We start from the raw sequence: 67,164 nt of genomic DNA, 5'->3' as shown, positions 1-67,164 counted from the left end.
TAACCAAATTATTATTTGTTTTTAATAGCAAATTTCCCAATTAAATTAAAGTCATTTTAAGTATTGATTGTTTTATGAGAATCGAGTTCACCATAAAGCGAGCATAGATGTATAGAATGGAGGGTGAGGGTGGAAAATTAGCAATTTTAATCTACCACCCAGGGCGTTATGCCCAAAAGAATATATTCAAACCTCGAGATAACGACCCAAAGAATAAATAAATAATATAAGCAATAACCCAAGTAATATAATGGACTAGGAATGATATTGTAGCTATTAGGAATCAAACCCTAGAATTCTTGTAAGAAGTTAGGAGCATGCACCACTAGACCAGAAGTGTTGTAATAATTAGATAAGTGAGGACCAAGAAGGAAGACAAGCTGCCTATTTATAGTGTCCAAGGCCCTTACATTACTTGCCAAGCATGGAACCTGGTTTGCTCTCCATATTCGCCATCCACGTGTCCATACCTTGCCCCATGTCTTCACCCATGTTGCAAGCACACGCCCCATCCCCTTCTATCTCCCTCGCTTCCAACGTATGTATGCCTGCGCGCCCTTGTACACCCTAACATCTTCACCTTCTCACCCCTACCCCCCCCCCCCCCCCATTATCTACCTCCTTAGCTCCTACACCTTCCACCACACTTTCGTAACCATTGTCTCGTTGGCAGGGGCGCTGTGGCTGCAAGTACCCCTTTTGGCCATGGCACAGTCAGAGGAGCCATGCAATGGTCGGCCAGGGGCGGTTCTGCCCACCATGGCGGTGGCCCATGCTCTCTTCTCTCACTTGGGCCGACAGTTCTTTCCTGCCCACACATTTTGGCTGCCATGCCTCCTTCACCGCCAATTGCCTTGCGTCGCTATGTCTCTTTTAACCCCATCACCTTGGCCTGCCATACCTCTTTCGCTCCCCATTTCCATGGGATGCCATGCTTCTTTCACCCCTCATTGCATTGGGCAATCATGCCGCCTTTACTCCCGATTAACCTGGGCCAACATTCCTTCTTTACCCCCTTGAGCCCATCAAGATCTCCCTTATTTTTGTTAGGCCAAGACTCTACCAATAAATATGGGCATTGGGGCCCATGGCCCAACAACGAGTCCCTCACTTTCTTTGATTGTCTTTGAGATGCAAAGCAAGTATAAATACTTCTGAACTTCTGCACACCTTGATCCCCTAGATTCCTAGGTTTATTGGGCGTCGACCGGGTTGGCCAAGTCCAGCCCATGCTCTATTCGAGACGTGGCGATGTGGCTTACCATGAAAGGATGTGGTTAAATGGTTAATGTCCACCTACTTATCACCAATTGGTTTTAAATAGGATATGATAACGACCAAATAGCAAAAGAACTTTGTGGTTAAGCGTGCTCTACTTACAGTAGTTACATGATGGGTTACCCCCTGGGAAGCAAGCATAGTGCAACGCTGAGATCGAACAAAGGTGTCCCCAACCTAACTGCTTTCCTTACTTGCAAGTTCCTTAGGCCGCCTTCCCTACACGAGGGCCCGTATGACTTTGTTGGTTTTTTCTCTGCTTTCTCCTCTCATTTTTTTTCTTGATATAAGTGTGATGCCTCCCTGGGTTGCCTTCCATACTTACGGTCCCAGAAATGATGATTCTCAGTCACCTTCCTTATATGCGGGCTGATGAGCTTCCTTTCTTACTTGCAGGCTCATTGGGCTGCCTTCCTTACATGCAGGCCCTTATGCCTATTGTTTTTCCTCTATGTTTTTGTTGGTCTGGGTAGGAGGGATTACAAGTCTAGAAGGGGGAGGGGGGGGGGGGGGGGGTGAATAGACTTGTATGCGTTTTGAAAATTTTAACTATTCAGTTAATATGATCCGAAGGGTTACTTCTTCACAATTAACCTTTCGTTGTGTATGCACACCGGAAAATCGTTTTTACCCCTTAGATTGTTTTGGGACGTAAGTTTGAACTTTGGAAATGTTGGTAAGCTTGAGTGTGGTTATGAATGCAGGAAAATAAAAAGATAGATAGATAGAGTTTTTATAGTGGTTCGACCAACTCAGCCTACTCCACCCGATCTTCTCCTTCAAACTCCAAAGGAGGTTTGCACTAATCCCCTTAGTACAAAGGAGAACACTCAAGCCTTGAACACTATGTCGGCCATGAGTTTCTTAGGTTTTTCAACTCCACATGAGTTTACTTCGCCTCTTTTTTGCTTATACCAAGTAGAGATACAATTTTTCAAAGAAAAATTCTTTGATTCTCCAACTAGTAAGCTTGGGTCTTGATGATGAAACTTGATCTTCACTTGAACATCACAAGCCTCTATTCTAGATTTGGCGTAATAGCTCTAACTCTCTCACACTGGTCACGTGAATGAAACATGAAAGCTCTTTGAACACTTGAATATTTTATCATAATCGACCAACACCTTCTCCAGTCTTGAATGAAGGTATTTATAGGCATTTTGAAATGAAATCGTTGAAGGGAAATCCATTAGAAACGTCCTTTAACCATCGGGTAATGACTAGCGGATAATTCGAAAGGTTACTTTATGTGTCAAATTTTCCAACTGTTAGATTACCTTTTTAGTTGAACTTTACTTTTTGTTCTACTCCTTTTGTCTATGCTTTTTAAGAAAAGTCACTCTTGGGATGTGTACCTAGGACTCATTTTTCCTTGGTCACATTTTCTCATAAAGCTCATATGTTTAAGGTTTCGAACTGTTTGTTCAGAGAATGTCTCGAGCAGTTATTTCGAACAGTTAACTCTTACCATTCGAGTTAATGCTTTGAACCTTAAAGCTAATAATCTTTCAGTTTCGAATAGTTGTTCTTACTATTCGAACTCCTTCTTATAAACCCTTTCTATTCAATAGGTAGGCTCTTCCACTATTCAGCCTTTGCAACCTTCTGGTCTTAAACTCTTCTGATCTTCAACTCTTCGAAGCTTGCCATTTGACTATCCGAGATGTAACTTTTCGAGTTACTATTCAGACTATTCAATATGAACAATAGAGTTCCTATGTCTAAGAAATAAAAAGAAATTGGGGACTAAAATTTTCTAACTTTTGGTATCATCAAAATCTAAATTACACTTGTTGCTAAAAGTTTTTCCTCTCATTTTTTTGAGGTGCGTTGCCTCCTCTAATTTTTTTTTCTTGAAGTGTGATGCCTCCCTAGGCCACCTTCCTTGCTTTTGAGCCTAAAAAAATATAACTCTCGGCCACCTTCCTTTCATGGGTGCCGATGAGCCACCTTCCTTACATACGAGCTGATGGCAACTTTCCTCACTTGCAGACACTTTGGCTTACTTTCCCTACATTAGAACCATCAAAATGGGCTAGCATGTCTCTCCTTAGTAAGCCACAGTGCCACGTCTCGAATTGAGCAGGAGCTGAACTCGGCAAACCCGGCCGACGCCCAACACACGCTACATTGAAGATTGCTCGTGAATTCTTGAAGCTGTCATGGATCGCAACAGAAACCCGATTGGATTCGGAACTAAAGGGAGATTCGCACAACTACAGGTAATTTACTCTGTACCATTGAGTTGAGAACGTTCCTGGTTAATCTTATTTTTTCATGATCTACTTGGGTTATATCACTTCATGATCGACCTCACGCTCATGAGGTTAACCGTGGCCTCCAAGGACAGCTTACAAATGCTTGAAGTCATGTTGATGGTCACGCCCATGAGCATCAGTGTGGACACATGTTTTCGCAAAATGGTTTAGTATCTCACCGTGGACCTCATTACAGCCGTGAGGTTGATTATGAGGGTTAAACCCAACTTTTTTATTCTTGGCATCACGTTGATGCTCACGGTCGTGAGTGTCATCGTGAGCTCGAGGTTTATAAAGCCTCTTAAGCTGGTCACGATGGCACTCACAGCCGTGACTACGACCATTAGCACCCACAACCTTCTCCTAAGCTCCGATCCCACCCCTTAACTTGCTCTGGTGCCCTTATGCCTTCATTTAGTGCTTGCTTTGCTCTTTTTCACATGCAAAATGCATTGTTCCTTGCTATTCTCATATTTGCCCAATCTTCCTTACCAATAACAAAAAACAATTCAATTAGAAAATATTTTCATCCCAAACACATTAAGATACACGCAAAATGAGTTTAAATAAAGTGCACCACTAAGCCAAATTATTGCTTATCACAGGTCATTGGCCTTGGGGCCTTGCCCTTGGTGGCACTGTCCTCCTAACTCCCAGAGTGCTGAGTGAGAGGAGGATTTGCTTGCGCGTTTGGGTCAATAGCCTACTGTTGGATCAAGTAGGGCTATACCTCCCCCCCCACCCACTACTGCTGGGCAACCCATTTGCCATTAAGGTTAGCTATGTCCAAATGCTGAACACTTAGTCTGACCCCTAGCGGACCCTAATTGGTCCCCGCCGATGGTAGCTTCTCCTTTGAGTACTATAGTTCCAGTCATACATCTCGTGTTCTCGAGGTGGGGAATTGACCTTAGTGAACTGGATCGATGTTTCCTTATTAGTTGAGGCGTTCTTGCGGGTTCGAAGAACTTTCACTTTGTGACTTGGCCATTTTTGTGGATCTCGGGTTTGACTTGGCCACATACGACATTAATGATGGGTTTACGAGAACCGGTTCCACCATCAATTTGGCATGGAAGTGTAGAATGGTGGGAGTGGGGGGGGGGGGGGGGGGGGGGTAGGAAAGTAGCAATTTTATCTCCCGGGCGTTATGACGAAAATAATATATACAAAGCCCGAGAAACCTTCCACTCTTTCTCCATCACAATGGCCGCATTAGGGAGTGCTTGGTTATCGCTGGTCACACCACGACCGAGTGAGGAAAACGGGCTCTCTTAAAGCAACTTTGTTAACATATAACTAAGTGATGTGATTATTATTTCATTAGTATGAAGGCAAGGTGACCGTATGCCTATTTACTAATAGCAAACATCATCGACATAAACGTTGTAAAGTTGATTGTAAGTATATTTGGAAGGTCAGATTGTCATTCTCATGAGGATTGGCAATAGATGTAGAACTTGTGTTTCTCAAGCACAAGGTACGTGATCTTCTTATGGAAATCTAGCCCTAATAAAGATTGGTTGATGCAAATGATAAAACAAACACAATTGGAATTAATAACACATAATAAGAAAGGAGTTGAAGAATATTAACTCGGATTAGGTCTAGGTAATGTGACAAATTAATCGGGAATAAGAGAAAGAGTCAATTGGCTTGATAATGGATGCCTTTTGATCGGGAGGAAGTCTTTCTCAAGTTCATTCCATACTCTTAGAACACTTAAAGAACATTCTCATGACTAATAAGTGGCTGAGAGACATTTCATCAAACAGTTTGGTCTTGACATCGTCCCATACTTCCATTTTCTCAAAGGTGAAGAAGGTCAATTAACCCCTTAAGTCTAGATTAGGTAATCACTTCCTAATCGGAACTCAATCATGTTAATTAACATCATCAAAAGCCAAGTCTCAACTCTCTTACTCATATCAACCAATCAAGGTCACATATCCATGAATTTAATCTATATCTCTATCTCCCTCCAAAGAGAATTACTCACACATGATCATATATAATGAAAATAGCAATGGATTCAAGATCAAAGAGAAAATCCATAACAAACACAAAGTATAAGATCAAAGTACTAAAAGCAAATAAGAAAATTGCAATGAAATAAAATTGGAATTCATTTATCTATTTGAACTTGAAAATGCAAATCCAAGTCTTCAATCCTTGCTTCCAACAATGTAAAGGAATTTGAATCTAACTAGAACTTGAATTGAAATTGTAATTGGAAAGTAAATTCTAGGGTTCTAAGGAATGGAAAGTATACTAGGAAATTGGTAGTTGAATTCTCCAAGAAAAGGTAACTAACTAAAAATTGTAAAAAAAAAAAAAAGAAAAAAAAGAATCAAAAGTCCTTCATTAGAGTTCAATTTCACTTATTTATATTTTGCAGAACATGTTGTGTCACGAGGAACGTCATGCGGTAATGAAGCCTTGCGACGGCCTTGATCACCTCGCAGTAACATGTGCGTCACAAGCCCTCTCACGTCGTGATGGCCAATCATGATAGCAAAACACCTCTGTCGGGCCGGGGTGTGGGGGGCCCTTAGGGTTGGGGTTCAGCCTTTTGGAAGAATGATAGCAAAACACTCCTTGCAGAAGATTCCTTCATGCATCCTTATCACGCCATGATGAAGCCTCATGGTAGTAGAAGATACCTCACGGATGTTTTCCTCACGAGCTACGCTACGCGCGTGAAACCCTTGCATAACGGCGTTGATTTAGTTATAATTAATAGAATAATAGTAAAAAAATTAAGCACCTATCAAAAGTCAATCCATCATATGAAAAATATAGAATCTTTAAATTAAAAGATTACAATATACTATACCACTTTATTTTTAACCTCTAATAAAGACTGGAGATTTAGTTATGTTAGTATAAACACAAAGTTTACCATGTTCATACATATATATTTTACCGTTCAAGTTAATTAATTATATTATTTTTATATCTTTTATATAGACTTATAATTAACATGACTTATTATTAGCATGCATGATCCAGAAGTTGACAAAAAAAAAAAAAAATCAATTAGTGTTTAGTTTTAACGTGTCACATGTCATTAACTACTCGTTAAGAACCTTTCAAATTTCATGTCTTAGTGGATTAATTCACTTAATTAACTCATTAAGGACCCGTCTAATCCATCAAGCATAGTATTAATTACAATTTTTAGATGTTATTTTATCATTTTATGAATATTTAATTGTAGACAATTTACCAGGACTATGTGGTCTAATGGTATCCGGGTTGGACTTCCATTTGAAAGATTATGAGTTCAAGCCTCAGTGGAGGCGTTATTGGTCACTACAATGTAATAGAGCCAGTAACTTTTGAAGTTCTATTTTTTATTTTAAAACTCATATTGATATTATTAATGAGCTTAAATAGGTTGTTTATCTAGCTTGTTGCGTGAATCTGAAACTTATTTTAATTAAACATGTCTATCTTATTAATTTTTTAAAAAATTGTATTCGTTTTTTTTGTATTTAAAACTTGAAACTTATTTTAATTAAACATGTCTATCTTATTAATTTTTTAAAAAATTGTATTCGTTTTTTTTGTATTTAAAACTCTATTAATTTTGACGGGCTATATCCATATATAGAGTTATTATAATTGTGTTAACTTTTTTTTTTTTTTTTTTGAAAGAAAACTGCTGTGTATATTAATCAATCAAAACTGAAACAAACGCAGGAGGAACATCCTCCCACACCATAGAGTCTGCCTGTGAGTAGGCTGCGGTAGCTAACGAATGTGCTAAAACATTAGGGGTGCGTTTGGAAACCCGGAAAATGACTTCCAGAAAATGTTTTCAGAGTTTTAGCAAGAGGGGGAAAATGAGTTCAATGGAAAATGATGCCTTAGTCAAAGGAAAATAAGTATGTTTTGGGTAAAAATGACTTCCTCCACCATCCCTCCCGTTACCCCCACAAAAACATGTTCATAGTCCGCTCCAGGTTCTTACACAATGAGTCAAAGTAGTAGGAAAACACTTATAGTAAATGTAGGCATGGCCTGTGCCACAAATTTTAACAATATTTCCTTCCCTGCCCGTGATAAAAATTTCTTATTCCATGAGCCTATTCTCTGCCCGACCTTATCCTCAATATATGCAAAAACAGCACGTTTATTCCTTCCAACAAAGGTCGGCAAACCCAGATAATTTTCAAAATTTGTTACCTGCTGCACTCCAAACATAGCCGTCACTGAATTTCTATCTGCAAGCTGGGTATTCTTGCTAAAGTAAATGTTTGATTTGTGATAGTTAATAGTTTGGCCAGAAAGTTCCTCATAAGATGTAAGACACATTTTGACCGCCCTGCTTCCTGTACATTTGCCTTAAAGAAAAGGAGACTATCATTTACAAAAAATAGATGTGAGAGAGCGGGACCCCCCCCCCCCTCCCCCTTGCCACCCTTATACCATGAAATCACCTCTATCCTGGGCCTGCTGCAACAACAAAGATAATCCCTCCGCACAAATAATGAATATGAAGACAAAGGATCTCCTTGACGGAGACCCCGCGTTGGGATTCACTGCCCCCCATAAACCCCATTAATCATTATATTATAAGACACAGTTGTGACACATTCCATAATCAGATTCACCCACCTCCCTGAAAACCCAAGGCCAAAAGCATCTTCTTCAAAAAAGACCACTCCATTCTGTCATAAGCTTTGGTCATATCTAACTTCAGCGCACCCACCCAACACGACCCAACTGCTTTCTATTCAAAAAATGCCCACCTCAGCAGCAACCAAAATATTATCCGTGATAAGTCTGCCTAGGAGAAAAGCACTCTGCGACACAGATATAATATCACCCAACAACGGTTTCATCCGATTAGCAATAACCTTGACAATTATCTTATACACCACATTACTAATTAAGGGCAATCGGCCATGTCAGTTACTAATTCCGGGGACTGTTTCTTAGGGATCAACACCACATTCGACTCATTAAGCCCAGTTGGTAAAGATCCCGAATTCAAACAATCCAGAACAAAATCAGTGACATCTGTCCTCACAATATCCCAAAATTGCTGATAAAAACCCGAATTCATATCAACCGGCCTCGGGGCCTTCTCAGAAAACATAGCAAATAGGACAGTCTTAACTTCTCCGGATCATAGGGCCGATTCAACCAATCTTTATAATTGTGTTAACTTATTAACGAATTTATTTACACAAATTCTGAAGGTCTACTTTTTTATAGTATATTTGGTACAGGATAATGTTAGCAGACTTTGAATTGGCATGACAACTTAGCTGGCTAGATGGCTGCAGGTAGCATCCTTTTCTCCGGCTCTTATTTATATGATGATTATATATGGTGACGAGGAACTTTCAAACTAACCTTAATTAAGTTAATTTGAACTTACGTACGAAAAACGTGTTTTTAGACTTTTATCAAAATGAAAATTAAATTATTACAACACAGTTAGCAAATCCTTTAATTTATCGAAAAGCCCACGCTATCAAAAGGTGCCATCCCGGGAAGTCGCCTCGCCTCGGCGTTGGGGAATAGTTATGCTGTGCATCTGTATGCACCATGCATGGTGCATACAGATGCAAAAACGACGTCGTTTTATTAAAAACGCGCGTCTCTCCTTTAAAAAAAAAATTCAGGTTTGATTCCTAGTAACAACATTATTTTGTTCATTCATTATGAAATTTTAGTTCATGGATTATGGAATTATAGTTCATCGATTATGGAACTATAGTTCATCGATTCTGGAATTATAGTTCATCGATTCTGAAATTTTAGTTCATAGATTCTGGAATTTTAGTTCATTCATTCTGAAAATTTTAGTTCATATATTAGATTATGGAATTATAGTTCATCAATTATGGAATTATAGTTCATCGATTATGGAATTATAGTTCATCGATTATGGAATTATAATTTCGAACCTAATTTTTTTTTTTTAAGGGGAGACGCGCGTTTTATAAAAACGACGTCGTTTTTGCATCCGTATGCACCATGCTTGGTGCATACGGATGCACAGCATAATTTGCCAGCGTTGGGTGAAATTAGTTTAAGTTGTTTAAAGTTGATTGATTTATATTGAGAAGCTATGGCCAATAAATAGTTTTTATAAAAAAAATTAAATTTAAAATTTTGTAATTATTAAGTTAATTGTCAGACCAATTCAGTTGAGATTGCTTTTGACATTAGTAAATCTTTTAATGATTCACAGGAAAGCTTAATGATGGATGTCCAGTGGGTACCACCTAACAAACAGTCAGACATGGGACTTGGGAACAAGTTAGTATTTGGCAAATTATACTATGGACCGTGGTCCACAATGCATTGTGGTCCAGATATCAAATATACACTGCAGTTCCATTTCAACACAATTACAATATTATTTTGATATAATTACAGTTTCTTTGGACAATATACATTCAAATATGTGAAATTGTTATTCAGTTTCATTTTGTATACACTGCAGTTTCATTTCAACACAACTACAGTTTCATTTAAACACACTATAGTGTCTGTCGTTTTTGAACCACGATCCACAAAGTTTTGTGGACCGCGGTCACAGTATAATTGATGTTAGTATTGACCCCCTAATTATTTTTCTATAACCTCCAACTAATTGCCCCATAAATATTCCAATTATTACCCATTATTTCTCATTTATCACCCATTAAATCTCATTATCTTTCATTTATTACCCATAAAATCTCATTATTACCCCTGATTACCCATCTCTTCTAAAAGGGGAAGTCTGGAACAAGTTGAGGACCGCTCCATCTCTCACGAGAGAACACACCAATACAATATGTACAAAATCATCAACAAACAAAATAATGAATTTCTGGCTTGGCACATCCCAAAAAGGTTCGTAGTTTTTACCTTTCGATTTCCACGTTAATATTCTCATCCCTATTTAATTTTTACATTTTATTTCTCGTTTGATCGGTTATGTTGGCCCGCCGAGTGACTACCCTAGGTCACAAAACCAACACCCGCATTATTTCCTTGTGACTTTAGTAAAAAAAAAAAAAAAAAAAAAAAAAAAAAAAAAAAAAAAAAAAAAACCAACCTAAATTGCTTATAACAATTGAAAGTCAAAAATGGTCAGAAATAGCAACAAGGGTTTTTTCGGATATTAAAAGTGGTCAGAACAAGGCTTTTGACTTGATTTAAGATAACTTTCAGGTGGTCGAAAATTTCAGAATTTCCAGTAGTGAAGGCCAATCCACAACTCTTATAAGAAATTCAATTTAAAACTTTGTAAGGAGTAATTATTAAGCTAACACTCTGACCAGTTTATCTCTTATAAGAAATTCAATTTAAAACTTTGTAAGGAGTAATTATTAAGCTAACAGTCTGACCAGTTTAGTTGGAATTACTATGTAGCTAGGAAATCGTCACCTTATGTTGGCGTACTTTGTCTCCTCACGGTTAGACGTAGAAAAGTCTTCCGTGATCACATGCAAAAGTCCATCGGATTAGGTAGCAAAGCTTAATGGCTGCTTCTTGCTAAACCAAAAAATATCAATTTCCCCTCTCACTAATCACTATATATACCTACTAGTCTATCCATTGTGTTCCACACACACGCATTATTATCTCGTTAATTATCTACTAAACAACCTTGTTTGCATTTGATTTGTACAATGGTTGCTTTTTCTTCTTCTTCTTCTTCTTCTTTTTCTTCATCTTGTTGGACAACAAGAGCAAGAATGATGGTCGTTTTGATTGTTCTTGTTATTTCCATGTTGTCGGGTAGCACTTCTGCGCAGCTCTCCACCAATTTCTACTCCAAGAGTTGTCCCAAGTTGCTTGCTACTGTAAAATCAGTCGTAAAATCTGCAGTCAACAAGGAAAAGCGTATGGGTGCTTCGCTCCTTCGCCTCCACTTCCATGATTGCTTTGTCCAAGTAATATACATATTTCATTATTTTCTATCATGATCCCCATTTTAATGGTTGTTAGTTAATGGACATGTTTGGTAAATGGCGGTTAGTTAATAGATGTTAGCTATTAGCCGATTGTGTTAATTCGAGATTATAACTAGTTGATAACATTAGTTGTTGTAGAAACGTGTTTGGTAAATTAGCTGTTAGCGGATAGCTGTTTGGTATAATTTCTTTTCTGAAAAAGCTAATTGAAAAAGTTGCTTGGAGTAGCTTTTTGAATTTTAGCATTTTGGAGTTGCAAAAAGCTAATTAACCAAACACTTATATTGATATTTTAACTAAAATCAAACAATTAATAGTGGACAAATAAGCTACAATTGGCTTATAGGCCAATTTTTTACCAAACAGAGTCAATAGCTGTTAGCTGATTGGGTTAATTAGAGGGTATAACTAGTTAATAACATTAGCTGATTGTAGAAAGGTGTTTGATAAATTAGCTGTTAGCTGATAGCTGTTTGGTATAATATCTTTTCTCAAAAAGGTAATTGAAAAAGTTGCTTATTTGCTTTGAATAGTTTTTTGAATTTTAGCATTTTAGAGTAAAAAAGCTAATTAACCAAACACTTATATTGATTTTTAAATCAAGTCAAAAACTAATTAATAGTGGTTAAATAAGTCAAAATTGACCTAGGCTAACTATTTTACCAAACAGAATCAAGTGTGTATTTCACCGGTCATAAACTATTTTTTTGCCTTGTATGTTATACGGAGTATATTATATAGTATACAAAAAGTTTAATTATTTGATCTTATAAATATGAATTTTGCTTGATGTGACTGAGTGAGAGTGACGTGAGTGGTTTTTAACAGTTTACTTTTTATTATCGGCATAGATGTTATTATGTTGAGTACTACTAAATTAAAAATAGTAATTTTTTTTATGAAAGAATTATAATTAAAAATTAAAGTTTGTATTTAAGAGACAAGATATTGTTTGATTAAACAGGGTTGCGATGGATCCATTCTTCTAGACGATACCTCTTCCTTTACTGGAGAAAAAACTGCTGGTCCTAACAACAATTCTGTTAGGGGGTTCAATGTCATTGACAGCATCAAATCGGCAGTTGAAAAAGTATGTCCAGGCGTTGTGTCTTGTGCAGATATTGTCACTATTGCTGCTCGTGACTCGGTTGTTTTGGTAATACCTTAACCCAATTCAATGAGGCTATTTCTCCCTGTACACATAGTTAATTACTACTTTTATACATAACTACTCCCAAAGGGCCAATGGTTTTATTATATTTTCTCTTCTTACAGCTTGGAGGACCAAACTGGAATGTGAAACTCGGAAGGAGAGACTCCAAAACAGCCAGCCTGTCTGCAGCCAACAGCGGTGTAATCCCACCTCCGACAGCAACGCTCAACAATCTCATCACAAGGTTCCAAAACAAAGGTCTCTCTGCTAGGGATATGGTTGCTTTATCAGGTTCGACAAAAATTTATGTTAACATTAGTTAAAACAACAAATTAAGTGCATACTATGTGTCGGACGGAGGTCGGTAAGGGCCAAGTCCAGCAAAACGTGACTAGAAGAATTGGTGGGCGGAGGCCAGTAAATAGTCAAGTTCAACATCTTGGCTGTCGAAAATGTGTGATGATATAAGAAAATAAAGTTGCATTTCGCTTCCAGCGATATTTTTTAGCGTACGTGGTGGTGAATATTTAATACTAACAAGTGGTATCAGAGCTCGGTCACGGACAGCTGGTGCTGAGAGGCCAGAGAATTGTTGGGCGGAGGCCAATAAGGGCCAAGTCCAGCATCATAGTTATAGTTTTTGGCGTAGCGGTAAGTGCTTGATCCTAACACTATGGTCTTGTTTGGTAAAAATAGTTAGCTTATCAACCAATTTTGACTTATTTAACCACTATTAATTGTTTGACTTAGTTAAAAAAATTAAAATAAGTGTTTGGTTAATTAATTTTTTTGTAGCTCCAGAAATTCAAAAATTCAAAAAGCTACTCAAAACAATTTTTTCAATTAGTATTTTTAGAAAAGAAATTATACTCAACAGCTAACAACTAATAACTACTAAACACTTTTCTACCATCAACTAATGTTATCAACTAATTACACATTCTAATTAACCAAATCAGCTATCAGTCATTTACCAAACAAACACATATAAATATGTATTTGCTAAAGTAGGGTATATTTGATAAACATATATATATATACAGGCGCACACACAATTGGAAAAGCGAGGTGTACAGTTTTTAGGAGGCGAATTTACAACGAGACCAACATTGACTCATCCTTCGCTAAGACAAGACAACAAACATGTCCGAGCCAGACAGGGTCAGGGGACAACAACTTAGCCCCTCTTGACTTTAAAACCCAGGCTTTCTTCGACAACAACTACTACAAGAACCTGCTTGCCAAGAAGGGACTTCTCCACTCCGACCAAGTGCTCTTCAATGGCGGATCCACCGATTCCATCGTTCAAAAATACAGCCAAAACCAGGCGTCATTCGACTCCGATTTTGTGAAGGCCATGATCAAGATGGGCGATATTAGCCCTCTCACCGGGTCTAGTGGTGAGATCAGGAAGAATTGCAGAAGGGCTAACTGATAATATATATGTTTGGTTTTGTACGTGATTTGAGTTCTTCAAGTGTAAAATAAATTCTATGATGTTGTATCCTACTTTAAGTGAGGTCGATCGGGTACTACATTGTTGTTGTTTGTTTGTTTGTTTGTTTTTTTTTTTTTTTTTTTTGGTTGTTGAAATGCCATTTATTTCATTTGGTAGGATGTCTAAGTGAAAATGAAAGCGTGATGAGTTATTGAAGGAAACTATTAATTGTATTCAAGCGTGTTTTTGTTTTCTACACATGGCTTATATTAATTGAGTAGAATAAATTTTTTTAAAAAATTATGAATCATATTAAAAGCTGATTATTATTCATTGCACATCAACAAAGTAAAGCTGATTATTGTTATTGTGCCCACGTGGGTAGCTCAACTGGTCATAGAGATAAAACTTTGGAAGAATGATCAGGATTGAGTCTCACCAGCAGCAGTGTGGGAGCAACCTCTCAAAGTGAGGGGGGCTTCTTGTGCGTAGTGAGCACCGGTCTAGCCTCTGTGGTTCATGTTCAGTTGAGTCACCATGATTTACATCCTCCCAAATACTCTGTCGGGCCGGGGTGTAGGGGACCCTTAGGGTTGGGGTTCTGGAAGAATGATTATTGTTATTGTATTGAATGATTACTGAATACTAGTGATTAGATTAGTGGTTAATTTGAACATGCAAAAAATTGAGTTGTCTATTCACGCAAAATACTCGTGGAAAAGTCTAGGTGCAGCCAGCCAATAATTAGATGGCGACATTTAAAATGAGATCGAGTATATCAATTATTATTGGGTCGTTATATCATGGATCGCGGTGTACGTGTACTGCGGTCAAAATGACGTTTTTTTTTTTTTCTTCCAAAGACTAAACCTCAATAATTAGATGGCGACATTTAAAATGAGATCGAGTATATCAATTATTATTGGGTCGTTATATCATGGATCGCGGTGTACGTGCACTGCGGTCAAAATGACGTTTTTTTTTTTCTTCCAAAGACTAAACCTCAATCCTAAGGGTCTCCTACACCCTGACTCAGAGCATTTGGGAGGATGGAACCACAGATGCGCGCTAGATCTTTGCTCACTGCGCACAAGGAACCCCCTCACTTTGAGAGGTTGCTCCACACTGCCGCTGGTGAGACTCGGTCCCTGGTCATTCTTCCAAACTTTCACCTCTATGACCAGTTGAGCTGTCTATGCAGGTAAACAACGCCTTTTTTTTAAGTAAAGAAACGGCGCGCCATTAGTGTTATCGGAGCACGCATTTTTTTGTATGTTAATTACCAACTGACACTACAATATATCTAAATTGACACTGCCTCACGTATTATTTTTATATTGTCAAATGAAACTGCAGTTATATCAAAATGATACTGTAGTTGTGGTGAAATAAAACTGCAGTGTATATAAAATGAAACTAAATAACGTTTCACATATTTGAGTGTATATTGTACAATGAAGCTGTAATTATATCAAAATGATCATATAGTTATGTTTTAATAAAACTATAGTGTATATAAAATAAAATTTAATAACATTTTCACATATTTGAGTCTATAAATATCGAATGAAACTGTAGGTATATCGAAATGAAACTGTAGTTATGTTGAACTGAAACTGCAGTGTATACAAAATGAAACTGAATAACAAAGTTACTTTTTGTTGAAGCAGTGGCGGAGGCAGGTGTATTCCATGGGGGCCTTGGCCCGCCTCCCCCAATTTTTTTTTTTAATATTATGTATGTGTTAATTTTTTAAAAAATATTATAGAATTTTAAAATTTTGTTACTCCTTCAAAATATTTGTCCCCCTCTCACTTAAATTAATCTTACAGGTTAAGTTATAAACTTCTGTATCTTCTCAACTTCTCCAGTTCTCTCTTATTTTGAATTATGTCTTCCCTATATTGTTTACTCACATTCAAATTAAACATCATCATTAACTTACCTACTAGTTTCTCTCTCAAGAACCATACATATATGCCGCATATACGGTATAACAAGATAATTTGTCATAAATAAAATCTATGCATATTTTTCAAGTTAATTTTTGTTTTTTGTTTTTTATTTTTATTTTTTGTTTTTATTTTTTGTTTTTTATTTTGTTTCTAACTACTTGTTTGGTTAGTTTTTGTTTCATATTCTATTGTTTATCTTAAATAGTTGTTTTGTTTGATTCTAAATAATGGACATCAAGGTGCATTTGTTTGGTTAATTATGCAGATTTGTGGTTGTGAGATAAATTTTGTATTTGTGTAGTATATGTATTTGAGAAAACAATTGTTATTATGTTATGTTGTGAAGACGGGTTTTCAAGAAATAATCAATAGTCTTTTAAAACAGGCATGAATGTTTTCATTCTTTCAATGGTACAAAGCAATGTGCATCGAAAAGCATATTGCAAAATAATTTAATATAGATTCAATTATAAATGGTTTATTTTAAACTTTATTAAATTTGTAATGTAATAATTATTTTAAAATATGTTAACTCGATATCAATATATTTGATTTAGTACCTCGACCGTAGTTGGCCCCCACACTATTAAGTTCTGGCTCTGCCCCTGTGCGGAAGGACGCGGAATGACGGGAAACGAATGCGGTTTCTTTTCATTAAACAAAATAACGTCGTTTTGATGTACGGTGCATAATCGATTATGCACCGTAGTGCACGATATAATTTGTCATTATTTTTGTGTATGTCTCATATTTACGAAATAAACCGGAATGGAGTGAATTTTTACTTCTTTTTTTCATCTAATAAATTTTAGATATGTAACGAAAATTTTACTTTATACGATACACTTATTATTTTCATTTTTTAGCTTGAAATACCTAATAAAACCCAATTCCCAGATTTCACTTTCAATACTAGCTCGGAAATTGTTTTTGTTTTGTTTTGCTTTTGTTTTTCTTTTACGTTTTATTTTTTCTTTAAATGTTTTTGAACAAATGTTAATTTTGGTTTCACGAGTATTAGTAAAATGATAGTTTTGATTTACATATTTAATTCGTACCAATTTTCATTTATAACTATTGTTTTAGTATTAATTTCCATCAACGACTATTGTCTTAGTGTCAAAATTGGTTACGTCAGTTATCCGATCCCTTCACTTAAGACATGTCGAAATATGAAACTATTAACGATATTTTCGTTATTTTCAAATTAAGATCCTAATTTGAGCATGAATAAAGGAATTTAAGCCCTAAGATTGATCTCAATTGGTAGTTCTCCTCCTCAAATTAAGGTAGGTTGAGGAGGAGAACTGTGAATTGAAATTGATCTTAGCGCTTAGATCCCTTTATTAATGCTCAAATTGGGGTCTTAAGTTGAAAAGGACAAAAATATTCTAAAATTTTTTAGATTTCGGCATGTCTTAAACAAAGGGGTGACGGGCGTGATCAATTTTGACACTAAAACAATAGTCATGCATGGATGAAAATTGATACTAAAACAATAGTCGCGTGGATGAAAATTGGTAGGAATTAAGCATGTGCACCAAAACTGTCATTTTGCTAATACTCGTGGGACCAATATTGGTATTTGCTTTTTTTTTTTTCTTTTTTTTTTTGGTGATGAGAAAAACCCGTAGCTACTATTTAAGGGTGTACACTTGATAAATCACTAAATCCTGCTCTTGTGTAATAGTCTAATAACCATACAAAAGAGATAAACCACACTAATAGCTCCTTGTGCGATAAACTCGACCAATAGGGTGTTGGTAATAATCGAACTTGTGATTTTCAAGTACAAAAATTATATTCCACGACAAATTATATCATGGACCATGTTTCACCTTGCAACATGGACCATAGTTCATTATTATAATACTGTAGGTCCATTGTAACAATAATGTAGGTTGATTAAAATAACTTCAATTTGCCTATTGTCATTTACAAATATTATTCCTTTTTTTTTTTTTTTTTTTTTGTATAGGAATAAGGGTCAAATAGGCCATTGAATTGCACACAATAATGCAATTAGGTCATTGAACTCAAAAAATCAACAATTGGGTCCCAAAACTAACCAATTTTAAACAATTCTTTCAATTTGAATGTTTCCAACAGGTTAACATGTTATCTTCCCAAATTAATTTTTTTTTTAATAAATAAAGTTTAAAAATTAATTATTAAAAAAAAAAAACAGAATCCGGCCGGAGACGAAGAAACCTTCTTCGACTCCGACCGGTTTCTTCGTCTCCATAGCCGGAGTCGACCAAATTAGTAATTTTACAATAGTCGAAGGACCATTTCGGTAATAAACTCTATTCACAATTATTGAATCTCTATATTCATAATTACAGAACTATATGTTCATAATTATGTTCACAACTCTATGTTCATAATTTTTGAACTATATATTCATAATTATGAACAGTTTTAGAACTCTGTCCACCTTGCAAGGTGGACACGGTTTTACAGCATAATTTGCCCTGGATAGATGAGCGGTCGTTATATCGTGGACCGCGGTCAAAACGACGTCGTTTCTTTGAGAAAAGAAACGGTGTGCTGTTACTGTTAACAAGCGCGGATTTTTTGGTATGTTAATTACCAACTGAAACTACAGTATATCTAAACTGACACAGTGTATCTAAACCGACACTGCCTCACGTATTATTTTATATATTATCAAATGAAACTGCAGTTATATCAAAATGATATTGTAGTTGTGGTGAAATGAAACTGTAGTTTATATAAAATGAAACTGAATAACATTTCACACATTTGAGTGTATATTGTGCAATGAAGTTGTAGTTATATCGAAATGATCTTGTAGTTGTGTTTTAATAAAACTATAGTGTATATATAAAATAAAGTTAAATAACATTTTTACATATTTGAGTGTATAAATGTCGAATGAAACTATAGTTATATCGAAATGAAACTGTAGTTGTGTTGAACTGAAACTGCAGTGTATACAAAATTAAACTAAATAACAGAGTTACTTTTTTCGGAACGGCATGAAACGGGTGCCGTTTCTTTTCTTTTTTTTTTGGTGGAAACCACACATTATGGTCCGGGTCTTTCTCTGTCCGTTAAACGGTCCAGGTCCACCCGGTTCGCTCCGAGAGGCACAGAAGCTGGCCTAAAGGGAATCGTCACTTGTGGGAATTGAACCCGGGTTATCCCGGAATTCTCCCCCACAAAGAGAGCTCATTTGCCACTTGAGCTATCCTATTGGGTTGGTGCCGGGTTATACCGGGTGCCGTTTCTTTTCATTAACCAAAATGACATCGTTTTGAAGCTTGGTGCATAATCGATTATGCACCGCGGTGCACAATATAATTTGCCACATTAGTACACTTGGGCTTGTGTACTATGGAAATTATCTTTTATTTTCTATTTTCAATTTGGATTCGTTGTTGTTTACACAAATTTTCATTTTTATTTTCTCAATAAAAATTAGGCCCAATTTCAAAACGACAAATTAAGTTTAATCCACCAAATTACAGGCCTACTTATAATCTTCTGGGATTCTACAACACTTATATTGTATTTTTCTTGTTATATATATATATATATATATATATATATATATATATATATATATATATATATATATATATATATATATATATATACACACATACTATCTACTATACTAATCTATCTACTATATATTATATATATACTAATAAGAGCCCAAGAGAGTTAGGCCTATAATGGGTAAAAAAAATGGCGGTCAAATTTTTTAATCAAATGAATGGCTCAGATTGATCAGATTTTAATTTTTCCTTAAGATTTACTAATTTATCCTTAATGAATATGATTTTCCGTTAATTTTTCCGTTAAATATTATATTTTCCGTTAGTTTCTGTTAGTTCACCGTTAACTTACTCATTGATTTCAATAAGAAATGTCTTAGGTTCGAACCTTATTCCAATTAAAGTTGACATAATTAGTACTCTATTTTACTCTTATTAAATTAAATAATAATTTAGTAGCTACAACAAAAAATAATACATGCATATATATGCATTTCTTTAATTTAGAATTATGTGTCTACAATGTCTTTATTCAAAAAAAAAATTATTCATTATCAATAAATTAAATAAGATAAATAATTTCATTAGTTATATTGTCTTTATTTTTTCTCCAATATAAAAATTCTTTACATTCAATTTCATCAATTGATTATATTCGCTACATTATCCCTACAATGTCTTTATTAAAAAAAAATTATTCATTATCAATAAATTAATTAAGAGAAATAATTTTATTAGTTATATTGTCTTTATATTTCTCCAATGTAAAAATTCTTTACATTCAAATTAATCAATTGATTATATTCACTACATTGTCTATTATCTTTTTTGTGCACTATTTTTTAATTAAATATCAAAGTTATAATACAAAATAATGTTATATATTTATTTACCAAGTATTTTATTAATACCATGAAAAAATTAAAAAAATATAATTCATAAAGCCAATCATATTAACTACTTGAGGGATTTGTTGACAAAGAGAGTATTCGAATCTCACAACAAAAAAGTGAGAACTACCTCGCAATGTCCTTGATTGACAATCCGCAGTTAGCGATTAACGTTAGTGGACTATATTAGCGGATTTGACCAGCGAATTATATCAACAGTTGGTAAAAAGATATTTGAAAATATTAGCTGTCTAGATTACCATGTAAAATGACCTAAGGGTATACATAATAATAATAATAATAATAATAATAATAATAATAATAATAATAATAATAATAATAATAATAATAATAATAATAAAAAAAAAAATAATAATAATAATAATAATAATTGTTTAAATATATATATATATATATATATATATATATATATATATATATATATATATATATATATATATATATATATATATATATAAAATTAAACCAATCATATTAACTACCTTGGGGATACTACATTGGGGAACAGATACTACTTTTTAATAGAGCCAGTAGCATTAAAAAAAACTACCTTGGAGATTTGTTGACAAAAAGAGTATTTAAATCATTTACACAACAAATTGAAGTGGGAAACTACATTGCAATGTCCTTGTTTGGCAATCAGCAGTTAACTATTCAATATTAGTATATATTTAATATTTTATGCCTTAATTTTTATTTGCTCTCCCTTATGTCCCGTATTTGGTTTCAACCATACCTATACAATTATTTTATTGACAATTATAATCAATCTTGACTATATTATCTTGCATTTGTAAACTTAGAATTACCTATTTAAATACACAAATTCAACATTCAAGTATCTATGCATGAACAATTCCAATATAATCTTGCATTTATATACTTTAGAGTACTTATTTTAAAAAAATATTGGGCATTATCCTAATCGCGCAATGCGCGTAAAAAACTAGTATATATATATAGCGTAAATTATACCGTGGAAACATGTTCACCATGCTTTGTGAACACGGTCCCAAACGGCATCATTTTTACCAAAAAAAAAAAATTAATTAATGTGCTGTTAACGGCATTTTGCATTCTATGTTTAGATTATGAATTTACATTTATTCAATTATAAATTTTCTATTATGAGATTATGAATTTACAGTTATGTAATTATGAATTTTCTGTACATTCATAATCTCATAACAGAAAATTCATAATCTCATAAAAAAGTAAAATATTTATTAAATTATGAATTTTCTGTTATGAGATTATGAATTTACAGTTATGTAATTATGAATTTTCTGTACATTCATAATCTCATAACAGAAAATTCATAATCTCATCACAGAAAATTCATAATTTCATAACGGAAAATTCATAATCTCATAAAAGAAAATTCATAATTTCATAACTACACATTCATAAATTCATACCTGCACATTCATAATTTATGAGTGTTGAAGAAACTTGAACGAAGAGGAAGTGAAACCGCAAAATGTGAATATGAAGAAGAAAAGTCGCGTTGTTAATTTTTTTTTAAAAAAAAAAAAGAAGAAAAAAAAAAAAGAAAGATTGGTGGAAGATAACGGTGCCCGTAGGCACCGTTACAGTTTGGGACCGTTTTCAGCATGGATGGTGAACACGGTTCCATGGCATAACGATTGTATATATAGAGTCTTGTTATGAAATGCGCTCCTCATAAATATTTCAAACATATACTATCTTGTAAAGAATTAAAATTATTTCGAAAAAAAATTAAATGTTTCAAACAGATAATGACATCGTTTATGAATTATCGATTAACTAATTATTTAATAAATACTTCATCCGTCTCATTTTATGTGTCTGGTTCAATTAACAAGACTTTACTAAAATAATAAATAACAAATTGTATTAGTTATTTACTATTACCGATCAATATGTAAAAAAACTCATAACTTAAAGGGCATTAATAATAGTAGTAGTAATAATAATAATATATTAATTATATAGCAATTACATTTATTAAATTTATTAAATAATGATAATAAGTAAATAAATAAATTCTTTATAATAATTATAATTAAATAATAAATAAAACATTAAAAAAAAAAGAATAAAAATTTAGCCTTTCGGTTGCTAGTTGACCACCACAGGAAATCATCGATTTTCCGACCACCTAATAATATGGTCGCAAAAACTAAATTTTTTTCTCTTTTCCGTAGTTTAAATTTTATAACTAATTTTGTTTCCGGCCACCGAGTAAAAGTGGTCGGAAATTTGTCTTTTTTTTTTTTTTTTGAAACAAATGCGAGACAACTTCGTTAGAAACTTAATAAACCAGAAATACAAGTCGGCGGGATAAATTCCCACGTTCCAGAAACAGGTGAGGAATCGGTCGCCCATGCTAGTTCGTGAGCCACACGATTCGCTGTTCTCTTGACATGGCAAACACTAACGCTTCCAATGTCATTAGCAATAGACAGGCATTGCTTTACAACTACATCTACATACGAATAATCTAGACTACTAGAATTAAAAGCAGTGCTGAATTTAAACAATCCGACTCAAGAATAATGTTATGATAATGTAATTCTTTGAGCCAGGTTAACGCCTCCTTGGCCGCAATTGCCTCCACCATCAATGGATCTCGACTGCCTAGAATACGTCCATTCCTTACTGCTACAAAGCGGCCGTTACGATCTCGAATGATAGCTCCATAACCAGCCCCATCTGAGAACGTAGCAGCGTCAACATTGCATTTAAAAGACATAGGTGGTGGTGGTTCCCATAGTGTCGTATGGCCAGATTGGTCATCCCTCCTTGTGCCCTGACTGTAGCACTCCTTCCAGCAAGTTTTCAACCTCTTCACATGCCACCGCAACCCTATCACGGATGGCTGTAGATTGTGCCACACTGTGTCGTTCCACGCTGACCAAATTGCCCAAACGATAGCAGCAAGTGTGATAGCCTGCTCCACAGTCGAGTTGTCAAGCCAGTGATCCATGAACGACTGCATACATCGACCCTGCAGCACATCATCACATTCCCAGATCTCCCTAGCATAAATACACTCGCAGAATAAATGTTTAGGCGTCTCTTGCGCGTAGCTACAAAATGGACAGTAGTCAACAACTAACTTTGGGAAAAATCCCCAAGTATAAATTAAAGTAGAAAGCCTCTCCAAGAATCAATTAATTTGTTAGTTAGTAATAATTGTACGATAAATTTGGAAAAAGCTAGGCGACTAAAGTTTTACGTTTCGCGTAATTGAATTATGGAATAAAAAAAGTGTGTAATTGAAATATTAAATACAAAAAAATTATGCAATTAGAATTTTTTACAAGTTAGTTTTATGTTTCTGATGCCACTTGATATATAAAATAATTTTTTATTTAACAATTTAATAATTATATAATTGTTGTAGTTTGGCTTATCAATTAGCACGGTCATCGCGTGATGATTGCACGAAAATTGCGCTGACATTATATATATATATATATATATATATATATATATATATATATATATATATATATATATATATATATATTTGTAAAGTATAGAGAAGTAAAAGGGGGAGAAGGACACAAGATTTAGAGCACAACAATCTATGATCTTCATTTCATTAGCCTTCAGCCCTTCACTATCAATTTATAGGAATCCATACAACCTTTCATATTCTTAATCATAAACAATGTAATAAGTAGAAGGCAAATGAAGAGTCTCAAGTTTAATGGCCATAAATCCATAATAAAGTATTTATAACACTCCCCCTTTGGCCATTAAATAATTATACTCATGCCTCGTTAAAACCTCTCTAGAAAAACCCTGTGGGAAAAACCTAGTCGAGGAAAAGAGTACATGCAGTATAAAATGTGTGTTGCATCAGTTGCTTAATTTAAAACCTTAGCCTAATAAAAATCCCGTGGGAGAAAAACTTAGCTAAAGAAAAAAGAGTACAACCATAAGCCTTCCGGGCGCCATCTTCAAGATTTTAAAGGCTTCCTGGAGCGTCTATCCATTTACACTTTAGAGTTTATTGCTCCCCCTGAAGACAACAATCTTCCTAGCCTTCGCATCTCAATTTTATAAAGATACTTCTCAAATGTGGATGTAGGCAGGGATTTAATGAACAAATCTGCTAGACTTTCACTAGAGCGAACCTTTTAAATGAGTATCTCACCACTCTTTTGTAGGTCATGTGGGTAATAGAACTTAGGAGCAATATGTTTGGTAAGGTCTCCTTTAATGTACCCACTACTCATCTGTTCAACACATGCCGCATTGTCCTCATATAGGATAGTGGGGGAATCAACTTTGGTCATTGTACCACATGAGCGATGGATATGTTGAATCAATGACCTCAACCATATGCATTCATGTGAGGTTTCATATAAAGCAATTATCTCCGAGTGATTAGATCAGGCAGCGACTAGGCTCTGCTTAATGGACCTCCAAGATATAGTTGTACCTCCACAAAGAAAAAACATAACCAGTATGAGATTTAGCATTATGAGGGTCAGACATATAACCAGCATCTGAATACCCCGTTAATGTAATGTCCTAATTGTTTCCAAAATAAAGACCAAGGTCTTTTGTCCTTTGGAGATATCTAAAGATATGCTTTACTGCACTCCAATGTCTTCTGGTTGAAGAGGCGCTAAATCTAGCAAGTAAATTCACTGAGAAAGCAATATCATGTCTAGTGCAATTAGCCAGATAAAGCAAGGCTCTAATAGCACTTAGGTAAGGAACTTCAAGTCCTAGTATGTCCTCATTATCCTCCTTAGGTCTAAATGGGTCTTTGCCCGCTTCAAGGGACCAGACTACCATTGGAGTGCTAAGGGAATGAGATTTAACCATATAAAATTTCTCCAATAATTTATTAATATAGTTAACTTGGTGAATAAAAATTCCATTGGGGAGATGTTCAATTTGCAGGTCGAGACAAAACTTGGTTTTTCCCAAGTCTTTCATTTCAAATTCCGCCTTTAAGCATGAACACGCTTCTATAAGGTCTTTCTTTGTCCCAATAATGTTCATGTCATTGACATACACATATATAATACAGAAGCCATTAGATGACTTCTTAATGAACATACAAGGACAAATATCATTTTTCACATATTCCTTCTTCAGGAGAAATTCACTCAAATGGTTATACCACATTCTACCAGATCACTTCAAGACATATAATAACCTTTGAAGTTTGATGCTACACATGTTTCGATCTTTCTCTCTTGTATTGGGATTTTTAATATCATCGGGTATTTTCATGTATATATCAGCATCTAGTGATCCATAAAGGTAAGCTGTCACTACATCCATCAATTACATATCTAATTTCATGTTTATTGCCAGTGATATTAAATAGTGGAATGAAATGCCATCAATAATATGAGAATATGCCTGTTTAAAATCAATTCTGGGTCACTGCGTAAACCCTTGGCCTACCAATCTCACTTTATATCTAACCACCTCATTGTTTTCATTCCTCTTTCGTACGAATACCCACTTATATCCTACTGGGATCACATCTTTGGGGGTAAGTACGGTGGGACCAAACATTTTCTTTTATTAAGCGATTTAAGCTCTGCCTCAATTGCGTCTTTCCACTTCAACCAGTCAGAGCGCTCCCGGCACTCTGTTATTGACTTTGGTTCTGGATCCAGATTATTATGTGGAATATTACAGGCAGCTGCATAGGCAAATGTGTCGTCGACGAATATTAAATATATGTTATATGTTTCTCCTGTATCAACAAAATTTATGGCAGTTTCTATATTATTATCAACCAGATCATTGTCATTTCCCAAAATATTCTGATCTGGATGTTCCGCGTCCCCAGTGTTCATATTATTTAGAGCAAGTGCAGGTTCACTGGGTTCTCCGTCTTCAGGATGGTTAAGATTTTTCTGGAGTGATTGACATATTTTACCAATTCTCGTCTTCTGCGGATTTAAATCTTTTGCACCAAGTGGTCTCCCGTGCTTCTGACAATGGGGAGTGTCAGTGTGCATATCTGGTCCCTCAGGGACTTCTACTTTCGGTGGAGCATTCACAGCAAGGATATGGGACCTGGTCACTCCTCTGCTATCAGCAAAAGCATTTGGCAGGTTATTTGCTAAATTTTGCAAATTAATAATTTTCTGAACTTCTAGTTCAGTTTGACTAGTACGTGGGTCTAGGTACTGCAGATCATTTTCATCCCATGAAATTTCCCGACATTTTGTTAAATAAGGTCTTTTATCTCCCCCTAATGCCGCGAAATGATCTTCATAAAAAATGCAGTCAGCGTACCTCGCAGTAAATTGATTTCTTGTCATGAGCTCTAGGTATTTAATGATGGATGGAAATTTATAACCAACATATACACATAGTTTTCTTTGCGGGCCCATGGAGGACAGTTTGTAGGTGTTGCAATTAGCATTTTTTACAAGTTAGTTTTAAGTTTTTTAAAAAACATGATGTCATAATGCCACTTGATATATAAAATAATTTTTTATTTGACAATTCAATAATTATATAATATATTATTAAAAATTAAGAAAAAAAGTGTATACAATCTATTTTTGCTTTGCTGCAGCGAACTTTTGAAAACCACATCTTCATTGATAAACCTTTCATTCAGACTAGAAGAACAAGGAAGCAGCCGTGAATGACTCCCCTTTGTCCAGTCCAAAAGAAGGAGGGGACAACCATGGCTGCCTCCCATTGTCCATGAAAAAAAGAAGGGGCTACCATTGTTGTCTCCATCATCGTCCAGGACGAAAGTGGATGAAGCCATGACTACCTTGTCGTTCTTCAATATCGGAAGGAGGGGCAGCTGTAACAACCCAAAATTTCATATTATAAATCCAGTATTAAGAAATCCCAAAGTAGTTTTTTCACCCTATTAAAAATTTTTGCGATCAATCGGGGTATGAATAAAATAATTTTGTTCCATTTTTAAAGTTAATTCGACACCGATGAAATGAATTTCATTCAAAAATTCCAAAATTTTCGGGTACTTTGCGTACCAAGATTTAAATCGAGAATTTTACCCGAGTGAGACCGGGAGAATTAAAAAGGGAATTTTGAACAAGTGTTCATCCATTTAGCTTTTGGGAAAATTCACTTTCCACCCCAAAGAAACAAAGAATTATCATTTTAGTCTATGGTTCATGATGCATGGTGGACCATAAGACATCCAAAAATCCCTTACAAAGTAATCTTTTAGCTTGGGGAAATTACCCCTTTACCCTCAACCAATCATTGTGTGTATCGTCCTAGGGTTTTGAACCCTATATAAACCCTTCATTCCATCACATTTTCCTGATCTCATTTCCTTGCCTCTTCCTCACTCTTTGGCTGCCAACATCAAAGGAGAAAAGCTCCAACCTAGTAAGCATGTTCATCCTCCTTTCTAGCATCATTTCTCTTCTAGTTTTCTTTAGTATTTAAGAATATAGGCTAAGGATAGAAGGTGTGTTGGGAAGTGTAGGTGGTGAAGGAGGCTCAAGCTAGACCAAGAGGAAGAAGAGATCCAAGCAAGAAGAAGAGGTCTACAAGAGGTATAACCCCATGGATTCCTCTCTAGTTTTGGCTTTGTGAAGCCTAATATTGACTAGAAATGAGTAGAAATTATGAGTTTTAATGTGTTTATGTTTGGAAGTGATCTAAGATGTGTTTGTGATTTGTTGGAATTTTTTTGGAAGTGTTTAGACAACATTATGCAGGTAGAGGTCTATCTGGTGCACAACACAGTGTGCACCAGATCAGAGTGGCGGCCCTAGCCGCGGTCCACCAGAAGGGTCGTCGGCTATAGCCGTGCCACCACGGGACTAGGGCACGGCCCTTGGAGAGGGCCGTTGCCTAGTCTCGGCACTTTAACGGGGCTCATGGGGCGGACCATGAGGAGTCCCGCCCCAGGTCCCTGAGTTTGTACTGATGAGATTTTGTGCAATGGCCGGGCCCTTGAGGCTCAGCTACGTGTCGTTTCGGACACGTTTTGGTTTTGATTTCGTTGAATTTGGATTAAAAACAAGTATGTTAAGAAGGATTTTGTGAAGAAATGTTACACAGTGCATGTTTTGCCAAACTCTCTGTGTTTGAGAAACTGTTGACTTTGTGATCAAATAATAATTTTATTGAGTAAAGAAGCAGATCCTTTGAGAATTGGATTTATTATGAAAGCATGACTAAATTGTATTATTTGATCAATGAGAATAGAAGCATACTTGTTAAGTGAAATGTATAGAAATTGCTATTTTACGAACCGAGCATGTTGATATATCTTTGAATACTTCATGTTAGTGTATTCATGATTTACAATCATATTATAGAGCTTATTGACATTTCACATGATGCATATTTCGAAAATGCATAAGGGACCAACGTGAGTCCAAGAATACTTTCAAAAACCATAAGCATGTGGTATATCATTCTTTGATGCATTGAGAAATAATAGAATTGTTGCATGCATAAGATTGATGCATGAGAGATATATTTATGTATTATCTATATCGGTGAGGTTTTGGAGGATACCGTTTGGACTATGTTCCTCTCGGGAGATATTTATGGACATTGCGGTCCCAGAGTATGTAACGCTGCGTATTCCCATGTTACGAGGTTGGAAACTTCCCGCCTGGCTTGAAATCCTGGTTAGGGGATGTGCACACTAATAGTTCGATACCTGATTCCATAGAGTTTGAACCACGAGATTGGTTTCGTAGATGGTAGGAGATATTGGGTCGGAATTATGCCGTTCCCGATGGGATAAGTCACACTTCTGTGAAACCCTAAGCCATCTACGAGTATAAGAAAAAGAAAGACAGTCAACAGAGACTCAAGAAAGAGAGTCAACAGAGACTCAAAAGAGAGAGTCAACAGAGACTCGATTACGAGAGTCAATATAGACTCGATAGAAAGAAAGAGATTCAAGAGAGACTCGAGAAAGTAACAAAGAAACCTCCACAGAAAGTACTCTATTTTATATATGAGTGTATGATTATATTATTGCACTAGATTGCATATGAGTATGAGTATATTGCTGCATGAGATTGCATAAGAGTATGGTTATATTACCGCGCTAGATTGCATATGAACATGAGTATATTGTTGCACGAGATTGCATAAGAGCATGAGTATATTGTTATACTAGATTGCATATGAATATGAATATATTGTTGCACGAGATTGCATATGAATATGAGTATATTGTTGCACAAGATTGCATAAGAGCATGAGTACATTGTTGCACGAGATTGCATATGATTATGAGTATATTGTTGCACGAGATTGCATAAGAGCATGAGTATATTGTTACACTAGATTGCATATGAATATGTGTATATTGTTGCACTAAATTGCATAAGAGTATGAGGGTATTATTGCACAAGATTTCATATGAACATGAGTATAATGTTGCACTAGATCGCATAAGATTATGATTATATTGTGGCACTAGTTTGCACGAGAATCATGATCATAATGTTATACATGATTGTTTGCGAATAGGACATCGTAAAAGATTGTTTAATAAAAAGCTTAACTTAAGATGTTCCTTGAGCATGATTATTGTGATGTAGTAGAAGTTCTATCTAATAAGCTATGTGATAAGAGTGTGATAGCATGTGAACACTTGTTATATGATCCTTAAACATGATCCTATCTGTAAGCACGAATTGCTTGATAAGCTATTTGAGAAGTTTATATGTACATGAATATACATGATTAATCTTATTCATATATAAGCATGCCAACTGATATTATAGGGTGCAAGCATTTAGAAAGAATATGATAAACTAAAGACGTTTTGAGATTAGCTTATTGCTATAATGATATCAAATGTTTTCAAAGTATATGTTAGAATGCTTTACAGGGTTGAGTGTGGTTATACTTAGCTTCGTGCTAACGGGTGTTTTCATGTTTGTCTATGTGTTGCTTGGAAAACCCCTTTCAGGTGGGCCCAGCAGTGAGAAGAGATCGAGTTAGATTAGTCTCCTAGTCTGAGCTGTCTAAACTCTAGTTCTATTTATGATGTCTTTATGGATTTAGACTTATGACCCTATACTTATGATGATGTTTGTAGACTATTTTGGGGTGACGTATTTCCCCCCCTTACTTTTCAGTATTTACTTTAGTACTCAAACTTAATCGTATGTTATAGTTTTACCCTTTAGCCTGTGCAATCACCAAGAGTGGTGGTTGTGGCGGTGACACCCTCACTACTTTTATCTAGTTTTCCACTACTTAGATTATGTTAATGACTGTTTAGAAAGATAATTAAGAGTTAGAAAAGTGGGGTGTTACAGCAGCCATGGCTACCTCCATTTTCGTCCAGGACAAAGGTGGGGGTACCCATGGCTGCCACCCCCTTCGTCCACATCAAAGGAAGGAAGGACCATAAGACACATAATATGTTTTGTGTTATACAACTACTATTCTATTCTAGGTACGGAATTTATATTCTTAAGGTACAGAAATTTATAACACAAGACACAAAAATTCACAATGCAAGACATATACACGTTATAAATTTACTTATTTTACACAGCTAATAATGTGTTTTAGGTACAAAATTGATACTCTTAAGGTATAGAATTTTATAATATAAGACACAAAAACGCAAAACACAAATCACAAAACACAAAACACATACACATGTTTTATATATATATATATATATATATATATATATATATATATATATATATATATATATATATATATATATATATATATATTCACATATTTTCAAATCTGATTTAGGTAGAGAATTTATGTTTTATACGCACATAATTTCACAACACAATGCATAAATTCATAAATAAAACACACAATATGTTGTGTATGTTACATAACTACTAATTTGTTCCATGTACAGAATTTATACTCTTAAGGTACATAATTACGTAACATAAGACACAGAAATTCACAACGCAAGACATATACATGCTTTATAGTAAGAAAAAAAACTTATAACGTAAATTGAACAACAAACGGTCGCTGTTAAAATTAAAATTCAAAACTACATTCTTTAGGATTGGAATCCACAGTGCATTGTGTAGCCTAATATACGGTATAATGATTGTAATTCTACCATCTATCATAAGTTTTTGGAGAACAAATATCGGTATTCCACAGTCGAAAGAGTAGGATGTGACAATTGCCCCCAATTTGGTTTCATTCTTGTTTGGCAGCTTTCCCTTGCCTGCTGAATTTTCAATCCGATGCTGACGTTCTTTATTGCGCGGCAGCTATAAACATTCTTAGCCAAAGATTAAAGCTAAAGCCAAGCACGGATCGGATGAATCTTTGATTGACTAGTTTAGTCAACCCAATTTGTAATATATTTTTCCTTTTTAATAAAAACTTATGTGAGACGGATTTGATCAAGATGAAAATATTATACATTTTTTATAAATACAAAACACTTTATTCCTAATTAGTATTATATTTTTTAATATAACTATTACATTTTTATTTTGATATGACTCGTCTCACGAATCACAGGAGAGTCATTATTTCCTTTTAGGTTGGGTAATTTATTATCAATAAATATTCATATATATAGTCAAATAAGAATCTAACTTTATAAATTGCCTGCCAATTAAGTTAAGGGTTGGTCTATTATGAAACCGTCTCACGGTTCTCAATACGTGAGACATATCAGATCTAATAAAAATGTATCTTAACAGAATTGTAGATATAATTAATACTTTAATTAAGTCGTATATATAACACTAGTTTTACACGCGCATTACGCGACTGATTAATGCCCAAAGTTTGCATTTAAATAAGTAATTCAAAGTATATCAATGCAAGATTATATAGAAAAAGTTCATTATAGTTGACATTAAAATTAATATTTAAAGAAATATATGTGTGGAATCACTAAGTTGATTCTCTTATACAAATATTTAAAAAATTGATCCCGTCAATTTTTACCCATTGATCATCTTAGATGGATGGATGAAACTAGCCCACACTTATCACGAGAAATCTAGTTCACAACTTCACATTTGATCATAACTATATATATATATATATATATATATATATATATATATATATATATATATATATATATATATATATATATATATATATATATATATATATATGCTTTGTTCCCCTAAAAAATACTCCCCCCTCCCCCCTCACAAAAAAATTCATCCTAACATGACTTATAACAATTGGATGTCATGGATTGGGACCCCACTAACTTATTATCAAAGACTAAATCATCAAATGAAAAGTGTCATGTCAAGAAGGATCGGAGATTAGGAGGGGTGGGTAACATTACTCATATATATACATATACATATTTGTAAAGTAATATACAACTATACCATTGTAAAAATACAGATAAAAAATATTAATACCATAAAAGCATATATAATTAAAATATTGAGTCTTGTTCTAAATAATAATAAAAAGATTAATTGAACAGTAAAAAAAACTTAACATTGATTTGTTTTTTAAAAATGCAAGAAAATAATTTTCAAGATTCCTTATTTGTAATTTTTGATGATAAAAAAAAAAAAAAAAAAAATCTTAACATAGATTTTGTTTTTAAAAAATGCAAAAAATAATTTTCCAAGATTTCTTATTTGCAATTTTTGATATTCAACTTTGAATGCTATATATACAGTCTGCCTAATTAATTGACTAAGTTCATGTTAAATTTTATATTGTATTTTTAAAAAACTTTAACATATTCATATATAAAACATGTTCAACAATTATGCCAACTCTGATTGAGATTGGGTTAGTTGGAACCAAAGACCTTTCTCAATAAATAGTTTGCGGAATATTCCGTTACCAAAGTTTACACGGATGAAATGAAAAGGTATTTAAGAATAGTAAATGATATAATAGAGGATAAAGTTGGAAAAATAATAAAAAAAATACTACAATCAAAATAATATGAATCATTCATTTCAACAAACAATTGGACCAACATTTTTTAGTTTTCGTCCTAGGCCTAACTTTATTGGCTCTTCTTAGATTTAGTAGATTAGTAGATTTTCTATTAAAAATGCAATATTTTATAGCAAAAATGTAATAGACAATTTGCAGAAAATAAAGTAATAAAATAACATAATTGTAGATATCATCAACACTTTAAATCTTATATATACTTTATAGCATAAATGTAGCACTTTATAACAACACTCTAATAGACAGTTTGCATTAAAATAATAATAATAATAATAACATAACAAAATTACATTTATAATTAATATTGTAAGCTTTATGTATAATATTTTATATCACAAATGTTGTACTTTATTGCAAAATTATAATAGACAGTTTAATTTGCAGAAAATAAAGTAATAACATAACATAATTTCAAATATCTTCAATACTTTAAGCTTTATATATAATACTTTATAACATAAATATAGTATTTTATTGCATAGATGTACTACACATTTTGTAGCCTTTTAGGGATAAATTAATAGCATAACATAAATGCAAATATCATCAATACTTTAAGTCAAATATATAATTCTTTATAGCATATATATAGTACTTTAAGAAAACTATAATAAACAATTTACGGCAAATAAAATGTCATTACATAGAAGAATTGGGGATATAATTAATATTTTAAGCTTTATTTATAGTACTTTATAACATAAATATAATATATTTTATAACAAAATATAATAGATAACTTGTAAAAAATTAAATAGTCTTACTTAGTCCATTTATCATAAAACTCAAATTCTCTTGATCCGACATGTTTTACAAATTAAGACTCGTGAGACGCTTTCACAACAAAATTTACCTAAAGTTAAAGTCCATTTAAGTAGGATGACTGATATGATTCTTAGAAAGTCAAGTTAACATATAGATAGTTGATGTCATTGTTATTGTATCGGTATGGAAGGGAATCAAGGTGACCACAAATCTATTAACTAGTAAGAAACCTTATCCATACACATTTTAATAATGGAATAAGGGTGAAATAGGCTATCGAACTGCACCCAACAATGCAATTAGGCCACCGAACTTTAAAAAGCAACAATTAGCTCTCTGAACTAACTAATACTATTCAATTAGTCCAATTTATAGGTTTTGGAGGTTGTTAGCAGGTCACCCCTAATTTATAATATTTTTAAAAAATTATTATTTAAAATAATTATTAAAAAAAAAAAAAAAAAAAAAAAAAGATATCGTCTCCGCCGGAGACGAAGAAACCTTCTTCGTCTCCGGTCATGGAGGCGGAGTTAACTTCTTCGTCTCTGGCCGGAGACGAAGAAGGTTCCTTCGTCTCCGGCCAGAGACAGAAGAAGTTAACTCCGTCTCCATGGCCGGAGACGAAGATATTTTTCGTCTTCGGCTATGGAGCCAGAGACGAAGAAGGTTTCTTCGTCTCCGTCTTCGTGGCCGGAGACGAAGAAATCTTCTTCGTCTCCGGCGTGCCGATCTGTTTGTTTGTTTTTTTTTTTTTTTAAATTATTAATATTAAATAATTATTTTAAATAATAATTATTATTTTTTTTGAAAAGGGGTGACCTGCTAACAACTTGGAAACTTACAAATTAGACTAATTGAATAGAATTCGTTAGTTCAGGGACCCAATTGTAGCTTTTTAAAGTTCGATGGCCTAATTGTATTATTGAGTGCAGTTCGATGGCCTATTTGACCCTTATTCCTTTAATAATTAAACTTAGAAAACATACCATTATTATAAATATCAATTAACTTGCACGTAGGGTTGTGGAATCTATTAACTAGTAAGAAACCTTATCCATACACATTTTAATAATTAAACTTAGAAAACATACCATTATTATAAATATCAATTAACTTGCACGTAGGGTTGTGGGCAAATTATTGCGTGGGCGGTGATCCACACAGCTATGTGGACCACGGTTTAAAACGATATTGTTTTGATGTTAATTTTTTTTCTCCGTGTACGTGTTAGAATAATGAATATTCTGGGTAAGATAATGTATTTTATGAGTCAAAATAATGTATTTTATGTGTTAGAATAATGTATTTTACGTGTTAGAATAATAAAATTTATGAGGTAAGATAATGTTTTTATGAGAAAGTATAATGTACTTTATGTGTTAGAATAATATATTTTAGGAGTTAGAATAATGTATAATGTATTTTACGTGTTAAAATAATGAAATTTTTAAGGTAAGATAATGTATTTTATGAGTTTAAATAATGTACTCTATGTGTTAGAATAATGTATTTTATGATTTAGAATAATGTATTTTATATTTAGACTGTGGTCTACACAATTGTGTGGAGCGTTGTCAATCCGCTTGGACCATCTAATTCATCGGTTTTGAGTTAATTGGACTGAACTTCTATCGCGTTAATTTTATTTTTTTTATACTGTGACCCTAAATTCTCAAGCCATCAGACTAATCAGTTGGACTCAACTAAAACATTTTAAAATTGAAGTCCTAAACATTCGATTTTAATTAATTAAGTAACACATTCATATTTAACACATTTATATTAGTAAATATAAATTTAAAACATCATTTAATCAACCCAAATCTCTAATTTCAAATTCCAACTCAATTAAGTAATGTTTATGACCACTTGTATAAAATATATAAATAAACTTTTTTATTTAAAATGTTAACAAATAAACAAATTAATTTATATACACTTGTAATATATTAGTTAGAATAAGTTTTGATTTATTTTTATTTTGATAAATAATAATTTATTTTATAATAAGTTTTTTTATATATTTGATAAAATTATATATATATATATATATATATATATATATATATATATATATATATATATATATATATATATATATATATATAGTTGCACTCTGGTGCGAATGGCTTGCCCAGAAGCGAAATGCGAATGTCTGCATCCACGTGTCCAGATCTAATAGATGAGAAACACTGATTTTAAAAAAAAATGCGGTGGCATTTTCGTAAATAATTGAACATCAAAGTGCAAGTAAAATCTATTACAAGTGCATGTAAAATGTATTATAGGTGCAAGTAAAATTTACACTAAGCATCAGTACTAAGTGCACCTATAGTTATATAGCTTGGTGCACCTATAGTTATAAGTAGTTGCACCTAGGTGCATGAATGTTTGCGGGTGATTTTCACGGGTACTAACTACCCTCTGAACTTCCCGCAAGAATAAAAGCATGCAAAACAGAACGAACTCAGATCATTGAATGTTAACATGACAAAATTACATGCACTTGTAGGTGAAAGTATGTGTACTTGTAAGTGAATTTACCTGCACTTTTTATTTGCAAAATTGCACTAGCCACTTGCACTTATAACACATTTACTTGCAGTTATAAAAAGTATAATAAATAAAACAAGACTCTATACATTAGCGAGATGCCCTAATCACTATATATACATACAACGTACTGCTCTATTCATTATGTTCGCACATGCATTATCTCGTTGCCTACATTACATTCTTGTTTGTATTTGATTTGTACACACTTACACTTGCATCTTCTCCATTATTGCCTAAGCAACTACAAACAATGTTTTCTTCTTCTTCTTCTTCTTCTTCTTCTTCTTGTTTAACAACAAAAGCAAGAATGGCGCTTGCAATTGTTCTTATGTCCATCTTTTTGGGTAGCTCTTCTGCGCATCTTTCCACCAAGTTCTACTCCAAGACCTGTCCCATCTTGTTTGGTACTGTAAAATCAGTCGTTACATCTGCTGTGAACAAGGAAAAGCGTATGGGAGCTTCGCTCCTTCGTCTCCACTTCCATGATTGTTTTGTCCAAGTAATATATTTAATTATTGTTTTATATTCTAAAAATATGATCGAGTTTTGTTTGACGTGACGTGGGGAAGGGAGTGAATACTCAATTAGTCGTCAATAATTTACTTTTGACTTTCTACTTAGATCTTATCATTCATGTTGAACAAAACTTACACTTATTTTATTGAGCATCTAGTGCAATAGGTACCATGGGCAGGATATAGTCCAAAACTTAAAAAAAAAAAATAGAATGTACGGTAAAAATAAGTTTTATGTATTATTATTATAGTTAGAAAATAATGTTGTAAGAGATTGTATAATGTGATTGACAGGGGTGTGATGGATCCATTCTCTTGGATGATACTTCTTACTTTAAAGGGGAAAAAACTGCTTTTCCCAACAACAATTCTGTTAGGGGATACAATGTCATTGACGATATCAAAAATGCTGTTGAGGAAGTGTGTCCTGGAGTTGTATCTTGTGCAGATATTATAGCTATTGCTGCTCGTGACTCAATCGTATTGGTAAGACCTCAAGTTAGTTACGCCTCTCTCTCTCTCTCTCTACAAATTAGTCAATTATTACTTCGTAAGAAAATTTTAAGGTACTACGGAGTCCTTTTACACAAGATGTAATCATGTTTACTTTTAAATATATTGTATCTAGTATTATGTTCACAAGGGTTGCAAAAGGTATTGTATTGATGGACATTGTAAATTTTTCTTTCTTTTTATATATAATATATACTCCACAAAGTTTTAATATCCATTCTCTTCTTATAGCTTGGAGGACCAAGCTGGAAAGTCAAACTCGGAAGGAGAGACTCCAAAACACCCAACCTCAATGTAGCCAACACCCCCGGTGTACTCCCAAGTCCTTTTTCAAATCTCAGCGCTCTCATCTCAAGTTTCCAAAACCAAGGTCTTTCTACTAGGGATTTGGTTGCTTTATCAGGTGCGAAACATTTATCCTAATGTTAAAGCGACAAAAGCATAGGATATTAGCGTACCGTATAAAAAAAAAAAAAAAAAAAAGGGTAAATGGATCCTGAACTTTACCCAAAAATGTAATTAAACCATTAAATTTTAAAAAATGCAATTAAACACTTGAACTGCTATTCTAGTGCATTTAAACCTAATAGCCGATTATTTAACTAGAATGATCGGTTATTAGGGTTCCATCAACAATTTCGGCCACCGATGAACAGTCACCACTGCATTGCCATTGAAGAAGAAGGCGACCATCATGTAGTCTTCTCCGGTGAAAGTAACTTCCGGTCATTTTTTTCTTTGAAATAGGACGATTTAGCAACAGTCAAAGGCGGCCAACGACGATTAACAACAATAATTTTACGAGTAACCAATAGGTTACTCATAAACCGGGCTTATATGACTCATTTTAACAAGTTATAATGTTTAATTGCACGTACTCTTTAAAGTTCAGAGACTTAATTACACTTGGAGTAAAGTTTAATGACCTATTTCAGTGTTCCCTATAAAAAGTTATCATAATTGATTTGCAATCTATTGATCTGCTAAAGTTGGATAAAGTATTTTTGTTTGATGCTATAAAAAGGTGCGCACACAATTGGAAAAACAAGGTGCACAATTTTTAGGGACCGCATTTACAACGACACCAACACTATTGCGGCATCCTTTGCTAAGAAAAGACAACGGAAGTGCCCTAGAAAGACAGGGTCAGGGGACGACAACTTAGCCCCACTCGACCTTGAAACTCCTGCCTTCTTCGACAACAACTACTACAAGAACCTGATCAACAAGAAGGGACTTCTTCACTCGGATCAAGCTCTCTACAATGGCGGATCCACCGATTCGTTAGTCAAAAAATACAGCAAAAACCCAGCATTATTCAACTCCCATTTCGCTAGGGCGATGATCAAGATGGGTAATATTAGACCTCTAACCGGATCCTGTGGTGAGATCAGGAAGAATTGCAGAATGGCCAACTGATCGATACAACTCTGCAAAAGTTCTATATTTGTATTGTGATTCGGGTTCGATCATCAAGTGTAAAATTTGCTCGTGGTGTTTAAATTTTCTCTGGAAAAAGTGCTTATCTAGTTTTTAGATGCTTGGTCATGGAGCAACCTAAATAGTGTGTCTGTATCCCACTATAAGATTTGGACTAAGTGACATCCACCGGGTTCAACGTTGTTGGTTTTTGTTTGTTGGTTTTTAATTGGTTGCTAAAATGTCAAGTGAAAAGTGTTATTCCCTTTGGTAGAATGTCAAGTGTATGTTACTCCGTATTTGTTTTGTTAGTGTGATCTCATGTTTATAACTTCACATATTGAGATTAATCTATCATCATTTTTGATTAAGTTGAAAAAGCTTTACGCTATCTCATATTCCCATGAACATCTCAAGGGTAGTGTATGTGATTAGTTAAAGTATTACGGAGTAATTGGAATCCTTCTTCCAAAGGCTGAACCCCAACTCTAAGGGCTCTCACACTCCGACCCGACAGAACATTTAGGAGAGTAATTGTAATCCTTTATAATTGATTTGGGTGTATGTTTTGGACCTTTGATGAGATGGCCATGGATTTGAAAAAATTAATTAAAAAAGAGAGAAAAATGTGAGTCACTCTTAGAATTAATTATTACTGTATTAATCAATAAAAAAAGTAAATTAAAACTACATATACATCACATCTCTTCCCCCATATACATCACATCTCATTATTGAATAGTGGTAAAGATTAGATCATCCGCAGCCTTGCAATACTATTTTTAAGAGTGAGTTATAAGGATGTTTCCAATTTCAGTCCACTTTAATTTTTTTTGTCACTTTACAACTACTGTTATTGAATGTGTTCCATTTTTAGTCCATTATTAATATTTCTGTCAAGAGGCCGTATACTCAAAGAGTATTTTGGTCTTTTTTATGTTTGTCTCTTCTCTTTTAATCCAGGCGCTTCGTCCTCCTCCTCCACCGATATTCAAAGATGGCTCTTTGAACAACGAGAATGGGAAGGCAAAGCTACATCATTTCGTTTGTTCTAACATGAGCCGGCGAGGTTTCTTAGGTTTTAGGTTTAATGTTCTCATTTCTTTAGTCAAACATAGTCTTGGATGAGAAGAAAAGGTCAAAATACCCCTAGAATATTACACGGCCTCTTGATGGAAATACTAACGGTGGGACTAAAAGTGGAACACATTCAATAATAGTGGTTATAAAGTGGCAAAAAAATTAAGGTGGACTAAAATTGGAAACGCCCCTATAACAGTAGGATAAAAAATGGAATCCACTCTTATTGTATCCACATATTACAATTTTGACAAGCATAATTGTAATGGTCATTTTTCAAAATTATTATTATTATTAATTTATTTTTAGAGTTAATTTCAGAAATGGTCCTTCGACTATTGATTTTTATCAATTTTTGTCCTCGACTTTTAATTTGATCAAATTGGTCCTTTAACTATTGATTTTGTTCTAATTTTGGTCCTTTTGTTAAATCTCTGTTAGCTGAGGGAAACGAACTTGGCAACGGTAGCGTGTATAGCCCTCAAGAGCTATTGCCCCGAAACAGAATTTCCTTGGTATTGATATCCCTCACAACAAAAAAAAAGATGGGTGAAACTCAAAGAATACTTTATTATCTGATGCAAAACGTTGAACAGATAATAAAGAGGTAGATAGACCAGGAACATTCAATATATCAGACATCATAAAATTAAAGACCTAGAAGGGGTATCAAAGGAAGCATGACACCCACGATTAATACACAGGCACATACTATCACCGACTCGTAAAGTGTCATTACCAGTGTACTTCTCCGATGTAAAAAGTGCAGCTATGTCCGGAGTTGCATGATTTGTGGCTCCAGTGTCCGAAACCCAAGTATGAGAATTTGACGAGGTGTTAGCACCAAAACCATCCTAAACACCAAATTTGTCCGAGTACCCGGAGCCCCTGAATAACGCTGAATACAAGTGGCTCACGTGTGATCGAAACCTTTACAAATTTGACACTGACCATCATAGTGACGAAAACAATTGGCTCCCGTGTGACCGAAACCTTTACAAATTTAGCACTGATCGTCATAGCGCCGCCGAAAACAATTGGCTCCTGTGTGACCGGAACAATTAAAAATTTGAAATTGAACATTAAAGTCACGACTGCAACGTTGTTGTCTTCGATGCGGACTATCACGATTCCAACAGCCACCGCATTGTTGCATGATTTCAGAAATTGTTGACGGAGAAACAAATCAAGAAACAACGGAGCACCGACTGCACAATTTCCGCAATGGTACAGACAGAAACGCTAGCTAACTGATACCAAATGAGAACTGCAATAATTGTTTGAATAAGATGATTGCAAAGAGTAAAGACAATGAAAATATATACAAGGAAGAGTCACTGGGTGACTGGGATAAGAAATCATAAATTGACTAAAATACATAGAATCCTAATAGTTGAGACTATCTAATTATTTTAATGCACTCAAAGATTTTATTACTATATACATACATACATATTTGACCGTTCAAGTTAATTATTATGTTTATATCCTTTTATAGTATACCTGGAATAGGATAACGCATGTTAGCAAATTTTGGCTTGACTGCTTAGCATTTGTTATACAGTGGACCATGGTCCACACATTGCTGTGTGGACCATTATCGTCAAATGAAACTGTAGTATAATTAAAATAATACTTTAATGTTACTATAATGAAACTAGTGTGTGTGAAAAATGAAACTAAAAAACAAAGCACATTATTCTCAAATGAAAGTATAGTATAATTAAAATGATACTTTAGTGTTGCTATAATGAAACTAGTGCGTGTAGAAAATGAAACTAAAATTCAAAGCCATACAATAACATATATTATCAAATGACTTAAGTACAATTAAAATAATACTTCAACATTACTATAATTAAACTAGCTAGTGTGTGGAAAATGAAACAAAAAAAAAAAAAAAACAAAAAAAAAACAAAAACAATAATGTACATTATCAAATGAAACTATTGTAGAATTAAATTGATAGTTATTTAAATTGCTATAATGAAACTAGTGTGGATCGAAAATGAAACTAAAAACATAACAATATTATCAAATGAAACTGAAGTGTAATTAAAATGATACATACTTCAGGTCTATGTTGCTACATAGACCATGGTCTACAGTAAAATTTGTCACAGCTTAGCTAGCTAGATGGCTACTGCATGTAACATCCTTTTCCCCGGCCCTTATATGATAGCTAAGGTGACGACGCGAAGAACTTTCAAATTAACATTAATTTGGTATCATCTAGTTTACTAGTTAGGTAAACGTGCTTTTGGAATTTATCAAAATGAAAATGACTATATAACATAGAAACATTGCAACTTGCAATTCCTCACCTTTGGGCGTTCTCTGTCTCCTAATGGTTGGAGACTTGGAGGCCGGTTAGAAAAGTCAGCCTAGCTAACTAAGATTCCTACTCCAATACATGTATTCAATTACCACTATGAAAGTGTTTGGTAAATAGTTATTAGCTGATTGGTTAGTGGGTTTGACTAATTAATAAAATTAATTAGTTAATTATAGAAAGATGTTTGGTAAATTAACCGTTAGCTGATCTGATTACATGCAAAATGCATGACTTTTTCAAAAAGTTGATCGAAAAGGTTTTGTTGAATAGCCTTTTAAATTTTAGCATTTTGGAGTAATTTAATAAGTTGTTATAAAAAACTAATCAATCAAACTCTGATATTAGTTGTTTAACCAAGTCAACAGTTAATAGTTCTCGAGTCTCACCAACGACAGTGTGGAACTACCTCTCAAAGTGAGGGGACTTCTTGTGCACAGTAAACAAATGTCTAGTTTCTGTATTCAGTTGAGTTACCATAATTTACAGCCTCTCATATGTTCTGTTGAGTCGGGGTGTGGGGCCTTTAGAATTGGAGTTCAACCTTTTGGAAGGAATAAAACCTAGTTTCTAGTCTTCCACTGCTGTGGAGAAGATATTTGGAGCAAACACTTTAGTATACGTCTCTACCCTAACCCTAGCAAGGCTTTCTAACCTAGCTTGTTTGTTAACACATAGTATACTAAAACTTTTCATCTATAAAATCACTTTAATTCTATATGCTTTCCCTACTGCCTTACTGGTATATACATAACTTAACGGTCGCTAGAAAATTTATTCTATCAGAATGTTTGTTTCAAATTATATTATTACAGCGTAACCTTTAAATGTAAGAGACGCGATATTTCTTTAAGAAAAATGCAAAAAAGACTTCTTGCAAAACCAAAACCATATATTCATTTGTCCTCTTACTAAAGGCATTTCCAATAATGTATTGTATAGTACACATTTTGAGAAAAAGAAACTTTTCTCCGCTGAAAACAAAATACGGAGTAGGCCAATTCAAGGTGCAAGTGGCAAATTATATCGTGCACTGCGGTGCATAATCGATTATGTCCGCGCATCAAAACGACGTCGTTTTATTTAATGAAAAGAAACGGAATCTGTTTCGCGCCGTTCCGCGAAAAATAACTCTGCTCTTCATCAGTTTCATTTTGTATACACTGCAGTTTCAGTTCAACACAACTACAGTTTCATTTCGATATGACTACAGTTTCATTCAACATTTATACACTCAAATATGTGAAAACGTTATTTAATTTTATTTTATATACACTATAGTTACATTAAAACACAACTACATGATCATTCCGATATAATTACAGCTTCATTGTACAATATATACTCAAATATGTAAAATGTTATTCAGTTTCATTTTATATATACTGCAGTTTCATTTCGCCACAACTACAATATCATTTTGATATAACTGCAGTTTCATTTGATAATATAAAAATAATACGTGAGGCAGTGTCGGTTTAGATACACTGTAATGTCACTCCGTTAACACTAATGCGCGGTGCATACTCGATTATATACTACGGTCCACGATATAACGACTGAGGTGCAAGTGCAGACGTTGGCCCTTAAAAATAATAAATAAAAAAAATACTCCATAGATTAGAGATCCAGGCCCTAATAATCACTATATATACGTACTAGAATTCCACTCGTGCAATGCACGGACAAAGAATAAAGTGTATATATATATATATATATATATATATATATATATCAAAATCAAACAATTGTTTACAATAGAAAAACTCAAACAATATGCATTCGAATCTCAACATTATCTGCATTTGTAACCATAAATATAAATTCCAATTAATTATTAATTCAAATTCAAATTGTAGCATTTAAAAACAAAATGATTAATGTGCTATAGAATAATTACTAATGTGAATTTTTTTTGTTTTTTTTGTTTTTTGGTTAAAAAGAACTTTGAATTTACATAAAAATGACACATCGAATTGATATATAAATACCCAATTAATTTTCCTATATGAAGGACATATATATTTTATAACTACGCATGTAAAGAAAAACAAATGTTTATGATAATTTATAGTAAGACTAATATTTCTACATGGATTTTTCATCAATAAATTGAGTTTGTGAATTTAAATATAAATTTCATAAATGATATTTACGAAATTGGAACATAAAAAATATATTTATTAATTGTAAAATACATTTCAATTGTAGTTACCATTATTATTAATGAGCGCTAAATTGCGCTATTCTAGAAAACGAAGGCCTAAGAACTCCAACAATTATTCCCTTCAAATGCAATCCATGTACACCACGATCTTGACGTTGAACATCAAAAAGCTCTTGATCATCACAATTTTCTACATCAGTTCAATATAAGTATCATTTATTAAGTAATTAAGTAATATAATTAAAATAACATAAAACTTTTTAATTGATAACCATATTATAAAAGCATACCATAATTAAAATTAAAATACAATATGACCAAGTGAAAAATTAACAAACCAATTATTATGATTCAAAAATCAACAGCCCAATCTATTATTATGATTTCTAATTTCTAATATATATACATATATCAATACAAAGCCCAAAAACGGAACCCATCTTTTAACCCAAACCCGACCCACAATACTGGCCATATAAAAACAAAAAACTTATCTCTAACCTTAACCTAATCTGCTACCACCGCCTCTAAACTTATCTCTAACCTTAACCCTCTGCCCCTAACCGTCCGCCCTCTCCCTACATTTCTAGAAACAAACACATTCACCCACGGAAATTGTAGCTCACTCTACTACGATTTCCTTTTCTTTTAAACAATTTAACACGGATTTCTTTCCAAACGAAGTTACGCGGGATACAACTCTGTCCATTACAATCCCATTGAACCCAATGGAAAAAATGAAAAGTAAAGGAAAAAAAAAGTTGCAAAATATTTGTGTTTACTTTTTTATTATTGCAAAGTGAGTTTAATTGCATACAGAGATTGTTTTTTATAAAACATGTAAACTAAGTAAATACATCTAACTTCAAAAAACACAACCTGCACATATGATCTTTTGAAATTTTTTAAACGACTTTGGTTACATGGACATATATATCTCACAAACATATGTAAATGAAATCAGTAACATACTGTGTAAATGAAATATTAAGTCAATATTTCATAGAGTTTGAATGTAGAACAATAGGTATGCTTCAATTATACCTTTATCTTCAACATGATGTTTTGTTTTTCCATGTATGGTAGTTGACTCCTTCAATTTCTTCATTGTTCTTGCAATTCTCTACTATGCAGTCACACTAACTGTAGATTTTCTTTGACAATAAATAGAGAGTGTAGATCTTTGTTCTTAAATGTCATGTATATATAGATACCAACTTATAGAGATTTGAAAAGTCACTATCAAAACATTAGTATATTAGAGTCAAACCTTTACCATCAACAATTAATGCCTAGTAGTAGAGCTAGGTGTATAGGAAAAGTAGTAATATTGCATGTATTGGATATTGTGTAACTTGTATTGTACTCAAGAAGGTGATGACTGTTTTTTGTACTTTAAATAAAAAATAAATGATTTCAATATCCTTTCAAAAAAATGATTTCAATATTATATCAGATAATTTTCTTCCTTTTTTATTTTTTCACTATCTGCATAAACAGATTAACTACAAAATATTGAAAAGATGCTCTTGATCAACTTTGTATACTATTTACTATGCAAATCAAATTCAATAAGGTGTGATATTAACTCTTGATCAGCATGCATGTGTCTTTCTAGTACTAAGAGAACTGTTCTACAAATATGGTGTAGATGGTGCAGAATCGAGACACATATCCAAAGCAAAATTGGAACATGATGCAAATCAAATAGTATGTGAAAATTTGCTAAAGCTTGAATTTAAAAAATTAGGTATGCTTCCATTGTACCTTTATCCTCATCATTGTGTTTTTTCTTTCCACATATGCGTGTTGATACCTTCATCCTTTTCATACTGTCTGCATTTGTTAACTATTGACATTCAAAAGTTATTTACTTAAAATGAATATTCATTACACATGTTTCTCTCTTAAATGCCATATATATATAGATCGATATCCCTCCTACGCAAATCAAAAGCAACTGTCAAGGATTATAATAGGTTACTCAATGTTTACTGTCAATGATTATTGCATGGTATTAGGGCTAGATCTAGGGATAAAATAAAAAGGTTGTGTCTATTGCTTATTGTGTAACTTATAGCCAACTCAAACACACAATACATGATTTTTTTCTACTCATTACATTTGTTAATTCAATTCCTAACAATTTACAATTAGAGGCAATTGGCAAATGATGATAAAGGGGTCTGATGACTTCTTTTTTGGGGTGGGGGTATAAGATGTAAGACTTTCCCGTATAATATATAGTATATATTATGGGTTTTACTTATGTGGTGCAAGTGGACTAGGCCCATTAAGTAATTGGTTGGGTTGGACCTTTAGGTTTAAGTCTTATATCCACCAATGTGCCTATATAAAGCTTGTATTGATGGGATACAAGATACATGAATATTATATGGTACTCATACTGCTCAGAAAATACCAATACACCATCTAGGGTTTTGAGTCAAGTATGAGACAAAACGGCTAACCCTATTCTGCAGATCTACCGTTCAAGAGGCAATACAACAGGATATCAACTATGGCTGGAGATCTACAGTGCTTCCGCTTCCGCTACTACGAGTTAAGTTTCTCGTAGATTATACTCTGTATATTTAGATCTCACATTTGGTATCAAGAGCCTTTATGAATCTCTGCCTGGTTGATTGTTTTATTTTAATCAACATTAATTTTTATATATACATAAAGTTTGTATATATTTGTATTCTGGAATTCAAATCCATTAAAATACAAAATTAGTTGTAATTGAAATATATCATTGCGTATGTATTCATATGTATACGGTTGGTTGTGTATGTATTTCCTTTGGAATCTACAAAAAAAAAAAAAAAAAAAAAATTGCCGTTTTGTTGTTGTTGTTTACCGGTACGAGTTCATCGGACGGCAAACTACGACGTTGAGTTTGCATCAGGCATGGTCCCCACCATCTCCTCTACATGGACAACAGCGGCCATTGGCTGTTGGCGTCGCAACCCGGAGTCGTGGGCAGTGCCTCAACAACGGAGAACGACGGCACGCAAGATATGGATTCGTTGGCAGCGAGCGGAGACGTGATTAAGGCCGTTGGCAGCGGCGCTAGTCACTGGCGTTGCGACGAGGCTGAGTTCCAACGAGGTGGCGCGATGGAGGATGGCTGGCTTTCCGGCGATGCTCTTTCTGTTTTTCTCGCCGCCGCACTGATGAGGACAGTCTGCCATGCGCTCCTTATTTGAAAAAGGAGGAAAAGGAAATGGTAATAAATTAACGCACGTGCATTACCATATGTTTGTGTTAATTACCATTATCATTACTTTCATTTACCATATATTTTATTTGCCAATCATTTAGTAATTGCATATTAATTTGGTAAATGGTAATTATTTAGTGTATTATTACCATATTAATTTTACCTAATTTAATATTGTATATTATTGGCAAATGGTAAGTGTTTGTTAATTGCTTATTTTGGAATATTGATGTCATTTAATTTGATCTTAATTTTGGCATTAAATTCATAATTAAATTATTATTCAACTTTAGGCAAATATTAAGTTTTAAATTTGCTATTTGGACTTTAATTTAATATTGAGATGCATATTAAATTGCCTAAAGTATTGCAATTTATTTAGGATTTATGGGTTAGTATATATTAATATGTAAAAAAAAAAAAAAAAAAAATCCAAGCATGCTATGTATATTCATAAATTATTTTATTATAATTGTACATTCATAAAAGCATGCATTAAAGTTGGATTAACATATTATTAACTCATAAATTCATTATTAGAATATCATTCAACATAGATCCTTAGGCCAATTTTATTCACGATGGCCTACTAAAGTGGCTTGTTTTGGTTTCCCATTTAATTTTGGGCATATTTTAGTTCTACATTTTACTTGGGACTTTAAAACATATTTTGAACAAGCTATTTGGGACCTATATTGAGTAATTAAAGTTTGGATCCCACCATTATTGAGTGATATTTTAATGTTAATTATAGCTATTTTAGTTTGACTTATAACATGTTTATTATGGTAATAATATTGATTATTATGCATAACATGTTCACTAAGTCTTAATTATTACCGACTATCATATTTTGGTAATGGTATTCATTGTTGGTAATAATATTATGTTTGGATATATTTCAGTACTAGACCATTTTATATCCATGTCATAACTCACTTAGACCATTGAGTTTATGGGTCTAATTTGAGTAATTAAGCGCTATAATTATTGTTTTGGCTTATTTTGAGTCATTAAGGTTTAAATTATTACTTTGGCCATTAAGAATTACAACTATTGTTTAAGTTGATTATTTTTTTTTAATCTATCAATAGTTTTCAAGGCCTTAATAATAATATTAATTCCTTTAATGATATAGTAAGCAATATAGTTGGTATATTGTCTTTACAATGGTAATTTGATTATTACCATAATTTCAGTCTCCCTAAAAGACATTATAGTCTTGATTAATTATTATGTGGTAATATGAGATTAGCATTCAGTATCCCCTTAATTACAGTTTTGTCATTTATTAAGTTAAATTTGGCATTGTTAATTACTGTTATTAAGTTTAGGGGCTAATCTCGTTTATTACCTTTCATAGTAATTATTATTTCTTGGTAATCTATTATGTTTGGAAAGATTACCTATTTGGTGATTATTGTTACGTGACGTTGCATTGAGGTTACTAACGGTGATGATGGGAGAATTCTAGCACTATGGTTGATGCGGTTTGGATCATTTAAGGTTAGTCATTAAGTTTTTATCATTATTTTTTTGATAATTAGTGCTATAGTTATAGTTTGACTGCTATAATTTTGAAATTGTCACATTTTATTTCTTAAGAAAAATGGAAATATTAAAGAGGGTATATTACCATACTTTGGTTGTTATTACCAAATATTAATGGTGATTATAAGGTTATTTATTACCATTAATATTTTAATGATAACATTATTATTATGGTTTATTTATGAATCCTGATTTGTTTCCAATTATGTTTATGTGGCAATGTTTCAGATAAGAAATTTTTTTTTAAGGCAACTGACTATTGCCATTACTGTACATTTATTCCATAATTCATTTAGTCTTTTGAATTATGATTAATGTTATTGCCCATATTTGGTTAATTATGAATAAATGAGTATTTGGTGTATTTTTCATACTCTTTATATTGTTTTATGCATTTGGTCACATTAAGTGAATAATATTAAGTTTAATTATGCAATTAGGGTTTGTGAGATTTTGATTTACAAATGATAACATATACTTTTGGTTTGTTATTGTTATAATTTGTAAATTCAGTTATTTCTCATAAATTTGATCTTTATGCATTAAATATTTTGTCATGGGTTTACAGTTTACAATTCCAAATTATTGAAATCTCATATTGTAAATTGCTTTAAGTTATGCAATTTTTCTGCAATATATGAGTTTAATGTTTATTTTTTATGCTTATTTGTCCTAAGCATAATATTTTGTTTTAAATTATGCAATTTTTTTTTTATTATGCCTTTAGAAATGCATAAATTTAGGATGGAATTATATTAGTTCCTTATAAAGTTGGACTAATGCATAAACTTTAGTTGCGGTAGTGCCTGAATTTAAGCACGTTTAGTCCGTTAATTTAGTTCATCAATTTAAAGCCTTATCCATATGTGAATCTATAATCTTTAGATCTTCCAAACGATTTTACTTCAAATATGAGAACACATGACTTAGGGAAGTTTCTTGGGGAGGAATACTAGTTCTATGGCCCTGGCTTAAAAGCCTTGTTGCTACTAGTCCCCTTGCGACGCTACTCTGTCTAAGGAGTTGGTATTTAACCGAGCTTCGTCTCGACCAACTTTCCTGGGAGTATACCTAATAATTGTCTATCATGTGTTGGTTTAATTTGTTTGTTAGGCTTTAAATTCCCCTTTTGCCAAGTGATTACAATTTTAGATTAATTAAAGAGTAGCCTCAGCATCTTTAATTTACTAAAATTGTCTAAGGTTTAAATTACATAAAGATGGCAATGATAATTGTCTAGTGATCTTATAATTTTAATGAGTTGGGGAGTAGCCACAGCATCCTTAATCAGTTAAAATTATATATTAAGCAGTCTTGATCACATACAGTTTTGGACATATCATTTGTGATTAATTGTATGTAATATGATGGAATTTAGCCCACAGGCAATTTCGTTTTATTTGTATAGTTAATCAGGATGAAATACTGGACTACGGTCATAATTTAGCCCACAGGCAATTATGTATCAGAATGTAGTTTAGTAGTTTTATCAGTAATGATAGAAATAAATCAATTTTATTTACTTTATGGTTATTTGTAAATAATTCTCATCTCTATCATAAAGTTTAATTTTATGATGTAAATTTGAAATCATATTTCTTAATTTACCCACAGGGATTAAGGAAAGGAACATGATTTCTTAAGTTTTTTATCATAATAGTTGTAATGAATCTTATTGAGTAAAATTTTAGCCTACAGGCAAGTTTTATGTCAATTGATTCTTCAACTTATTTGATAATTGTTTCATCATAAAATTTCAGTTGAATCTAATTGAGTAAAACTTTAGCCCACAGGCAAATTTTATGTCACTAGATTCTTCTGTCTATTTTAGTAATTGAGATAACATATTATCATAAGGGTTTAGTTGGACTTAATTAAAACTTTAGCCCACAGACAAGTTTTATGTCAATAAATCCTTTAACCCATTACGTAATAATTTTATCACAATTTCTTAGAATTTATAAATTTAGTTCAATTATAATTCTAAGTTTCATGGTTTGCATTGGCAAAACATGTATTCAGTCACTTCCCAAAATTTAGCCGCCTTTATTAATTGCTTCACGAACTTACTTGGTTATTTGGATCAACTATAGTAAGTTATGTGATGTGATATACTCATATACCTCTTTTGGATTCCAAGACTAAAATATACCTTTTGAGCCAAATTTTAACTTGGTTTTGGAAGGTGTGTTTTATTATTTTAGTATGTCAACTAATGGTGGGGAATTAATATCTTCATTATTTAGTTGGACTTTAATTGGAACCAAAAATTGATTATTTAGTATGTCCAACTAATGGTGGGGAATTATATCTTCATTAATTAGTTGGTCAAATCAATTATGAGTACGTATATCATTAATTTTGTTAAAGAATATCTTAATCAGTGGGAGTGATCATTTAAAAAAGGATCATTAAGATACTCCATAATCAGTGGGAGTGATCATTTAGAAAAAGATCATTAAGATACTCCATTAAAGATTTTGGATTTAATAGGCTTCATACATCCTAAATTGGATTGTATGTCAAACAATAAGTCCAAAAGATTCCACAAGTATTAATATTGTATTTGTTCATATAAATTCATATTGGTTTAGCAACATATTTATGAAAATGTTGTAACAATATTGAGGAGTTTATTAGAACAAAACATATAACTTGTGGTGCACTGTTAAGTAATAAATTCTTCAGCATTTAATAGTCTTTAGTTTCTTCAAAATTGATCCTGGGCCATTTTGGTTTGTTAGGCTCAAGACAATTTTGAGAAACATAAAAGTAAGACTCATAATGTTCAGTTTATTTTGAGGTGGACCTTAAGATTATTTGGGAAGTTATGGTGTATGTTTAAGATTCCAAATTTATGGACTTAGAGTTTTGATTTATTGTCTAAGTTATTGGAATGGTTCTGTGACTTGACTATCTTTTGGCTATTTTGATGAGTGGGAGTGACAGACGTGTCAACTCCAAGCTCTTAGCCGTTAGAGGTAGTACTTATGTTAACTTATAAAGAAGTCATGGAATATATAGTTAGCATTATGCTAACATTAAGAGATCTCTACTTAAGGCATGCTTTTAAGGATCTTTGAGATCATACAGTGTACTGTTTTGTACAATTTGGATGATTTTCTCTCTCAAGTTGCGCATATATATTTTATTTTGAGAAACATCCCTTAAGGTACCAGGAATAAAAATAGGGTTTGTTCATAAATGATTCAAGTTTGGGAATAAAAATGCATGTGATCATAGGAGATATAACTCACTTATTCAGTAGAGGACATATTACTATGGTTCTTGTGTTTTGTTCTTTAATGCGAATTGTGCTAGTACTTGCACCAAGTGGGAGACTGTAAGACTTTCTCGTATAATATATAGTATATATTATGGGTTTTACTTATGTGGTGCAAGTGGACTAGGCCCATTAAGTAATTGGTTGGGTTGGACCTTTAGGTTTAAGTCTTATATCCACCCACTAGTACAAAATTGAGAATAGAAGTCCCACTTTACATGACACCTTCACAATAAAGGTGTTGTGGAAAACAAATAGTAAACCTTTCCGTGTCACCAATCAAATAGAGGTGCCTCGAAAATTATATTATTAAAATAATAATAGGGAATCCGCGACACCAACTGAAAATGGGTGCCACGGATGTTATATTATTAAAATAATAATAAAGGTAACCGCGACACCCGATATAAAAGGTGCCGCAGATATTTTATTATTAAAATAATAATAATGGTATCCGCGGCACCCTCTAAAGAAAGGTGCCGCAGATACCCTTATTATTAAAATTAAAATAAAAATATAATAATAAACGAATAAAATAACCCCCCTCGCGAACGCGATCTGAAAATCCCCCAAATCCCCCCAACACTTAGCAAAACGACTCCAAACCCTCCGATCCGATCCGTCACCCCCACGGCCTTCCGTCTCCTCCGTCCGTCCGCCGACCGTCCGGCTCCACCGTCCGCCCACGCCCTCCGTCAGCCACAGCAACGACCCTCGCTGCCAACCGCCTCGTCTCCTCGCCGCCAACAGCCACAGCAACGACCGCCAACAACAACAGGAACGCTGTCCGTTAGCCACACCACCGTCCGCCGGAGCTGCATGTAAGTCTCCTTTCGAATTTTTATATATGTATTTCAATTTTTTGGTTATTTATTTCTTCTCCTAGACTCTAAAATCAAACAAGGGTTTCCATTTCTCTGGCCTACCTCCAGATCCGGTTAGAGCTCAGATCCGGTTCTGTGGTGAACAGAGACGACGGGGGATGGCTGGGTTCCGGCGGTGTTGCTTCTCCTTTGTGCGGCTTCAGATTCATATGTGATTTCTATTGTTCACTGATTTCAGAAAATGAGTTTTTTTTTTTTTTTGTTTTTTTTTTTTTGTTTTTTGTTTTTTGTTTTTTTTTTTTTTAAATTTTACAAAATTTTCAGGCAGAATTCAGCAACTCTGTCGTGCAAATTGCTATGCAAGATTTTCATAGTCTCCGTATGTCGGTGTGTGGGTAAGCGGTAGTTGTATCTATCTACTATACGATTGAATTACATATTATGATCGAATTGAAACAACATTATATTGTATGAAGGAGGTCTGTGGGTCCAACTTCTTATGAAAATTATGAACTATGAATCTATGTTGTGTATGTATATATATCTTTTTGTATACTGCGTCGAATTTGTCCATGTGTTATTTATACGGAATTTTGTCCATGTGTTATTTATACGGAATTGAAGCTCGATTGATTTGATTAGATGTTAATATGTTATAGCATTTTATTATGGGGTGCATACTATTGTGTTGGATTAATTGGAAACGATGTGAATTCTTGCGTTCCTAAAGATGTTTTGGTATTTTATGGTTACCCTTTGATTATCCTTTTCTTCGATCCAAAGCTTTTCGTTATGATGTTTTTGAGTTTTTTGTTCATTGGTTCTTTACGATCATGTTTTTTAACCTTACCAATGGAAATTGTTTGTCACATCTGCCATAAATTGTAGCAATTTAATTCCTTTTAGGGGGCGTTTGGTTCAGGTTATATTATATAACCAAGGGAATGTGACATTCCCGAGCTTACATTCCTATGTTTGGTTCATTTTCTCTGAGGGAATATAACATTCCCAGGGAATGCAACATTCCCTCCACATAGGATTTTGAAGGGAATGTGATTCCCTTCATTTTGTTAGGTAATGTAGGATAACCTTGCATATTTATGAATTTTGTCATTTTAATTCTAATTATTTAAAGATATATATTTTATGTTAGCTTATATATATATATATATATATATATATATATATATATATATATATATATATATATATATATATATATATATATATATATAAAAGATAACCCTAAACCAAACATAATTATATTACATACCTCAATTTTAACCAAACACAGGAATCTAACATTCCCAGTAATCTAACATTCCTAAGGTAATCTAACATTCCGTGAACCAAACGGCCCCTTAGATCCTTGCTACAAAATTTGTGTAATAGACATTATAATGAGTATTACAACTATTGTGCAGAAAGGAATTTCCCAGTGAGACATGCTTATTGTCATGAAAATAGTTTTCTTATTATTTGGCTTGTGAGTATTTGGAAACAAGAATGGAGCATACAAAATTAAATTGGCATCAAATTTCTCTTCCTCTAATCTGTGGGTCCAACTTCTTATGAAAATTATGAACTATGAATCTATTTATGAGGTAGTAAACATGAATTTGCATGCATTTGGACTCAAAGTTGAATTGTATTTTATAATTTTGTGCATTTTTATTTTACATATTATTCAATGATCATTTCTTGCTGATGGGTTATGTGGTGTGCCTGAGACCTTCACCTTTACAATATAATACAGTACTCTATTACCCTGAAGAACAATTTATGATTTATCAAATTTTGCACTGATTCTAACAAGCTTAGTTTTATTTATCTTTTCACAGATGTCGTACTCCAAAAGATCAAGGTGTGTTCTGAAGTTGATATTTATATTCTCTCTCCCCTCTATATGTTGTCATCTCCTTCATTGTGCTAAATAATGCTAATTTTCCATCAGGTATTCACGCTCTCCTTCGTACAAGCATTACAACAGATCTGTCTCAAGGTCACTCTCTAAGTCCCCATATTTGTCTCAAGGTCACAAAATTTTCTGCAAATTTGTTTGCAAGTGAAGTACTTGTGCATTAAATTTGTCTTCTTCACCGCTTCAGTCCATTGGTCTTCAACAAGCAGGTATGCGCTTTTTGTCTGATAGATCTTAATTTGATTTCGATAGACTTCAGTTCTGACTAGGAAAGAAGTAAAGCCAAATGTAGAAAAATAAAATACTACTTCATTTTAGAATGCTGCTTGAAATTCTGAAAGGTTTTACGTATAAAATTATGTATGATCTATTGTTCATGCATAGAGAGTATAGAATTTACAACTTCACCGAGAATTCCAAACGATTTATGCTTCTGACATGATGGATGACCGGTGAACGAAAGGGTGTCCCAAGATAATGGGTGGGTTATAAGTTTGTATCCTTAGTAAGCTTGGGTGGGTTACCTAGATAATTGCTTGATTGATGTGAGAAATTGTTGTATAAATGTATCATCTTTGTCTTGCCTTAGTAGGACAATGCTTCTTGAGAGCCTGATCATGACTGTAGTCTCACAGAGCAATCATTTTTGCAACATTTGCAGGAGTTCTAGATTCTGAGGAGTTGTCCAGCATGATCAAAGGGACTGAAAAGTGTGAAGTCCTAGATCCTGAGGAGTTGTCCAGCATGATCAAAGGAACTGAGAAGTGTTAAGTACTAGATCTTGAGGAGTTATCCAACATGATCAAAGAAACTGAACAGGGTGAAAAGCATCTCCTGTCTGGGAATAATGAGGATGTAGAACAATCTATTGATTCAACTCAACATTTGAAGATGATGATCTGATACTTGAACAACTTGGGCTGAGGTTTTTGAGGACATTAGAGCTTCGATTGTAAGATCCAGCTAAGTTTTAAATGTAATGAGGCAGTGGATGAGGCTACTTCTGGCAATTCATATTTATTCCTTGCGGTAATCTTCTAATTTGGACATATTGGTTGCCAAATAGTTGTTTGAATTACTGCTCATATATATATATATATATATATTTTTTTTTTCACAGCTTTGAAGAAGGCAGACTGTACTTCTAAAAATGTGGTAAGTCCAAAGAAACAAATTGGTGGAGTGCAAAGCTCTGGTAAAATGGTAACCAAGGAAAACTCACAAGTCATGCAGGCATGTAATTTTTATTAGTGTTCATAGTTTATTAGTGTTGGTTTGAATTTGTTGTTGAATAGATAGGTTTAATTAGTTATTAGTGTTGTAAATTTGTGTGAATTTGGAAAATTCTGTACAGGTTTTATTTTGAGCAAATAAAATTAGTGAAATATTGTATTTTTAATTTTTTTTTTTTATAAAAAAAGAGTATCCGCGACACCCTTTGTGAATAGGTGTCGCAGATACACTTAATTAAAATAAATAAATAAATACTTTCCGCGACACCCACATGTGCGTGGGTGTCGCGGAAAGTATTTAATAATAAATTATTAATTAACTTTCCGAGGCACCTGTCACGCAGCAGGTGCCTCGGAAAGTCTGTATTAAAAAAAATAAAAAATGCTTTTTTAGCTTTCCGCGACACCTTATACAGGTGCCTCGGAAAGTTAAACACTTTCAGTGGCTCTGGAATCCGAGTCACCTGTACAGGTGACTCGGAAAGTGTTCTATAGGAGACTCAAATAGCTTTTTTGTACTAGTGACCAATGTGCCTATATAAAGCTTGTATTGATGGGATACAAGATGCATGAATATTATATGGTACTCATACTGCTCAGAAAATACCAATACACCATCTAGGGTTTTGAGTCAAGTATGAGACAAAACGGCTAACCCTATTCTGCAGATCTACCGTTCAAGAGGCAATACAACAGGATATCAACTATGGCTGGAGATCTACAGTGCTTCCGCTTCCGCTACTACGAGTTAAGTTTCTCGTAGATTATACTCTGTATATTTAGATCTCACATAAGATTGGTATGATATTCAGTTTTAGTTGTCGATACAACAATAAAATCTTTATATAATTTCAGGTTACCTTTTTTGTGTGCATATTAAACAACTTGTATAAAGTAGAGTTGCAAAACAAAAGGATGTTGACATTAACTCAATAGTAGATTCCTTGGTATTTTTCACATGATGCTTTGATTCTTGATTGCTTTGACAGAGCATGGCAGTTTAGTTTAACTATTTATCTTGTTATTTTTGTAAGTTGCTTAGATATTATGATTTCTTTAATATGTGTATGTCTTATATATATCTTAGTGATAGCATTCTGACAATTTGCATAGGAAAATAACCCTAAATAGCTGTCATTAAATTAAAATAACCATTGCATTGCAGTGTCAAATGGATAAACATACCCTAAAAACAAAATCAAAATAACATAAGTAGGCAGTGAAAATAAAAGATAAACAAAGCAGCAAAAAAAGATGATAATGTAGCAGTAACACACCTCCTGAATATGGAACACACTCTTGCCGTATAATGTGGTTTTCTCCCCTGATTTTAGTAACAACATAGTTCCACACACATCGCCTGTGTGGTATGCTGAGGATGAAGTTGTGCACCCACAAGAAACTGCCCGGATATCTCTTGAGGATGAAGTTGTGCACTCACAAGAAATTGCCCGGATATGTCTTCCTTGATCGCAGAAATGTGTAATTTGTTTTCCAAGTTTGTATTTGAGGTTGTATTTGAATAGAGGTTGAAGTCTCAACACATGTATCTTGTATATATAAGTGGAAATAAGGTACTGAAACTCGATTTGCATACCTGTCGCTGTATAAAATAAACTAAAATAAAAATCATCTCTGGCAATAGTACAGCAGCCCCATACCAGCTTGGTTGAAAGTTGAAACCACACGCTTCCTATCAAGAAGCATGTGTGGACACGCAAACAGGAAATGGGTCATTCCCCTACAAATATAGCCTGACAGCTTACGCTTCTAATCAACCACCAATTTAATAAAAAAAAAATTAATAATGATGTCATTCAGGTTGGGGTGAATAGATGAATTTGATGGACCTTCCACTAACGCAAAAGAAAAAAAGATGAAACAAAGAAAACGTTGTCGTTTTTCAAGGGCGGGAAAATGGATGAATCTCATTGGCTGAAATCTAGTGGCTTTTATATATATATATAGATATAGATATAGATTACTCTATCCATTATGTTCACACATGCATTATCTCATTACCTATATTGCATTATTGTTTGTATTTGATTTGTACGAACACACTTACACTTGTTCTCAATTATTGCTTAAGCAATTAGAAACAATGGTTTCTTCTTCTTCTTCTTCTTCTTCTTCTTGTTTAACAAGAAAAGCAAGAATGGCGGTTGCGATTGTTCTTGTTGTTGCCGTCTTTTTGGATAGCTCTTCTGCACAACTCTCCACCAACTTCTACTCCAAGAGTTGTCCCATGTTGTTTGGTACTATAAAATCAGTCATTAAATCTGCTCTAGACGAGGAAAAACGTATGGGTGCTTCGCTACTTCGCCTCCACTTCCATGATTGTTTTGTTCAAGTAATGCATTCATTCATTAGTTTCTACTTTAATCTCTATTTTATTTATATTATATACGTCATGAAAATTACAACATAATAAATGTACATCTTGTATAATTTGATTGATAGGGATGTGATGGATCCATTCTCTTGGACGATACCTCTTCCTTTAAAGGAGAAAAGACAGCTTTTGCTAATAACAATTCTGTTCGGGGATACAATGTAATTGATGACATCAAATCCGCGATTGAAAAAGTGTGTCCTGGTATTGTATCTTGTGCAGATATTGTAGCTATTGCTGCTCGTGACTCGACTGTATTGGTAAGACTTCAAGCCAATGAAGCTATCTCGATCTCCATATATACAAATTAGTTAACTATTACAGTACTTTATAGGAAAATTATAAAATGTCCATGGGGAGGCCTTTGGCACACCTAGTAGAATTACCATCTAAATTTTTAGACTTGTTGTCATAGATACGTAGTATGGGAGAAGAATAAAATTGATACATAGTATCTAAGTAAAACTTGAAAACATATATGATTGGCATGGTAATAAATTTTCCAATTAATTTTCATTTTTAATATCTTTAATTTTATCTTCTTATAGCTTGGAGGACCAAACTGGAAAGTGAAACTCGGGAGGAGAGACTCCAAAACAGCTAGCCTCTCTGCAGCCAACAGCCCTGGTGTACTCCCAAGTCCTTTTTCAAATCTCAGCGCTCTCATCTCAAGTTTCCAAAACCAAGGTCTTTCTACTACAGATTTGGTTGCCTTATCAGGTTCGAGCTGAGAAACAATATTTATGTTAATAATGTTAAAACGATATCATCCACAATGCATATATATACATATATTGGTGTCTACTGAGCAGTATGATTACCGTATTTGTATGTGCATGTTTATATTAGACACAGAGTCTGGTTGACTAACAACTTCTGATTGTTTAGTCCAACCTAACCAAGCTAGTGAACTTGCACCACTTAATTAAGGCCCTAATATATAATATACAATATATATTATTATGGAAAATCTTACATAGTTAACACTTTAATTTAAATGCATATGATCGATAAAAGTGGTTTTGTTTCATAATGCATGCGATAAATAGGTTCATACACAATCGGGGAATCTAGGTGCACAATTTTTAGGGACCGCATTTACAACGACACCAACACTATTGCGGCATCCTTTGCTAAGAAAAGACAACGGAAGTGCCCTAGAAAGACAGGGTCAGGGGACGACAACTTAGCCCCACTCGACCTTGAAACTCCTGCCTTCTTCGACAACAACTACTACAAGAACCTGATCAACAAGAAGGGACTTCTTCACTCGGATCAAGCTCTCTACAATGGCGGATCCACCGATTCGTTAGTCAAAAAATACAGCAAAAACCCAGCATTATTCAACTCCCATTTCGCTAGGGCGATGATCAAGATGGGTAATATTAGACCTCTAACCGGTTCCAGGGGTGAGATAAGGAAGAATTGCAGAAAGGCCAACTAATAATAGAATTCAGTAAAAGTGCGTGAGGTCGTGTGCATTTATGTACAAGTTTGCAGGCAGGTTCTCTCGGGAGAAGAAGTTTTTATTGGAACAATAAATTTGGTGTATGTTGTGATTTGAGTAGTTCAAGTGTAAAATAAAGTTAATGTGCTCTATGATGCTTGGTCATGGAGCAGCCCAAATAATAGGGTTGTTGTTGCTTTTTGTTCGTTGGATTTTGGCCGTTGAAATGTCAAGTGAAAACTATTAATTAGGAAAATGCTAAGTTAATATATATACCGAGGTAAAATATTAATTGTAATCATAATTGATGTGCGTGCATAAAATGGGCTAGGTTAATTTGGGCTCAAAGCTACGCTTATATATACCGAGGTAAAATATTAACTCAAATTATGTTGTGCAACTGAATGCACCTTGCAAGGTGCATACGGTTGCAAAACGGTGCCGTTTTGGTTAAAAAAACGCGCGTCCCACTTAAAGAAGAAATCAGGTTCGATTTCCGGCAATAACATTTTTATATATCCAGAAATTCATAACTATATAACCACAATTTCATAACTATATATCCACAATTCATAACTATATATCCACAATGAATGAATGAAGTAAAAATCCACAATGAATGAATGAATGAAGTAAAAATTCACAATGAATGAATGAATGAAGTAAAAATCCACAATGAATGAACTAAATATCCACAATATATGATTGAACTAAATATCCACAATGAATGAACTAAATATCCATAAATTCATAACTATATATCTACAAATTTATAACTATATATCCAGAAATTCATAACTATATATCCACAATAATGCTATTGCTGAGAGTCGAACCTGATTTTTTTTTTAAAGTGGGACGCGCGTTTTTAGTCAAAACGACGTCGTTTTGAACCGTATGCACCATGCGCATGGTACATTCGGTTGCACAGCATAACTATTGAAATATTAATTGCTAGATTAAATATGAAATTTTGATTTAGATAGTATAAAATGGGCTAGGTTAATTTCAGCTCAAAGCTACGCTTAAAACAAATGATATAAGGATCATAGGCTCAGATATATGTGGAAACGTGCTCACCATGCACATGGTGACCCACATGGTGACTATATGAGTAGATTTATAATTTTTATTTTGTATTTCATAATTTCTATGTTGTAGAAATTATGAATCTACAGTATAGAAATTATGACTTTACAGTACGGTATAGAAATTATAAATCTACAGCATTTGGTCCTATTTACTAAATCTTGAATCACCGTGATTTACATCCCCTCACATGCTCTGTCGGGTCGGATTGTGGGAGACTCTTAGAGTTGGGGATTCAACATTTGGGAGAAGTAATTATGAATTAACAGTATAGAAATTATGGATCTCCATAATTTCTATGGTGTAGATCCATAATAATTATGGATCTACACCTTAAAATTTATGGATCTATCTCGTATTCACCATGCACAGGGTGAACACAGTTCCAAAACATAACTATTGCTCAGATACGCTTTTGGGTTTAAAATTTGGATATAAATTTTATAATGCAAGTAAGCTTTGTAAAATCATATGTAACCTTATAAATATTTTGTACTAAAACATTTGTAATAAAGAGTATATTGAGAAATATCGTAGTAATTAAAAAAATATTTTTGTTTAAAATGTCTTTGTAGGAAATTAATTTTACTTTAATTGGGGTATCACACCTGCCCCTCCCCTCCCCCTCCCCGCATATATAGTACCCTATTGTGTGTGTATATCTACTATATTAATAAGAGCCCAAAAGAATTAGATCTATAATGGGTAGAAAAAACGGCGGTTAAATTTTTTAATCAAATGAGTGACTCAGATTGATTAGATTTTAATTTTTCCTTAAGATTTCCTAATTTATCCTTAATGAATATGATTATCCGTTAACTTTTCCGTTAAATATATATTATCTTTTCCGTTAATTTCTGTTAGTTCACCGTGTAAGCACATAATTCCACGTTATAACAATAGATACGTGACTATGAAATAAAGAGTTAGATCACCAACCTCCAGCCATAACTTTAAAAATTGTTTGACTGGGACGCGTGGTCTGAGGAACAGAAGTTCCTCGGGCTGCTGTAAAATCACTGTAGATTTTGGTTGTGTTTTTCTCACTTCTCTCAGTGACTCTAGATAGGTGTATGATACGTGAACCGAGCAGTGAGAGGACTTGGAAGTCTAAATAACCTACATCCCATCAATGTAGGTAACTAATTACCTAATGCTAACTAAGTTCTAATACTTAGTCAGCCTATTGATTTGCACCACTTATTTAATATTATTGTTATTATATAATAAACTTAATAATAATAATAATAATAATAATAATAATAATAATAATAATAATAATAATACTAAAGGGAAAACGTTACACACCGTTAATTTACTCATTGATTTCAATAAGAAAGTTATTAGGTTCGAACTCCATCCCAATCAAAGTTGGCATAATAGTAATATATTTTACTCTTATTAAATTAAATAATAATTTAGTAGCTACAACAAAAAATAATACATATGCATTTCTTTAATTTAGAATTATGTGTCTACAATGTCTTTATTCGAAAAAAAAAATATTCATCATCAATAAATTAAATAAGAGAAATAATTTCATTAGTTATATTGTATTTATTTTTCTCCAATATAAAAATTCTTTACATCCAAATTCATCAATTGATTATATTCGCTACATTGTCCCTACAATGTCTTTATTTAAAAAAACTTATTCATTATCAATAAATTAATTAAGAGAAATAATTTTATTAGTTATATTGTCTTTATATTTCTCCAATGTAAAAATACTTTACATTCAAATTCATCAATTTATTATATTCACTACATTGTCTATTATCTTTTTGTGCACTATTAAATATCAAAGTTATAATACAAAATAATGCTATATATTTATTTACCAAGTATTTTATTAATATCATGAAAAAAATTAAAAAAAATAGTTAATAAAGTCAATCATATTAACTACGAGATTTGTTGACAAAGAGAGTATTCAAATCACACAACGAATTGGTATCAGAGCACTGTTGGATTGCTCTCTGCACGAAAAAATAGTGCACTTGAACTTGTCATCTCAATCATTCTCTGATACCAACAGTGCTCTGATACCAATTTGTTGATATTAACAATAACAAGAAATAATAATCACTACAAGAAAAATACACATAGACAACGATTAATAATCGTTGCAGTAGGGGTATAATTTCTATTGTTGAAGCCGGTGTTGTTGTAAGTCCGCGCATAGACAACAGTTTTTTAACCGTTGTCTATTAAGTGTTGTTGAAACAGGTGTTGTAAGTCACTCACATAGACAACGATTTTTAACCGTTGTCTTTTCTAGAAACGACAACGGTTTTTGAACCGTTGTCTATTGAGTGTTGTTGAAACCGGTGTTGTTAAAAGTCACGCACATAGACAACGGTTTCTAACTGTTGTCTATTGAGTATTGTTGAAACCGGTGTTGTTAAAAGTCACGCACATAGACAACGATTTTTGAACTGTTGTCTATTGAGTGTTGTTGAAACCGGTATTGTTAAAAGTCACGCACATAGACAACGGTTTTTAACTGTTATCTTTTCTAAAAAAGACAACAGTTTTTGAACCGTTGTCTATTGAGTGTTGTTTGTTGTTGAAGCCAGTGTTGTTAAAAGTCACGCACATAGACAACAGTTTTTAACCGTTGTCTTTTCGATATAAGACAACTGATTTTAACCGTTGTCAAATGAGTGTTGTTGAATGTTACTCGCATAAACAAAAATTTTTAACCGTTGTCTTTTATATATAAGACAACGGTTAAAAATCATTGTCTATTGAATGTTGTTAAAACCTGTGTTGTTGAAAATTACGCGCATAGACAAAAGCTTATAACCATTGCCTTATATATCAAAGACAAATGTTGTCTTTATTCATAACTACAACGGTTTTAATCCATTGTCTTCAACCTGTTTTAATTTTAAGTATAGTATAATAATAACAATATATCCAAACACCATAAATGAAAAATAATCACTTCATTGGTATAATCATATTCAATTCTGCAGGTATTTCAAAATACACAACAATCCATCATCTATTTCAAAGTACAATAAACAAATACCTAACATTTATAGGAGAGAATTTACTTAGATTCCATATAACCAAAAATTAGTTACTCCACCTAGAACAATTGCTTACAATAACAGGCTGGGGTAGTAATTAGAGGTAGAGCTTCTGCAACAATACTTCGTCTGTACTGTAGATCCTTTCCAACAGTGTAAGTTACCTGCCCAAAATCATTAGGATAAAGCAAGTTATTAAATATTAAGAATATATGCATACTCGGATACTCCTTTACAATGAAGTTTCAATTCTTAGTATCAATAAATTGAGGACAAGCTAAGATTGTTGATAGGTTAAACTAATCAAGTTAATATGTCAAACATGGTTTATCAATTCCGGAAAGGTAATAATCAAGAGTTGATGAAAATATAGAAGAACCAATAAACTCTCATAGTAGTGAAAAATATTGACAGTACACTTATGGTTATAGAATAAGTAACACAATTGTGCATGGTTCTGCAAATAACACTATAATGTCAAGGGCACATAACATTTCATGGCATGTATATCTTGAGAATACTCTTCAATTTTTTTTTTTTACAAATTTTAAATAATCTTGTAATTAATCTTTTTGTTGCATAACATGCTCCTTGTTGCCATTGGACTTAAATTATCTTAGAGTATACCTAAATATATAAACGTAGCTCTCTGTGTTATTCTACTAAGCTATTAAGGTAACCAAGTGAATACTATAGGTAAGTAGGGAAAACTAATTCCTCGGGCAAAAACACGATAGACACATTAATGCTGTAAAAGTGTATGCTTACATATAGACACACTGATACTACATATGTGTATGGTGCTATAGGATAATCAGTACAATTGAAGACATTTGCAGGATAATCAATAGAAAGACTTTTTGAACAATTAACAAAAATGATGACCAAAATATGGTTGGGGGCATTCAGAACATTAAAAAATTGAAAGCAACAGGCAATCAAGGTAAACCAATTCCAATCAACTCTGGCAAATTATGAGGCACAATAATCATAGAAAATGAAAATCTATAAAAACTATAAAAGAAAAAGTTTCACCTAAAATTATGCTATGTTTTTTATGATGTACCCCTATAATGATAAAAAAAGAAAGTAGAAAACAATAGATTATGTTTGAATATGAATAGAATACTAAATTGAATTCATCAGCAACACCAAATTATCTAGTTCAATGCACATGGAAAAAAATAAGATAACAGATATAGTAATTAGTAACCAACACATTCAATATGATTAATCAGAAACAACAATTGACTCTTTGTTTCCTTAACCTACAACAGGACTGTACGTTTCAACTTTTCTTGAGCATAATAAATCAAAGTACATGAGCCTTATACCTCTGCAGGATAAAGAAATCGTGTATAAAACAAAGAAGCATGAAGGAAAAGAATGAAGCACGAATTGGCCCAATTCGCAAAATCGATGAGCAAAAAACTAATGATAAAAGGCAAACATAAACATATTGAAGACACAGAATTGTATAAATCAAAACGGAAACAAGAAAACTAGAAAAGTTAAGAATATTACAAAAATGGAATTTAGAGATTAGGGTTTGAGTAATAGAACTAACCTTTATCTTAGCAGAGATGGTGAAGACTAAGAGCGATGACAACTGGAATAGGACGGTGGCGGGAATGGCTGTCACGACGGCTGGAGCTTCTGACGGGAGGGAAGGCTGAGAACGGGAATACTTGTTTGAGAGAGAGGGTTCTAATAAGTGACTAACACTAAATTTTTGTTAACCTAATAATCCACAATATACGAAATATATACAGTAGGTGCATAGCTTTCAAATATGTAAATTCAACTCGTGTTCATAGTTCCTCTCTCATAAACTAACCAAATAATCCACAACTAACCTAAGGTTTAAGAACATTCATAGCTTTCAAATATGGAAATTCAACAATACAATTAAGAAATTAGGGATTAGGGTTAAAAAATTAAGGACTAACCTGTAGCGACGCCGGATGAGGTTGGAACGATGGCGACGACGGTCGATGTTGGAGAGACGACGACGACGGTTATTGGCTGGGGAAGGAAGATGCGAAAACGGTTGCTGGCCGGGGAGGGAAGATGGCGACGACGGTGGCTGGCCGGGGAGGGAGAAACGACGTCTGTGTTTCTCGCTACTTTTGTCGTGCCTCAGTTCATTAAATGTTTTTGCAGAGGTCTCTGAACTGGGTATTGTGTTAGTTTCCAGCTAAGGGTGGGAGAGAATTTGATTTTATTTAGCCCTATGTCTGAGTTGAGGGTCGTGTGAGTTTTTTTTTTTTTTTTTTTTTTGGGAGGGGATTGAATTTTTTTTCGCTAACAAGACATTTGATTGGAGGGAATTTAAATTTCATTTTCACTTAATTTCTCCTTTTTAACCTAAAATTGATGCCTGACAATAACAATGAGTATTTTAGATTTTACATTACTTATTTCCTTTCAATTCTCATTTATACTAAACATTAGAATCGAAATTCTCAG

General features: G+C 33.4%; 1 protein-coding gene and 1 long non-coding RNA gene across 9 annotated transcripts; both read left to right on the top strand.

Annotated features, from left to right (window-relative positions):
* Positions 1-11,046: 11,046 nt before the first annotated feature.
* LOC109156394 (peroxidase 4-like) lies at positions 11,047-60,780 on the top strand. Of its 6 annotated transcripts, none has more exons than XM_019304237.1 (5): positions 11,100-11,443; positions 12,429-12,620; positions 12,740-12,908; positions 13,661-14,062; positions 20,631-20,640. In XM_019304237.1, the coding sequence occupies exons 1-4, from the start codon at positions 11,180-11,182 to the stop codon at positions 14,050-14,052; spliced, it is 1,017 nt and encodes a 338-aa protein (XP_019159782.1). In that variant the 5' UTR covers positions 11,100-11,179; the 3' UTR covers positions 14,053-14,062; positions 20,631-20,640. The 6 variants fall into 6 exon arrangements, with proteins under 6 accessions (XP_019159781.1, XP_019159780.1, XP_019159782.1 ...); XM_019304239.1 differs by lacking the exon at positions 20,631-20,640 and adding an exon at positions 14,824-14,834; XM_019304236.1 differs by lacking the exons at positions 12,429-12,620; positions 12,740-12,908; positions 13,661-14,062; positions 20,631-20,640 and adding exons at positions 37,473-37,664; positions 37,923-38,094; positions 38,716-39,409 and having other exon boundaries at positions 11,047-11,443.
* On the top strand, positions 53,247-56,893 carry LOC109156396. Of its 3 annotated transcripts, none has more exons than XR_002050021.1 (6): positions 53,247-53,784; positions 53,902-53,968; positions 55,415-55,437; positions 55,528-55,703; positions 56,156-56,523; positions 56,615-56,893. It is a non-coding gene; the product is annotated as an uncharacterized LOC109156396 (long non-coding RNA). The 3 variants fall into 3 exon arrangements; XR_002050019.1 differs by having other exon boundaries at positions 53,898-53,968; XR_002050020.1 differs by having other exon boundaries at positions 53,249-53,784; positions 53,898-53,968; positions 56,284-56,523.
* Positions 60,781-67,164: the final 6,384 nt, after the last annotated feature.

Source organism: Ipomoea nil, unplaced genomic scaffold (assembly GCF_001879475.1).
Source record: "Ipomoea nil cultivar Tokyo-kokei standard unplaced genomic scaffold, Asagao_1.1 scaffold2705, whole genome shotgun sequence".
Classification (NCBI taxonomy): Eukaryota; Viridiplantae; Streptophyta; class Magnoliopsida; order Solanales; family Convolvulaceae; genus Ipomoea; species Ipomoea nil.
This window is presented reverse-complemented; position numbering and strand designations above follow the sequence as displayed.

Excerpts from the sequence above, each read along its gene's own strand:
- LOC109156394 (XM_019304234.1), top strand. The coding sequence starts at position 58,732 with ATGCATTATCTCATTACCTATATTGCATTATTGTTTGTATTTGATTTG. Across the intron at positions 59,382-59,669 it reads CTCGTGACTCGACTGTATTG|CTTGGAGGACCAAACTGGAA; the intron begins GTAAGACTTCAA and ends ATCTTCTTATAG. Across the intron at positions 59,842-60,170 it reads AGATTTGGTTGCCTTATCAG|GTTCATACACAATCGGGGAA; the intron begins GTTCGAGCTGAG and ends TGCGATAAATAG.